The sequence below is a fragment of the Lolium perenne genome, chromosome 5 (genome assembly GCF_019359855.2).
Source record: "Lolium perenne isolate Kyuss_39 chromosome 5, Kyuss_2.0, whole genome shotgun sequence".
Taxonomy (NCBI): domain Eukaryota; kingdom Viridiplantae; phylum Streptophyta; class Magnoliopsida; order Poales; family Poaceae; genus Lolium; species Lolium perenne.
In genome coordinates, this window is record NC_067248.2 from 158029727 (window position 1) to 158101036 (window position 71310).

Here is a 71310-nt window from a genome sequence, read left to right on the forward strand (position 1 = left end):
AAACTTAATAATATCACCATATACATCCTTATATTTTTGCATCTCACATAGCTCAACAAAATTGTTGAGGTGAGAAGCAGCATCATCAGTACTAACACCAGAAAATTGCTCTTTCATAACAAGGTTCAACAAGGCAGGCTTAATATCATAAAAAGCTGCTTCAGGAGCAGGTGGAGCAATGGGTGTGCAAATAAAATCATTGTTGTTGGTGCTAGTAAAATCACACAACTTAGTATTCTTAGGAGTAGCCATTTAATAAAAATAATGCAAGCAACATAAATAAAAGCTATACTATTTTTTTGGATTTTCGATATAAAATGCAAACAAGATAAAAATAAAATATGCAAGCAAAACAATAACAAAGTAAAAGAGTTGAGAGTGAGAGACTCCCCTCGCAGAAGAGATGCTTTTCTCTCTGGCAACGGCGCCAGAAAATAGTCTTGATGACCCACAAGTATAGGGGATCGCAACAGTCTTCAAGGGAAGTAAAACCCACATTTATTGATTCAACGCAAGGGGAGACACAGCATACTTGTAAGTCTTGACAACGGAGTTGTCAATTCAGCTGCACCTGGAAAAAACACTAGCAACAAGGTGATGTGAAAGCAGTGGTAATATGATGCGGCGCCATAAAATAGTTGGTACTACTTTGATGGCGTGTCGACAGGGAAGTGTGATGCGGCAGTAATATGAGAGCAATAGTAACACAGCACTAACAGTAACACAGAGGCGATAACACTTGAAAATATCCCAATGCGTAGTTGATTGAAAAGCAATGATGATGAAATAAAGGACCGGGGTTCCCGACGATCTACACTAGTGGTAACTCTCCAGATAACAAGTGTTGGGTGAACAAATTACAGCTGAACAATTGACATAATTGAATTTAGCATTAAGACAAAATATCCAGTCTATTAATATCGTAGGCATGTTTTCCATATATAGTCATACGTGCTCGCAATGAGAATCTTGCATAACATCTTTTGTCCTACCAGCCCGTTTGCAGCGGGGCCTCAAGGGAAACTACTGGTAATTAAGGTACTCCTTTTAATAGAGCACCGGAGCAAAACAGTAACACTTGGTTAAAACATGTGATCCTCATATGAAAGCCATCCCCTCCGGTTATCCCAATTCGAGATCACTTTGGGGCCTCGGGTTCCGGACAAAGACATGTGCATACAATTTGTAGATACAATCTAAGCAACAATTATAGAGCCTAGATCTAAGATCATGCCACTCGTGCACTAGTGACAAGCATTAAACATAACAATATTGTAGCAACAAATACTTCACAAACTTATAAGATATACTGAACATAATGATCAATCCATCGGATCCCAACAAACACAACACCGATTACATCATATGGATCTCAGTCATGTAAGGCAGCTCATGAGATCATTGTATTGAAGCGCATGGGAGAGAGTACCTCTAGCTACTGCCAAGAACCCATAGTCCCTGCGGGAACTACTCACAAACCATCATGGAGTCGAAGTGGAGGCGGTGGAGTCGATGGCGATGGCTCCGGGGGCACTTCCCCGTCTCGGCAGGGTGCCGAAACAGAGACTTCTGTCCTCCGAAACTTGGTTTCGGCGATGACGGCGGATATGGAACGTTTCGTGGACAGAGGGTGATATGTTTCGGAGTTTTTAGGTCAGAGGGGTCTTATAGGCGAAGAGGCGACGCGAGGGGGTGCACGGGGTGCCCATACAACCCCCAGGCGCGACCAGGCATGGGCCCGCACCTGGGCCTGGTATGGCTGCCCTGTGGCACATCTCCGTCTCCCTTTTTGGCTCCCGGAGTCTTCTGGTATATTAGAATTTCTGTGATTTTTCCAGAATTTTCCGAGCATTTTCAATTTTAGACATTTTCTACAATAAACAGATATAATAAACATAAACTGGCACTGTGGCACTTGTTAATAGGTTAGTCCAATAAATGTCAATAAATGTCATAAAATGATGCAAACTGCACATAAAACAGAGGAATTGGTGTAAAACAAGCATGGAGCATCAAAAATTATAGATACATTTGCAACGTATCACCCCCCCACCTAGGGCACCATCGGGTCTCGTTTTGCCGTCGACCGTCCGATTCGCTTCAATCTTGCGCCAACCGACTTGGTTTGACCTAAAAACCCTATATATATGACCCCCATGGTTTCCACGAGGATACGGAGGCGGATATCAAAAACACCAAAAGAGAGAGTATGCTGACCGCCGCTGGAGGAAGATTGGAGGGGGAACCACTGCCGGAATCACCTTTGGTCGCATCTCCCCCTTCACCAACGCCTCCTCATCAATCTCCATGATGAGAGGGGAGTATTCCACCCTGGACAATGGGTTTGTGATGGTAACTTGGTCCAATCTCTCTATGTATGATCATGGTTGAATTCCATGTGATATGCCTTGTATGTATATGGATCTATGTATGTAAATCATGTGGTGGATATGATGGTGTATGCTGATACTTGTTATGCATATGATCTCCTCGGGAAGGATCATCTTGAACATGCTCACCATTTCCTCTTTCTTCCTTATGTTGATGTCTTGAAGATATGCATGAGAGCTCACACCATCTTCTTCTTCAAAACATACTTGACACTTGATCCTCTTCATTTTGTCTTCTTTCTTGCAACTTTGAAGCCAACATATGGTTTAATAATTGCCTATGGACAAACCCTAAAAACATAACTTGATGCAAATATTAGTCCAGGCGGATTGTCATTAATTACTAAAACCACACATGGGGGCTCCATGCACTTTTACATGTTACCCCTGGCAGCTCTCTAGGATCTCTAGACTAGATCCACAAATCAACACATGTCTTCTCTGCACACTTTGTCCCCCACTTGTGCACACCCGGGAAGGTGTTCCTCGTCGGTCACCCATCCTCAAATATCTCCAAGCCAAGCACGGTTAACCTTAGAGTTCTTTGGAGATGATCTTTCGTAAAAGAATTTGCAACTTGTTAGTATGAGTATTATATCAATCCTATTAAGCATTGGGCCAAGATATCACAGATTAGAAGCATAGATTGCATGCATTGGGAGTGGAAGAACTTTCCTTTTCCATGGCACGGGGCCATATAGCGAGCATGTGGAGGGATGCATATTGTCATTCGTGAGCTGTTGCATCACATGATCTATGGTTTTGGCACTCTTTCTTTGACATGACAGGTACCCACAATGATATCAACGTGCTCCAGTGCTCCCACACGTTCTCTAGGCTTGCGGAAGGCAACGATCCACTGCTGAACTATGAGATAAGTGACCATGCATACAATACGGACTATTATCTAGTGGATGGCATCTATCCTTACTAGTCAACACTTATGAATATAGTCCATGCTCCTGAAGAAGATAATAAAAGGTTTGCCAAACAATAAGAGGCTTGCATGAAGCATGTGGAGCGGGTATTTGCTATGCTGTAATCTCGCCGGGCTATATATGTCATTCCCTTTGTTATACAATATGTTGAAAACCTGACGCTCCGGGACTTTGTATTCTCGTAAGCAACTCTTGATTACTATACAAATTATCCTCGATCTGTATCAATGCTCCTTTTCTCGTTTGTTGTATATTGATGACGTCTTGTAATCACTGTCACAATGTGTATGTGCGTACATGCTACTTGGCATCACAATACCGAGAGGGCCCAGTTTATATCGCTCCTTTGTCAGGAGGAAAAAATCTCAGTCTTGAATCATTAGGTTTCCCGCAACTTCAGATATACATGAGTCTTAATCTTCCCAACGCTCAGGTTAACCGGTGAGGCGGGATAAGATCAAAGCATATCCTCCGATGCGAGTCACCGTAATATTCTCATGGTCAAAAGAATTTTACATAATTAAACACTTAAATATATTTTACTACTAACCATATATAATGTCTCATAGCATATTAATGACTTAGGTCCGTACAGTGCGATTGATCAACCAAACGATCCACCCTCATTTGCTCTTAGCATAGCCATTCTCATGGTTATAAAAGCCTGGTCATCTGAAAACAAATGAGCTGGTTTATCATAGGCATAACTAGGAATTATTTATTTCTTGTTATCTCTCTAAAACTGCCAGTGAGTTTTTCTTTGAATCTCATATTCGAGGAACACCGCAATTATAGCATAAAGGGTAAACTTAATAATAAATATGGAATTATAGATAATAAATAATTCTTATTATTATTGCCTCTAGGGCATAATTCCTTCCGTGGTAATGGTCCTATGCATTTGATATGGAACACAATATGAGATTATAACTTCGCCACCAAATGTTATTAACATTATCTTTTATCGGGCACACACCATCGATGATTTTCGTTTAGGGTGGAAACATTATATTAAACTTCAAAAGAACTAGATATGTTTTTTACATATGAGGCATCCTTGATAGAGAATATTTCGAAATGGGAGAAATGTTTCATCGTCACCATCAGATCCGCCCAAAATGTGGATCCCCTTGTTCCAATAAATCTAGGAGGTAGCTTTTGAGCCAACATATTTCTCCTAAGGAGGTTTTTCCAAACCACATCCTCGTAAGAAGCTTGAAAGAACCATTTACTATTAAGGGATTAGTTTTAACATCAAGGTATTGAATACTGAGACCGCCCGATCTTTTTGACGACAAATTGTATGAGCGCACACAGAATTCAACTAAAGTAATCAACTTCTCGCACGGAAAAGAAACCACAAATTTACATATGTTCTAACCCTAACATAATACATACATGTACTATTTTGTAAACATCTATGGACTAACACGTTCATATAAATTGGTAACATGGTTAGTCTACATCAAACCTTAATTAGGAGCCGACATGTCCTTTCAGATATGCAATGCTTATTGAAAGAAGTCCATATAACCGCCTATGTATTGGGTTTGGGACAAAGAACCCCCCTAACTATTAACTAGTACATATGACCCCCCTAAGTATGGAATACCAGGCAAATTACCCCCTAAACCGGTGATGGCTGTTTTGATAGTGGTTTTTGTCCACGTGGACAGTGATGTTAGTCCAACTAACACCTGGTCCGGTCAAACCATCTTGCACCGCACCGCATCTGGTCGTCCATCTCCTTCTCTCTCTTGCCGAACAACACAATTCCGTTCCGCGCTCATCTCTCCGCCGACCGCCGCTCTTCCTCAGGTCGATATCAAATCCGATGAGCGGCGGCACAAATTGAAGATTCGAGGGCGGTCCAGTCTACTTCCGGTCCGCCCCCCGCCCCCCCCCCCCCCCCCCCCGCACCGCTCATCCCGCTATGCTCCTCTCTCGACGACGAGGTCCAATCCTATGATCGGCCTATCTAATTGAAGATTCAAAAGTGGTTGGTGGTTCTTGCATCAGTGCAGATTCGTTCGATTTCCCCCAAAGAAGCTACACTTTTCCCTCGAATCACGGCCTGGTCTGTATACAAATCCTGCCGATTGTTTTTGCATCTGCAGGCATCACTAATCAATATCAGTAATCAATATGCTTATGCTACCACGTCATACGATTGCATGACATGCCATTCTACTGCAATCTGCACTACATGCTACATACAGAGTAGGCGAAAACTCCCTTACAAAGAGGGAGGAAGATCCCCGATGCAGCCTTACCTTGCCGTCGATGTGCTGCTGCTGGAGATCTCCTTCGAGCAGCGACTGCTCAGATCAGCTGCGATGATGCTCAATCGAGGCTCAGAGCGACGGCAGCAGTTGCTACGTGCTTCAGCCCGCTGAACAGCGCCACGAGCAGCGACCGCTCAGAGAAGCTGTGGCAGTGTTCAATCGAGGCTCGAGACTTGCAGCGAGCTGAGCGAGGTGTGGCTTAGAAAGAAGACAACATTCTCTTCAGACTACAGCGGCGACGCGCATGTCCGCCGCTGACAAGAAACCCTACAACCGCGAGACGGTAGAGCTCGGTCGGCACGGGCCCGACGTGAACAGGTTGTAGGGGAGATGAGCTCCTGGAGCATGGCGACGCCGGCGAGGGAGGCCGGGACGTCCGGGACCTCGTTGCTGACCAGTTTGTTCACGAGCGAGATGCCCATCCAGCGGCAGGGCGTGGCGTCACTGGGTTCAATCCACGAGCGCGCCGTCGGCAGGGTGAGCAGGTAGAGGCTGTCCCTGGTTCAGGCCATGCAACCGCATCACCAGCAGGCCATTGGCCGCGACGGCGAGCACGAGGATGGGGAGGAAGGCGCCCATGGTGTTGCTCGTCGGCGGCGGCGGGCGGGTCCTTTGTCTGCGCGCAAGAGGCGTTTTAGGGTGAGGACTGAGGCGTGGCCTATGTGGCCGAAACCACTAACCACCGTGGCCAAAACCGCTACCAAAACAGCCCATAAAGGCTTAGGGGGTAATTTGCCTGGTTTTGGATACTTGTGGGGGTTAAATAACCCAGTTGAAACATAGGGGGTTAGCGCCCCAAATGTAATAGATAGGGAGGTTATTTGGACTTCTTTCATGCTTATTTGAGGTTCAAGCACGAGACATCTAATTCTGAGACATCAACCAATATGCTCACTTCGGGTTCAAGGTGAAGCGGGCATTACAGTTCTTTGGTTATCCATGTTTATGGCTTTTGCTAATTGGTTTTGCATAAAAAGCCGAGCTGATAGCTTAAAATCCCTATTTCGCATACATACCGGTAGAAATGAGATATCCATGTGTGTAAGAGTCTGTTTAGTTTGCTTCACAAAAATAGTTTAGATAGATTGTCATGAGCTTACCATACATGACAACACTTGGCCAAAGTCCTGCGCCACGTGGGAAGAGCATGACAGGACACATGAACTGCCAGTCGACGAGGTAGTTCTGATTCCTGAAGAGGACGCCAAGCGTGCACGTCTCGCACGCTCACAAGTCACACACAGCTCCAGAGAGGAGTCTAGAAGCATCCAGTCAAATGCCTCTCCTTTGATTTCGCAAATTTGAGGCACACATTTTTTCCGGCCCACGTTTCTTCCGCTCGTCGGCACCCCCGGCGCGCTCCCAGGCGACCACGCAACCACCCCATCTCACCGCACGAACCTCGTCACGTCTCCTACTCTACAAGTACACGGACTGTCCAAAATTAGGCCACCACAGTCCCGAGCGCTGCGCATCTCATCTCACCGGAAAAAAAGAAGAGAGACCGTCGTCCGAACCTCGTCCGTCATGGCGGGAGTGGCGTCCCTCAACACCGTCTCCCTCTCCGCGCCGTCGTCCGCGGCCCCGGGCCCGTCCGCTCCCCGCGGCCGCTCCGCCGCCTTCGCGGCGACCCGGCGCTTCCCGTCACTGCGCGTCGTCGCGGCGCGGGCGCTGGACGCCGACGACGAGTGGGGGAAGGAGCCGGGGGAGGGGGTGACGGCGGTGGCGGAGGAGGAGGCGGCGCCCGCGGCGAGCGAGGTGGCCGCGCTCAAGCAGAAGCTCAAGGCGGCGCTCTACGGGACGGAGCGCGGCCTGCGCGCGTCCAGCGAGACCAGGGCGGAGGTGGTCGAGCTCATCACGCAGCTCGAGGCGCGCAACCCCACGCCCGCGCCCACCGAGGCGCTCACCCTCCTCAACGGCAAGTGGATCCTCGCGTAAGGCTTCTTCTTCTACCGCTAATCCCCCATCCTCTTTCTCGTTTATGTGCGCGGTGTCTAGTTCCATTCCGACTCGTGGAATGGACTCGATCTGATGGGTTCCGACCCACATGTACCGAAGTTTTTTTACTCTGTCTATTTATACGTGTTAAGTAGAGAATTGGGTAATTTTACTTCCATACAATTTGCAGCTACGTTACAAAATCCCCTTGATTCCTCGGAAAAAATTAGCTATATTCAGACCTTATTTCAAGGATGACATGATAAACGTATGTTAAGGTTGATCAGTTGTTTATGCTCTAATAATAACAACTCGTGTGGTTGTATGCCTGTATCCCTAGTGTTGGGACAAAAAAGAAATAAGAGCATCTGTTGTATGTTGGAAATTTAGAACTATGCGAGCCAGACAGGGAAGTTGACATCAATGATATGTTCTTATTTTATTTGGTAAATACTTTTTTTAAGAGAACAAAAAAATTAGAAGTGGAAGGATTTAAAAAACCAACATGTCTAGTTCGTTTGGTAAATATTCCATGTTTACATGATGGGTTTGCCATGTGTTTTTCAACATTATGTCTGTTCAAATGATGTCAAAACTTGATATGTAGTTTTTGCGGGTTTTTTTTTTGTTCGGTAGGAGAACTCTGCATATTTCTAATTGCCACTCTAGTAGTTGGAGTGAACTAGTGGACAGACTCATGTGTGGGCATCAGACTGGACTGCTAAACATGGTTACCTAAAATCCCTGGAACAGACTTTGCTATTATAGGTTTTTTCTTGCAAGAGACTAATAAAACAAAACGTTCTGGTAGCTGTTGCTATCACTTAGTTGAGGGCATGCCAATCGGTTCTTTACAACTTCACGTGCTCTCAACATCATTAAAACTACATCAGTACGCATCTGAATGGGATGTTTTTGAATAAACCGAACGAGATGCTGAGGAAGTCAGTAGTAGTGAAGCTCTTCCTGTATGGAATTATAGCATCACCGTACGATTTCGGAGATTGATTGATTTGGTGACTGCAGGTACACGTCATTTTCGCAGTTGTTCCCACTGTTGGGGTCTGGAACGCTACAAGCTCTTGTCAAGGTGGATGAAATATCACAGACTATTGATTCCGAAAACTTCGCGGTGCAGAACTGCATCAAGTTTTCAGGACCTTTGGCATCAAGTTCAGTTTCCACCAATGCCAAATTTGAAATCAGAAGCCCTAAACGTGTACAGGTGTGACTCTCCTTTCAACTAAGTAGTCATTTATTGCTAGTTAAAAGCATTTTATCATGTGTACCTTGTCTTTCTCCTACAATTGTATCCTAATAAATTTGATGATTTCCCTCGGTAATAACGTTGCGGAGAAATTCTAGTAAAATTGATAACATTGGCAAAATTACCATCATTTTCAAGATTTAGGCTCTCAAGCACAACAAATATTTTTATTTACAAAAATGGATAGCTTTTGAGGCATTTCTGTAGGTACTACAGCACTGTTGTATTTTCAGTTGCCACTCGAACATTCTGTTGACTAATTCTGATGTCCATGGTAGCAAAACATTATGCAATCTCAGTGGTAAAGATAAGGGAGGAAACATAGAAGTGGATTATTCACTGACTGTTTCCGAATTATGGACAGCATAAACGAAATAAATCATAGTAGTCTTAAGGTGGCTTCTAAAGCCATGCAACTCATGGTGCTACCACATGTGTCTGGTGATTGGGAAGCATGTTTGCCCTTGCTTGTTAACTGATTAGATTGCAGTGATCCAACACGAAATCACCAGGTGTCACTAGGGCTGTTGAACACTTAGAGTCGTTGGTATTATCATCCCGGAGCTTCTTAATTAGTTACTGATAGGCTGTGAAATCAAGTGCAACTAGAACCCAACAATCTGCATGAAGAACACTCTTAACAATGATGAGATGTAAAGAGTTTCAGTTCAGCATAAATGAATTTAAACAGGATAATAAACCATGTGCATATGTCTACTTGAAATGACAAGCTAGTAAGTTAATATTTTATCAGTGTTTGGAGATGTGCCTTTTCCTGTACCAGCCTTGCAGTACTTTTCACCACAAATAAAGTGGATTTTATTAAATGCTTGTGAATAACTGACATTATTCTCATCCTATCCAGATCAAATTTGATGAAGGCATCATCGGCACTCCACAGCTGACCGATTCCATTGTACTACCAGAGAAGTTTGAATTCTTTGGTCAGAACATTGACTTGACCCCGTTGAGCGGCATATTCACTTCGATCGAAAATGCAGCATCCTCCGTCGCCAAGACCATCTCAGGTCAGCCCCCACTCAAGATACCGATCAGTAGCGACAAAGCTGGGTCCTGGCTGCTCACAACTTACCTCGATGACGAGCTCAGAATCTCCAGAGGAGATGCTAGCAGCATCTTTGTGCTGTTCAAGGAAGGAAGCACTCTCTTGATATAGGCTAACTCTCACCTCTTCTGGAAGTAGAATTTGGGTTGAATCCAATAGATAGGTGTGTTTGTGTTTCTATTTGTTTGTCCGTGTGTTTATAGTTTGTTCGTGCGCTGTATTGGATGTAATGTGTATTCTCAGATGTTCCCGAACTACCTTATGTGCTCCGTTGTAAGCTTGTACTCGTACTAGTTTCCACAGGCTGTGGAGTAAAAAAATACTTGAAGCCTTGAAGGTCGGAAATTCAATTCGGCTCCCGGGTGCGTATGCTCCCTCTACTGAAAAATCATATTTCGAAATGTCGAAAAATTTGGATAAAAAATTCTACATTTACATCTCCATAATATACGTGTGTTCGTTAAGTTTCACGAAAAACCAATATTTTATGTGGTCTATATAAAAAAGAGAAAGTTTATCTTGTCAAAAACATTATTTTTACGGGATGGCTTGCGTCGATTAAATAAGGACCGAGGTACTATCTAGTTAAAAAAGATAAGGAAATGCTTAAGCTTTTTTTTCCCACCGTATAGTTACTTTAAACAGTTGATCTGATTGTGCATAGGGTGAAGCTCCTTGCTATGTAAAGTGGTACTTGCAAGGTTAGGGTTACCTTCTGGATGCATGATGGGCACAAGCGTCCCTGTCAGTTTCATATATTTCTTGTTTAATGGTACTCTCTCCCCATTCATATTATTTGGCTTAATTTTATCTAGATACAAATGTACTTCCTCCGTACGGACAAGAGTTGTGCTTACGGATATATGTTTCACGGGATGGCTTGCGTCGATTAAATAAGGACCGAGGTACTATCTAGTTAAGAAATACATCCGTATGTAGAAAACTAATTTGAATTGGAGAGTACCAGAAACTAAACCATATTGCTTAGGGCATCTCCAGCGGCGCGACGCATTTTAGCGTCCGGAAATGTCCGCACGCGTCCATTTGCGTCGGGAGTGGCTCTAGCGGCACGACGCATTTTTTTGGCTTTTAACATGAAAACATAATTTACATAGTTGAACACATGAAAATAAACCCTAAACGCGTGCGCTACTGCTCGTCGTCGCTGTCAGCACGATGAGCTCTGGCACCGTCCACGGCCAGTTGGAAACCGGGGGAGCGTACGCCGGGCGCGCCGGCGGTGCTGGAGGTGGAGGCGCTCAGGGCTCTGGCTGTGGCACCCATGGCTGTGGTTGTGGCTGCGGTGGAGGCGCCCAGGGCTGTGGCTGTGGCGGCGGTGGAGGCGCCCAGGGATGTGGTTGTGGCGGCGGTGGAGGCGCCCAGGGATGCGGCTGTGGCGGCGGTGGAGGCGCCCAGGGCTCTGGCTGTGGAGGAGGAGCCCAGCGGCGGCGGTTGTGGCGCGGCCGAGTCCTGTAGAGCCAGTCGAAGGGCTTCATCCTCCGACAGGCCCGGCGGCATGAAGCCGGTGGCGTAGCGGGGCAGCGGCGGCTGCACAGGTGGGTCGTTCTCGGAGACGAGGACGTCGAGCTTTGCCATCTCGTCGTCCGTCATGTTCTCGGGGAACTCAAATTTGCGGCCCTCCGCCATGGCCTGCTGCCATTCCTGGAAGACGACCGTCGCTGTCGTCCTTGACCTCCTCGTTATGGTACGCCAGCGCCTTGATGTAGTCGTCGTCGTAGTCGTCGTCGTGGTCTTCGTTGTACTGCGCACGCGTCGATGCCTGGTCACGATGCGTCGGCGCCTGCTGTCTTCGAGGACAAGTCGGCGGTGGACGGTCAAAGGGAAAATCCCTGTCGCCCATGAAGCCCGCCCTCCTCCTCCGATCCCTCTCGGTCGAGAGATAGGTACGCCAACTTTCAGAGTCGATGGTGTACGCCGGATCGGCGCGGAGGTCCGGCGGCAAGTACCGCCTCCTTCGCCGGATCTCCGCGGTCCGATCTGGCTCGCGCGCAGGGACCGGAAGGACGGGCACCCGACGGTAGCTGAGCCGCCAGCCGCCAGGCATGTGCACGTCCTTCCAGGTGTTGCACGGCGTCCAGTGCGCGTGCATCAGCCTCCCGATGGTGACGGGCAGCGCCACCCTGCCCAGCCGCTCCTCCTTTGTGCCGCTGCCGGACGCCTCGAAGTCATTCTTCTTCTTCCCCATGGTGCTGCGGCGGTGGTGGTGCGAGTGCAGGTGTGGGCGATGGAGGAACGGTGCCGGTGGAGTTTTAAGGCCGACCGCACGCGGGAAACGATGCCATTGATGGCGGCGCAGAAGCCTAGCCGCCGCCCACCAGTGCGCATGCAGAAGAGGCAGCCGCGACATTGATGGCGAAGGCTGCGGCGCAGACGCGTAAGCGATGGCCGCTGAAGCGATGCCCTCGATGCAGGCTCGTTGCCAGGTGGGCCCGGTGGAGACGCGAGCGGACACTTTGCGCGTCCGCGTAGCGTCCGCAAAGACGCAAACCTGCCGCAAATATGCGCCGAGTTTGCGTGACAGCGGACGGCCCGGTCACTTTGCGTCGCAGCCACTAGAGGAGGTGGTGCCAGACGCAAACGGTCGCGTGGCGCTAGAGATGCCCTTATTGGTATTTACGCCTGTTCTCTGCTCTTGTCGTGTCGGACATGTGCAGCGCAGAGGCAGCCTTGCTCTTCTCCTGGTATGTAGTCAACGCTCTGGACTTTGGAAGCTCGTGAGTGGACTGTGCGCTTCTCACGGTCTAAGCTGGTGTGATCAATCTCTTGCGAATTTTTTTTAAATAATACACTTTTTAATATTAATTCCAGGAATAATAGCCGTTTTGAGCTAATTTCAGAAATAATACACCGTCCGGGTGGGGGAACCCGAATTTACAAAATCGGGTTTGAGGAACCCGAAATTAGGAAATCGGGGTTGGGGAACCCGAAAAATAGATTCTTCTGCGCCTTCTGCGCCGTGATGGAAAAAAGAAAAATAAAAAAAGCATAAATCGGGGTACTAGAACCCGAATTCTAAAAATCGGGCAAGATGAACCCGATATATAATAATCGGGCAACTTGAACCCGAGTTCAAAAAATCGGGTTTATTGAACCCGATTTTCTGCCCAGCACGAAATTTTCCCGCCTTTTCGCGTTCGCACCGCCGTGTTTTCCTCCCGCCTTTGCCGCCACCCTTCCCGCCACTTCTTCCCGCCACTCTTTCCCGCCATCATCTCCCGCCACTATCTCCCGCTAAATTTTCCCGCCACACTGTTGAATTTTTGCCTATAAAAGCAGGCATCGCTACTCTGGATTGCACAAGTTCTTGTATCTCTATTTTATCCCGTTTGCTCACTCTTAGCCATCATGAGTGTGCCGTGCTCTGACCAGGAGTTTAGGCCGGTGAAGGCGAAGGCTGCAAGTTTACCCCCGGGTGTGACTGCGGAGCGTTGTTGGTGCGGCCGTGTTGCTAAGGTTAAGCAGGTGGAGGATTTCTCCGACTGGTTCGGCATGAAATTTTTCATGTGTGCGAGCTATGAGCATGATCCACCCCGTAGTTCAGCTTCGTCGTCCACCAGGCCGCCGGTATGTTTCGACATAATTGTATGTTGGCTTAAATTTGTTTGTGAATTTGATTTAATCTTACTGTTTGTGTTGTAGTCTCCCCCGCCCCTATGCAAATGGTTTCACTGGATAGACACGGAGCAGCCGGATTGGGCGCGCGAGGAGGTTGAGGAGAAACAGCGCCGTGCGTGGGCAACGTTCTTTGAGGAGGAGCGTTGGGAAAAGGTTCGTGCTAATGAGAAAGCAGAGCGAGAGAGGCAGATACAGAAACTAAGGGCGGAACAAGCTCGTAACCGAGAGGTGAATCAGAAGAGGATGGATGATGAGGCTGCACGTAGGTTTGCAGACGAAGAGGTTCGCAGGGAGGCTCGTGAAGCGGAAAGGAAGAGACTAAGGGAAAGAGCTGCTGAAGCGCAAGCGGCAGAAGAACGCGGCGACAAGTCTGGAAAATGGCCACGGTGGACGCAGGGAAAGTAGTGTGATGTGTCGTATTGGCTATGTATCGTAATTTCAGTTGTATCTTAAATTCCGTTGTAGTGTCGTTGTATCTTAAATTCCGTTGTAGTGTCGTTGTATCTTAAATTCCGTTGTACTGATAAATCCTATTTTTATTTCAGCTGCAATGTATCTTCATTCGTGTTTTAGTATTATTGTTTCCCGCCTAATTTTTCCCGCTCGGTTTTTTCCCGCCTTTTACCCCCGCCGTAATCTCCCGCCAATTATTCCCGCTCACTTTTTTTCCGCCTTTTACTCCCGCCCTAATCTCCCGCCAGTTTTTCCCGCTCACCTTTTCCCGCCGAAAGTCGTCCCTTGTAGCCTATAAAAACCCCCCAGTGTTTCCTTCTGTTTCAGTGTATTCTCTCAGCAAGATGGATCCCCCATATAAGAATCCCCCCCATCTTTTCACCGAATCCATGGCCAAACCTCTTCTAGACGAGGCCCGCAAAGTGATGAGGGAGAGTAAGGTAGACACATTTGAGGAGTTCATCAGTAGCGACGCCTTGCTCCGTAAGGTGGGTAGGGAGTTTGAGAAATATTCTTATGGGTGGCCATTGAAGAAGATGCCTGCTCGCAGCCCACGGGAGATAAGGTGTGAGCTTATCAGGTTGAATGAGAAGTGGAAGTCACTAACTTGGAAGAATGAACGAGATAGGGAAAGAGATTACAACTTTCCATGGCTGTGGACGGTTGAGAGTGAGGACGACGATGATATCTTTGAGCGTAGCAGCAAGGCGAAGAAAGCTGCATCGTCGAAGGGCAAGAGTGCCAAGTCCTCGAAGGGGAAGAGTGCTGCACCACCGGTCATCGACTCGGACGACGACTTCGAGCCTAGCACGAAGGCGAAGAATGCTGCATCGTCGAAGGGCAAGAGTGCCAAGTCCTCAAAGGGCAAGAGTGCTGCACCGCCAGTCGTCGATTCAGACGATGACTTCGAGCCTACCACCAAGGCCATGAAAGCTGCATCGTCGAAGGGCAAGGGAAAGGGTGTGCTGCGTTCTTAGTGTTTTAGTTATCAGTAATCATGGATCTTGTAGTATGTTGTAGCGGTGTTGTACCATTTAATATGTTAGCAGAGAGTTATGTTGTAGTAGTAAGTTGTATCTTAATTATCGCTTGAAGTTCAATATGAAATGTTTGTTAAATAGAAATAGTAGTCATACATGGCGCATACAAATAGTACTCATACATGGTGCATACAAATAGTAGTCATACATGGTGCATACAAATAGTACTCATACATGGTGCATACAAATAGTACTCATCTCACTGACCACGGCCCCTCCCTCCACCTCGCCTCGGTGGCGGTCGAGCCTGAAAAGGTGACGGCGAGTACATACGAACAGGTGGCTGGCGATGTCGGGGAGGAAGCATGTACCCCTGCTCGTGCTGACTGTACTGCGTGGGATCTGGAGGTGGAGTTTGCTGTTGACTTGACATCCAGTCTTGATAGCTCTGCTGTGTTTCGTCCTGATCGTGAGCACTGGACCAGAAGGATCGTGATCCGGACCCCGTCGACATATGTCCCTCACCTTTGATTAGATAAAAAAACCGTTAGTCGATCATGAGGAAATTCACACATGGTGCACAATTAATATGGATAGTGATGAATTGCGTACCCTCTGGCTCATCCATACGGGGACGCCACCCGAAGTTAGGCATGGGAAATTGCTGCTCCATGCCGAAACCGGCACGCTGCCAATACTCGTAAGTAGGCTCCTGCTGCTGCTGGTTTTGCCACCCAGAACCTCCTGCCTGGTTAGGAGATGGTGGCCTCGGGCTCGGCGGTACCTCCATACGTGGGCGCGGGGCGTGCCGCGGCTGATGCACCTGCAAAGAGGGACGAGGTGGCCGCTGTGCTGCTCGGTACTCGGCAACATCCGAAGATCGCGTGCATGTGATAGTCGCGTAGATACGACGTAGTTTGTCCTGAAGACGCTGTGCAAAGGAGGCGTGGTGCTCATACCGTCCAAGAAGTGGGCCGGAGGAGAGCGAGCGTGCATACTGGGCGGCGTCATCTTGCAGCTCCGCCGTCAACACGGCCTAGAATTGTGAGCTCAAATTAGTTATGTGTTGGCCAAATGTAGAAAAAATATATTTGACTTACTGCGTGATGCCGAGTGCCTGAAGTGGAGTGACGAGGGTAGGTGTCCCACATTGTCGAGGGATCCCTCTGAACTGGGTCACACGCCTGGCTCAGACGAAGTCGTGTCCTAGGCATGTATGCCCGCAAGTAGTGCTCAAATTCCTGAAGATCAAATGCCTCCATGGTGGCCCATGAAACTGCCGGCGCATTGGCCCAACCGGTGATGTACGGAGCGAGGAGTTGCAACCATCCAGCAGCAGTCTTATTCGCTCCTTTTCTGTTGTACCTGAAAAATGAAGACGAACATGTCTTAGGATAAAATTATGATTGTCCAACATGATGTCATAACTTTGGATAAATTTAAATTGTACTCACGCGTGGACGCGTGGTGGTAGAGGAACCTGGAACTCGTGTAGCCACGCCTGACGAGGGCCGTGAGCCTCAAAAGAGATAGGCCCAACGCCCTCGCGAACACCAACGAAACGTGCATCCATGGTGTGCATCCATCCCACGGGTTCCTCCAATGGGCCGATGGGCTCACCAGCCAACGGAAGGCCCAGCAACATAGACACGTCCTGTAGAGTAGGAGCCATCTCACCCCAGCGAAAGTGGAAGGTGTGAGTCTCGGGCCTCCATCGATCCACTAAGCAGGTGATCAGAGCAGCATCGTAGTTCAGACGCGAAACGTTCGCTCGGGCCTCCACTAATCGAGCGAAAGGTAGTAGTCCAGCCCACTTCAACCTGCAAAAAAAATGATGAAAAAGGTAAAGCAAGGTCCAATTCGAAGGTAAATTTCAAATTAAAGCTAAAACACATACCTGTCTTCCCACTGAGGGTGTATCATCCAGTTCTTCTTTGAAGTACGGGTCTGCAGTGGCTCCATGCTCTGCGGGTCAGCCTCGAAGTGCGATGCACGATGTTTCTGATCAATAAGTGGATCGAGCAACGATCGAGCCGCCATATCTGCATAAAGATATCACAAATTGCTGCATAGTTCATAAATATTACAAATTATAACATAGTTCACAAATATTACAAATTATAGCATAGTTCATAAATATTACAAATTATAACATAGTTCATAAATATTACAAATTAAAGCATAGTTCATAAATATTACAAATTAATGCATACTTCATAAGTATTACAAATATTACTATCTCCCTCTATTTCTTCCCCTCCCACGCCTTCCTCGGTTGCCTCGCCCACGGTTAGCCGCCGCCGCTGCAGCTGCTGGGTAGAAAGTGGGACATAGGGGGTCCCTGTGTCCAAATTGGTTGCACAGAAAACATTGCCTAGTTGGACCACCCGCTTCTGCTTCATCCATATCATTTCTAATGCGCCTTGTCTCCCGTCGACCTCTGTTCGTCCGCAATGATCTTGGGTCAGGGATGTACCGTCTTTCATTTGGTATCACCGTAGTAAAATTTCCCACAACTCTGTATCCGACCATCTCGCCGGTCCAGTGTGCATACAGCCTCTTTCGCGTAATATGGAGAGACGAAAGAGATTGAGTCCAGCCCTAGTTGCCTGGTAGCTGCCAGCACATGGGAGCATGGAAGGTGAAGCAACCTCGGTTTGTTGCATGTGCAATCACACGATGGCCATTCTTCATTTCCAATTCTGACCTCATGTGTTCTCACCGCATTCACACAACCAAACTTGTCGGTTGGTAAGCGCACCTCAAACCTCCTTTCCTGATTACCGATGGCCAGAACAGTGTGTGACATACCCTTCTCCATCTTGACATCCATATATTCCATAATGGCCTTACAGTAAGGAGTGTTTGGATTTTCAAGCATATGCTTCAAAGCCAACTCCCGTCTCTCTTTGAAATAATTCATAGTGCCATATAAAATACCCTCCACAAGGGCTGTCAGCGGCAATGCCCTATTTCCCCTAAGCACGAAGTTGTATGACTCAGCTAGGTTGGTAGTCATCACACCATACCTAGCTCCATGTGTGTCATGCAGCAAAGACCACCTTTCTAATGGCTCGTGCTCTATCCACTCTGCAAAAATTTTAATCCGTCGTCCAGGCCTCCTTCTAGTATTGGGTGGGTCAAATCCAGGCAGGTCACATAGCCCAATAGGATCTGGCTCGGGGCCTACTGGAACCTGTGTACCCTGTGCCACAGCTGCTGCATGAGCTGCTACTAATGCAGCTCGGGCGGCTAACCTGTGCCGCACATGGTCCTTAGTGAACTCATCCAGCTTGCCGCGGAGAAAAGTGTACTTGCATGCTTGATTCTGCTTGCACAACTTCTTGAACAGATTCATAAGACCCTTGCTCCTAAACTGCGAGAAGAAATTGGCCCCCAGGTGGCGCATGCACCACCTACTCTGCATATCCTGCCATGGCGTCTCTTCATCAGGTCCGGCTTCTACCAGAGTCTTGATAGCCGCAAGTATACCTGCATGCCTGTCATGTAGCACGCACACATTTTCGCGATCTTTCACTATCGATTTTTTTAACTGCCTGAAGAACCATAACCAGCTAGCAGTGTTCTCGCTCTCAACAAATGCAAATGCGAGAGGCACACATCGATTGTTGCCATCCACTCCAATTGCTGTCAGAATCTGTCCCTTGTACCTCCCAGTTAGAAAAGTTCCATCTACACACATCACCGGACGACAGTGCATGAAAGCCTCGATGCATATGCTGAATGCGAAAAACACCCTCTGCAGAACCCTGACATTAGGGAACTCTGGTATCACAAAGTCTTGTATGTCCACATGGGTGCCCGGATTCCGGTCCTTCAATGTGTGCAGGAGACGGACGACACCGTCATAAGCATCATAGAAGGTCCCGAATCTGTTCTCCAGTGCCGTCTGTTTAGCCCTCCATGCCTTGCCATATTCAATTACATACTTATATTGAAGGTGAACTCTATTCTGGATGGCTTTAACCCCCATTGCTGTATTCTCTACAATCTCCTTGTAGAACAAAGTAGCAATAAGAGTGGATGTAAGGTTTCGGTGATCCTTCAACATACTCTTAAGGACACATGTGTGCGGCACGAAGTCGCTCACCACCCATGTTGTGTCATACTTCGGACAGTACCCATGCACCCTTGATGGACATCTAGCATCGCTGCAGACCACTGTCAAGAATTTCTGACTTGAAACGGTGGTTCTGAATACCCTTTGCGTGTTCATTGCCCACTGAGTGATTGCTTCCTGCAGATGTCTCTTGTCAGCATATCTAGCACCAACTGAGATGGTGTTCATGCTGTACTCCCAGGCAGAATCGTGCCGATCATCGACTATCATTGCCTCCGACAAATCATGGTTCCAAGAAGAGGGGATCGGATCCGCCTCTTCGTTATCATCTGAAGTATCGGATCCACCGGATTCATCTGAGTCAACCTCATTGTCCACTCCATCCTCGTCTTCCTCGTCCATCATGTTCTGCATCTGTTCTTCTTCTTCGTCCACGCTTTCAAGCTCAACATATCGTCATGACCACCCTGCATGGCTACTCTGCCCGGATTGGAAACTGCTGCCGCCGACATCGTAACTTTGACTGCTCTGGCCTGGATGGAACGCACCCTCGCCTTCTTGGAAATTCACCACCTTCGCCTCGGGAAGCATTAAGGCGATGGGGTGAGTTCCCCTGCGCTCGCACGCTTCCAACCAGTGCACCCACTGAGAGGTCCGCTCAATCGGCTTCAACCGCCAGAAAATCTGGGTACTAGAGCTGCTCCACAAAGCATGCACACCAACAGTGTATGCTTCGGGATTAAGCCCGAAATTCACGGTCAACCACTCCTTCAACTGACTAACTCGCCATGTTTTTGGGTTTGTCAGATGCAAATCCTCACACTGAAACTCGCTCAGATCAGCTCCCATCGGAGTTGTTCGGACCGTGCCATGACCGAAGTAAACAACGAATTTTACTCTATCTGACATATCTGCTCACCTATACAAATTACAGACTCGTCAAAAAAATCTAGCACCTACACTCTAAAATAAATAAAAATCTAGCACCTGCAGTCCTAAATAAATACTATCTACCGGTACATATTACACTAACTAATGTGCGAAGCTAACGAACGCAACATGCATTATGATTACACCATCTAATACCAGGAATTAGGGTTTACCCTTGAAGCGTGCCAAACACCTCTGTCAGCAGCTCAGCTTCTCCACCCCGCAGCAGCTCCACCACCACGCAGCAGCACCACCACCACCAGCTCCACCACCACCACCACCAGCTCCACCACCACCACCACCTCCACCACCACCAACACCACCTCCACCAAAACGCCTCAAAAACTAACCCATATATAGATCAGCTGATTCTACCGCATTTGGTGGTCAAACTACAACAAATGGCTGGATAAATCGCTCAGAAATGAGATAAAACGTTGCTGGTCTGAGAGCAAACGAGAGAGAGAGCTGAGATGAACTGAGAGAGCAGCAGGAGGAAGAAGAGAGGTGCGTCGGCCAGCCCAGCAGGAGCGCGCGTCGGCCGAATTAAAAACTCCACGCTTCGGGCGCGGCCAGCCCGACTCGGGGTCAGGGACGCCGAAGTTTGCGCCTCGGGATGGCGCACCCCGACACCGGCTGCTCCTGCGGAGGAGACAGACCGACAACGGCCCGGCGTGGCCGACAGCCTCGCTTCGGGCGCGCTGACCCCGACTTTGGCCATCCCCACCAGATTCCCTCCACTTCGGGTTCGCCGTCCCCGATTTTGTAATTTCGGGTTAGCGGACCCCGACGGTGTATTATTTCTGAAATTAGCCAAAAACGAATATTATTTCTGGAATTAATATTAAAAAGTGTATTATTTAAAAAAAAATCGCCAATCTCTTTGCCAGATTCACAAGGCATCCCCAAAATAGCAGTCACCTCAGCTGCAAGCAAAACCTCACCTAGCTAAAGCGTGCTTTCACGAACCCGGACGAATAGCGCCCGGGCTTGGGTGGTCTGGAAATCAGAATACGAACCGTGCGGTGATGCAGGCCCTGCTGATCATTAAATGATGCTAATGCGCGTACATGGCAACGTGCCGTACGTGGTACATACATGCGCGATGGATACGATTCTGGAGCAAGCGAATTTAATGCTGATACGTGGGAGGTGGTCAGAATTAAATTCAGTGCCAGGTGCGGGTCGGCTTTGGAACAGGTTACATGATGCCCGCGGTTTCCGTGGATCATGTTCCATTCCATGTCGTGGGGTCTGATTCAATTCCTTTCTTTTTGCGTGTGTTGCTTCTGAAATTAGAGGATCTCCAGCCGTTTGATCCCAGGCGAAAAATCTGAATTTAACAAACGCCGGATTGGGTGTAAAAAGGCAGGGGGGCAACATTTTCCCAGTCACACCCTCGGCTTTCGCCCATCAGCGGCGATAGATTCAAAATATTGTCTTCCCGCTACACAAAAGAATCGTCAATGTCCGGCGATCGGATCAGCCACATTCCGGCGATCGAACCTAGACGATTACAGGCTCATCGGCGGTCCCGTCCTGAGCAATAGCGTCTGGCGTGGCATCGTTAGACGAAGCATCGGGGTCTGCAGTTGTGGAAGCGGCAGGAGTAGACGTCCGTCGCCCTTGCCTCCTCTTGTGTGAAGCTCGGGCTCGACGCGGCGGCCATGGAGCCCGACGTGATCATCTCGTGCATCACAGGCTCATTTGGCGGCGGCATCCCGGGGTTGGAGAAGGGGAGCGGCCCACGTCTCAGGGCAGGCGAGAAGGCCTCGTACATCGCACCGTCGTACGCCGGCGGTGACGGCGTAAACCCGGCCATGCCGCCGGCGGCGTAGGTGTCATGGAACATGGACGTGGTCGGCGACGCCGGCGAGAAGGAATGAGATCCGACCATACCTTGGGTAGGCCATGGCCCGGGGATGCGCGGCTGGCCGAAGTTGATGGAGATCAGCCTCGCATGTTCCTCCGCTGCCGCCGCCACCATCTTCGCGTTGCACTTCTTCTCCCTCTCTGCCCGGCCGCGAGTGTCGTTCCGCCACCCACTCCGCGTTTGAGATGCCCAGGCGACGCAGGGACGCGTCTCGTCGTGCATGGCCGCGTGGCCTTCCGCGCCGGAGTTATTGCGTGCAACCACCCGCTGCCGCCGCTGTTTTAAGACGCCCTGCAGTTCTCGCCGCTCACAAACCTTCTCGTCGCCGCCGCCTCCCCCCTCCCAGATCTTCTCCTCGCCGCTCCAAAAATGTCGAGCTCGTCCTCCCGCAAGATCGCCGCGGCGAACGGCTTCGGCCGCGGCAGCCTCACCGTGCCGGAGGCGTGGGCGCTGTACCACGCCCGGTATCCAGTCCCGCCGGACATGGGGCTGCCAAGCAGCGGCGGCTGGAAGATGGCCGTGAACGGCATTGGCGTCCCGCCGCCGCCGAAGCCGGGCACGGATCAATGGAGGGACGCCATCAAGGCCCGGCGGGCTCAACTCACCGCCGAGGAGCGGTTGGATCCAACGTGGGCGGTCAACAACAACGACGCCTGGTGGACGCCGTACTTCAAGGCGAAGTACGACGTCGAGATGTCCAGCACCGACAACCTCGTCGGCGGCCCCAACAGCTGGAACAAGGACGGCCGCGCCCTGTTCTGGGGCGTTCCGGGGCGCACCCTCGACAACGTCATCCGCGGCATCCGCAACGGCGCTCCAAAGTTGGAGATGCCGTCGTCACCGCCGCCGTCTCCTCAATGGCAGCTGAGGAGGACGACGTACTCGTCCTCCTCGCACTCTTCTTCCTCGGGACCGGCGCGATCGACGCCGTCCTCATCGTACCGGTCGGCGCCCTACACCGTCCCCAAACGGGAGGTCAAGGAGGAGCCGGCGACGCCCGTCAACACGAGGCGTGGCGGCAGCGGTAGCGGCAGCCGGCGGCAGCAAGGGAGGCGCGGCGGCGCCCTCCTCATCCCGAAGCCGGAGGTGAAGGAGGAGCCGGAGGAAGCGTCGCAGGCGGCGCTTCTGGCGGAGTACGAGCGGCAGCAGCGGCTCATCGCCAGCAGCGACGACCCCGAGGACTGCCCAGGGCTGCGGGCGGCGTTCTTGGCGTCCATGTGTTATCACCAGATTTTGGCCAAATCAGGAGGTGGGCCGTACGAGAGATGGGCTTGGAAGATTACGTGTAGAAGATCTCTGAAGCGGCCTTGCACGAGGAGTTTGGGCTGGATTGCCCGTGTATCTTTAATTATGGTAGATTGTATCTTAGATTAAAAGTTAGAGTTTGTATCGTGCACGGTGGGGGTTATTCCCACGTTAGAAAGTCCCCTGGACTATAAATATGTATCTAGGGTTTATGGAATAAACAACAACACACGTTCAACCAAACAAACCAATCTCGGCGCATCGCCAACTCCTTCGTCTCGAGGGTTTCTATCCGGTAAGCGACATGCTGCCTAGATCGCATCTTGCGATCTAGGCAGCACAAGCTCCACGTTGTTCATGCGTTGCTCGTACTGAAGCCTTGTTGATGGCGAGCAACGTAGTTATCGTAGATGTGTTAGGGTTAGCATTGTTCTTCGTATCATATGCTACCGTAGTGCAACCCTTGCATATCTAGCCGCCCTCACACCTATCTCAGGTGTGGGGGCGGCACCCCGCTTGATCATTATTTGGTAGATCTGATCCGTTACGATTGCTCCTTGTTCTACAAGGATTAGTTTAATATCTGCAATAGTTAGGCCTTACAAGGGGCTGGAGGATCCAGCGGCACGTAGGGTGTCGTTCGTTAGTCCTAGACAGGATGTTCCGGGGATCAACCTCGTGTTGGTTTTTAGGCCTTGTCTAGGATCGACTTACGATCACCGTGCGTGGCCGCGAGGCCCAATCCTGAGTAGGATGTTCCGATTATGCGGTGAAAACCCTAAATCGTCGTAGATCTAATTAGCTTTATCTTGATCAAGCAGGACCACCATATATTCGTGCACCCCGTACGAATCATGGGTGGATCGGCTCCTTGAGCCGATTCACAGGATAACCTGAGAGCCGATCGAGGCTCTTATTTAATGTTTACGTGTATGCCATGCAGGAAACTAAGCGAGGCATCCCCATCACCTTCCTGACCAGGTATAGGTCAGGTGGCACGCCCTTGCACTCAGCATCGGACGTGTGACCAGAAGTGCTTTGCGGGCCGTCGCTCGGAGGGACCTCAGCCAGCCGCAGCTCTAGGTTGTTCCCGGCTCTACAGTGTTGACCGTCGCTGCCCGCCGGTGGGTTTTGGCAGTCAACACATTCTGGCACGCCTGGTGGGACAAGCTTCTACATCGACCACATCGCCATCTACATCTGAGATGGCGGACGGCACGCCAGTCACCTACGAGGAGCTCCCCGACGAGCTCAAGAAGAGGTATGACGAGATCAAAGTCACCCTCGAAGCCGACCTCATCGGCTCTTTTCAGAGAACCCGTTCCCATGGCATCAGATGGAAGGGGTTCTCACCGCAAGGTGCACTCGATGGGATAGACCTCTCTGCCCCGTCGGAGGAACGCACCAGGTCCCTGCGGCAGGAGATCAACTACTTGGTGGCTCACTCGCTACACCGTCACTCTGAGAACCTGGTCAACACGTTGGAGCGTGTCGCTCTTCGCGTGATCCAGGAGATCATGAGGCACCAGTACTCGCCGTCAGGACCAGCCCTCGGGACGCATCAAGGGGAGTTGCCACTCCGGTCCGTCCACCGCTGCCATATGCGTTGGCAGCACCAGAAGTGCCGGCTACACCGGCATTCGTCGTCTACAAGATTGGTGGTGACCCTAGTGACTACCAGTTCTTGCCCGAGGCGCCCAAGGAGATCCCTCAAGGTTACGCGTGCACGTATGTGCCAGATTGTGGCAACTGGGCACTCACAAACCAGGCCACAACATCAGGGACTTCTGGGAGAACAGGAGGAACGTCAGCGACAGAGCTTGAGAAGCAGACGTGGCTAACTAAGTACGCCACCCCGACGAACCTCCAGAGCTCAGCTCCTGCAGTTGGCTCAGAGCTGGAAAAGCAAGCATGGCTGGCTAAGTACGCCACCCCGGCGAATCTTCAGAGTTCAACTCCTGCAGCCAACACAGCGGATCAGATCAGTACCATACTGAGAGACCAGTTCGGCATGGTGCCAAAAAGGAGGGCAATCGGCTATTCCAAGCCGTACCCCGACGACTACGAGATGATCCCGCTGCCACCTAAATATCGGCTCCCTGATTTCTCCAAATTCAGTGGATCAGATGGCTCCAGCTCCATCGAGCACGTCGGCCGATATTTGGCGCAACTAGGACCGGCTTCAGTGTCGGATCAGCTACGCGTGAGGCTCTTCTCACAGTCCCTCACGGGATCGGCTTTCGGATGGTATACCTCTTTGCCACCAGACTCCATACGGACTTGGAAGCAGTTGGAAGAGCAGTTCCATATGCAGTACCATTCAGAGGCTTCCGAGTCTGGCATTGCCGATCTAGCACAACTACGTCAGAAGCGCGGAGAAACTGTGACAGAGTACATCCAGCGTTTCAGGAATCTTAGGAACCGATGTTATTCGGTTCGTATAACTGAAAAAGAAGCAGTCGAGTTGGCAGTAGCAGGCCTTGCAACACAGCTCAAGGACATGGCCTCCCAAGCAGATTATCCCTTATTGGCGCACATGGTTCAGAAACTGTCAGCATATGAACAGCGCCACCCGGACCTGTACCAAGATAAGTTCAAGCGTGCAGTAGTCCTGGTCGATGCAGAGGAAGACGAAGTTCCTGCGGGAGACCAAGAGGTAGCGATGGCTGAATGGACTCGGGAGGAACCCCGTGCCCTGCAAATGGGTAAAGCCACCAGGCCCACCCAGGGGATTTGATTTTGACGTGACCAAGACTGAGCAAATCTTCGACCTCCTGCTCAAGGAGAAACAGTTGACGATTCCTGAAGGTCTCAAATTCCCCACGGTGCAAGAGCTGAACGGAAAGCCATACTGTAAATGGCACAACTCGCTCTCCCATGCCACCAACGACTGCAGGGTATGGCGTCAGCACATCCAAGCGGCGATAGAAAAAGGGCGTCTAATTTTCAACCAGTACGCCATGAAGGTCGACACCCAGCCCTTTCCCGCCGTTAATATGGTGGAGTGCACTTACCCTGAAGGTTGCCAGCCAGGATCCTCGTTCAGCATCAACATGGTAGGACCTGGGAACCACTCTGGCAAAGATGGAGACGAGGGCAGCTGCTCTCGTAGCAAGGACACAGAGGAGGCCGCTCCACGCGATCGGCTCCGTCATGATGGCAAGCGCTACGTCACAGAGGGAGAAGTGAAAAACATAAGATATCAGCGACCCCTCTCTGATCACCTCCTCAACAAGTATGTGAGTCAGTACGACCGACGCCGACGATCCAGCGATGATGATGAAAGAGATCGTCTGGCTAGAGAAGCCAGAAGACATCGTCGGCACGATCACGATGAGGAGGAGCACGAGCGCCGTGCCACGAAACAATCAAGGGAGCAAGATGACAACGCCAGGCACTGGGACTGCCCCTTCTTCAGACACTGCTGGGATTCAGGAATGAGCCGATTGCCCACAATCGGCAATTGCCCAGAATGCAACAAGAAGAAGAAGGAGGCAGCCAACGTGTCTGTGTTCGAGCGCCTAGGGCCTCTCCCGCCACAGAGCAAACGTGCTGAGTCCCCTCGGTGGGCAGATCTCGAGGATTCCGAAGACGAGGGACAAGAAGAAGAAGAGGACAGGTACCACCGTCCAAGGTGGTGCCCTGACGGACTCAGCCGTTCACAAAAGCGCAGGGTTCAGCGATTGCGCGGCCTGGAGGAAGCCGAAAGGTTATACCTGCATACGCTAAGGAAGGCACGGCCTGATCTGGCTGCGAAAGTTCAGCGAACCCTGGATGAAGGGGGTCGTCCACGGAAAATGGAGTGGCGTCCCAGGCAAAAGAAAGCCGATGATGAAACATCGGCTGGCACGAACATGGTGCTCGTCCTTCCGACAGAGCTTAGTGCTCCACGATTCTACGATGCACTCAAGGTGGACGACAGCAGGCGTATCAAGTCAGAGGTTGGGCTGGTTTTATCCACCAGCCTGACTGAATAGCAAGATTAAATCAATGAGCAGATATGGCGAGGCTGATCCCTGTGATCGGCCCCAAAAATCTTTGAAGGGACATCACAAGACCTTCAGTCAATGCTTCAAGCATCATGGAGGCCGATCCCAGCAATCGGCCAAAATTTATCCTCACCACGTGTTCTGCTTGTGTTAGTCCTTGTTCCTACTGGAGCCGACGTATGAATTACAGAGCCGATATCTGCCATTCCCTGACAGATTCGGCTCGGGGGGCACCTAAATACGATGAACATGGGAACAGATGCAGGAGGACATGTGTGCAATGAAATATTGGGGGCCGATAGGAGAAAATCGGCCAGTAAAAAAAAAATTTGACAGCCGATGCAAGGGCATCGACTTTAGAATTGAGAAGCAGCCGATGCGCAGCCATCGACTCTAGTAGAATTATGCGAGGTTTACCGAATCTCCACCAAATCCAGGCCAACTGTGGTGCCTTCTGCTTCTTCGCAGGAGTAAAACAATGGAAATTTCTTCGGCTGCTTCGAGCCAATCCGGGTTTCTGAACCTTTTTGTCGAGGATTTCCAATCTTTGGTGCTAGTTCAGCCGTGTTGACAGAAGGGGTTATCGGCTGTTTAAAGAAGAAAGGGGATCGGCTTTGGCGCGTCTTCTCTGACATTCTCGCCTCGAGTAAGGCTCGGGGGGCAGCAGGCCTGGTGGATGCTCTGTTTTGCTCTGTTCAAGGAGCCGATTGGGATACCATCGGCTGATCTTTCGTTGCAACCTTCTTCGCAAATGATGAGTGTTAAAGAGGACCATTGGGCTTGGTTGGAAGAATTCAAAGGTTTTCCTGAAGATTCTATATTATCCGCCAGACTTAAAAAATCATCAGTTGAAGAAGGGAAGGGCGAATTTCGAAGGACCGATGCGTTGTTATCGGCTTATTACGCATTGGCAAAGGGGACGAATCGGCAAGGTCAGTGGAAGAAGGAATCGGCTAAATTAAACTCAAAGGAAATCGGCAAAATCAAATTGGGGAAAAGTTCTTCATTGGTAGATTTCTTACATAAAGAGCTGATTGCTCTCAAAAGAAGGTACTAGGGGATACATTGCCCCATCTACTACTACTGGCCCTGTTCTAGAGGTCCTATCTACAGGCCGTCGTCGCCCTCGTCGTCGCCGCTGTCGGTGCTCACGGCGGGCTCGTCGTCGCTGCTCCAATGGCCGCCGATTGGGCCCTCATTGTCCTCGTCCTCCTCGTCAGCGCCGCCATCGTCGCTGTCGAAGTCGCTGAGGTTCCCCGGCCAGGGGCAGAACCGTTTGGCCGGCGGTTCGTCGGAGGAGGAGTCGTCCGCCGACTCCTCCGCCTCTTCTTCCTCCTCGTCAGAGGAGAGGACTGCCTCCCATGGGAAGAGGTCGTCGTCGCTCGCCGGTACCAGCTCCCCGTCGACAAGAAACTGGAGGTCCTCCTCCCCATCGGTGAGGGGTTCGTCATCTTCCGATTCAAGGGAGAAGTCCCAGTCCCGCGCGTCCCAATACTCTGGGGCGCGGGCCTCGTAGATGGCCATCAGATTGACCTCCTGCTCGAGCTCGCTGGAGGAGGAGGACTGGAAGGACAGGCTGGAGGAGGACGAGGAATCCATGGTGGCTGAGAAGGTTTTTTGTTTGCCGATAGCTACTGAGGAGCAGGAGGATGAAGAAGCGAACCGCTCGACGCGGTTAAAAATAAAGGGGATACAGTGGAAATTCAATGTCACAGCAGTTTCCGAGGAAGTAGTGCCTAAAAATTTAACTGCCAGGTCACGCGGAGAAGTTGAGAAGGCAAGGCATCATGATGACGGATATTGCGACGGTTCTGCCACGACATGACCCGACGAAGAAAAGCAGAGTGATTTTGGAATTACCAATTCCAAAACCAGGGGGGCATGTGTTATCACCAGATTTTGGCCAAATCAGGAGGTGGGCCGTACGAGAGATGGGCTTGGAAGATTACGTGTAGAAGATCTCTGAAGCGGCCTTGCACGAGGAGTTTGGGCTGGATTGCCCGTGTATCTTTAATTATGGTAGATTGTATCTTAGATTAAAAGTTAGAGTTTGTATCGTGCACGGTGGGGGTTATTCCCACGTTAGAAAGTCCCCTGGACTATAAATATGTATCTAGGGTTTATGGAATAAACAACAACACACGTTCAACCAAACAAACCAATCTCGGCGCATCGCCAACTCCTTCGTCTCGAGGGTTTCTATCCGGTAAGCGACATGCTGCCTAGATCGCATCTTGCGATCTAGGCAGCACAAGCTCCACGTTGTTCATGCGTTGCTCGTACTGAAGCCTTGTTGATGGCGAGCAACGTAGTTATCGTAGATGTGTTAGGGTTAGCATTGTTCTTCGTATCATATGCTACCGTAGTGCAACCCTTGCATATCTAGCCGCCCTCACACCTATCTCAGGTGTGGGGGCGGCACCCCGCTTGATCATTATTTGGTAGATCTGATCCGTTACGATTGCTCCTTGTTCTACAAGGATTAGTTTAATATCTGCAATAGTTAGGCCTTACAAGGGGCTGGAGGATCCAGCGGCACGTAGGGTGTCGTTCGTTAGTCCTAGACAGGATGTTCCGGGGATCAACCTCGTGTTGGTTTTTAGGCCTTGTCTAGGATCGACTTACGATCACCGTGCGTGGCCGCGAGGCCCAATCCTGAGTAGGATGTTCCGATTATGCGGTGAAAACCCTAAATCGTCGTAGATCTAATTAGCTTTATCTTGATCAAGCAGGACCACCATATATTCGTGCACCCCGTACGAATCATGGGTGGATCGGCTCCTTGAGCCGATTCACAGGATAACCTGAGAGCCGATCGAGGCTCTTATTTAATGTTTACGTGTATGCCATGCAGGAAACTAAGCGAGGCATCCCCATCACCTTCCTGACCAGGTATAGGTCAGGTGGCACGCCCTTGCACTCAGCATCGGACGTGTGACCAGAAGTGCTTTGCGGGCCGTCGCTCGGAGGGACCTCAGCCAGCCGCAGCTCTAGGTTGTTCCCGGCTCTACAGTGTTGACCGTCGCTGCCCGCCGGTGGGTTTTGGCAGTCAACACCATGAACGACAAGGACGCCTGGAGGGGCGACCTGGACGCGGCGATCGCCATGTCCATCCGCGACTCCGGCAAGCCGCTGGTTGACCTCACCGACGACGGCGAGGCAGGACCAAGCGGCTTGGTGAAGGACGAGCCCGTCGACGAGCGCGTCAAGCAGGAGGTCGTCACCGACGACATGTACAACTTCCAGCAGTACTACGACGCCTCCGGCCGCCGCAAGTGGTTTTAGATTAGGTTTAGTTTAAATTTAGACAAATTTCATTCGAATCTATGTAAGTTTGGACGAATCTAATCGAATCTCGTTAAGTTTAAAATTTCCGAAATTTTTTTTGGGGGACGCGACTGGAGAGCGACGTCCCTCAAACGCGGCAGGAACGAAACACATCCCCCAAACACTCAATCCAGCGCGGTTTGGGGACGCTTTGGGGGACGCGGCTGGAGATGCTCTTAGCTTGCAAGCACAGCTGGCCGAAGCTAGGAGCGGTGTAGTTGATGTGGAGGCAGTGGTTGCTCCTCGCTGCCTGGTGAGGCGACAGCACCCGTTCAACCTCGGGCAACTCTGTTGCTGGACGACAAAGCACAGCGCGCGGCGATTTGGGGGTCCGGGCCGAGGTGTCCGTGATCGATGGTGTCGACGGAGGAGAGCGCGCCGTCGTCTCAGGCTGGAAGAGGAGGTAATTGGCACTGTTTCTGATAGCTGTTACGTTCTTACATCCTGATCCCCAACCCCGGTGCGGCTAATCAGATAGAAAGATTCATTTATTTATGTCTTTAGTATTGCTGCGATGGGAACGTGGTTTATATCTGGAACAAATGATGTCATAGGTTTAGTTTTTAGCCACTCCCAAAAAAATGTGCTGACAGCATCTTCCTCATGGAAAATGTCGGGTAGAGCTAATGCATGCAGTGAACAAACCAGGTTAATTGGTGGTTGGTCTTTTTAGTATGGTAGGTTGCAGAGTGAATATTTTTGGTGTTGCTAGATGTGGTACAAATGGGATGGAATTTTTGGAAGTGAATAATAATTTGTGCCTTCGATGTGGTAGGATTTTTAGGGCGAAACAGGTGCAAACAATATGCGCTACGAGAGATAATACTTTGTGGATGCCAATGTGTTGTAGTCATGTAAAACTTGAGTGCACAGCCAATTATATTACTTTTACTCGACAAAAATCAAATCCTATATCAAGTTTTCATTAATTGAGGTTTGCACGCAGGCCCCATGTGGGGAAAGCCCCTCCCGAACGACCCCTGAACTCCGCCCGGGTCACATCCCTTGAGCGGACTCTGCGTGAATTCCCGGCCCACACTAGTGGCGAAGTGATTGTGCTAGAGGTTGGGGTTACGTTTGATTCGATCGGCGAGGCTTATGACTTTTACAATCTGTACTCTTGGGAACGGCGGTTCGGAGTTAGATATGGCAAAAACCTGCTAAATGTTGACCGAGTGAAGTGCATGCAAGAGATAGTCTACGGGTGCTCGGTGAGTACTTATCCTACTGTCATTTTCAGCGGGTTGAGACTTTGGCGTCACTCTGACTGTTTATTTTGTCGCCTCTTTTTTCAGGGAAGGCCTCGAACAACAAACTCGCAATCAACGAGATTCTGTGCCCTGCTCTCATCCGGTTGTTGCGGTCAAAGGACAATGGGTGGTACATTTGCGAGCACAGAGATGTACACATCCATGAACTATCGACATCTTTCGGAGAGAGGGCGCATTGGCCGTCGCACAGACACATAGATAGCTACACAAAGGATTTGATTAAGCAGCTGAGGGAGAACAACGTCAACCTTGGGAAGGTGTACATCATCATAGGGAGCTTCTTCGGAAAAAATGGAGAACATACCTTTCACGAAAAGGGCATTGAAGACTTTGTGTGGCCAGATTAGTAGCGAGCAGGCGGATGACGATGTCAGGAAGACAATAGAAGTGTTCTCCGAGATGGGGGCTGCGGATCCCGAATTCACTTACAGCGTGCAAGTGGATGACGACAGCAGGATAATAAACCTGTTGTGGACTACAGGGAAGGGGAGGGCTCAGTATCATTATTTCGGTGATGCAATCACATTTGACACCACATACCGAACAAATGTTTATGACATGCCTTTTGGTTTAATTGTGGGTGTTATACTTCCAGAGTGTCATATTCGGTGGTATTCTGCTAAGGGAAGAAAAGGTAGAAAACTTTGAATGGCTTTTCAGAGAATTTGTGAAGATGATGAGTGGGAAGAATAATTTGTTTGCCATTATTTTCCCACCTAGTCGCGGGATCCGCCAAGTGTTTCCCATTATCTGTGGCACATATCTGTTATTCTAAACAAAACAAATTAATTTACTTTGGTATAATGCAGATCAGTGTAGAGCGATGGAAGTAGCTATTGCAAATGTTTTACCTAGCATGAAGCATCGATGGTGCAAGTGGCACGTCCTGCGGAAGGTGAAGGAAAGACTTGGTGCGCTGTATGGAGAAAACAGTCAGTTCAAAGTTGATTTCCACTGCATTGTCAACCAGATGTTGACAAAAGAAGAATTCGAGGGGGCCTGGGTTCACATGCTGAGCACATATGCATTGGAGAAGAATCCATATCTTTATCAGATATATGAGACAAGGGCAAAATGGGCGAAACCGTACTTCAGTGGCATATTCTTTGCGAGGATGACTAGCACCCAGAGGATTGAAAGTGCGAATCACATGCCAAGACTTATGTGCCACCTGGATCAGCCATGCACGTGTTTGTAAAGCAGTTCAACAAATTGTTGTTTGATAGAGACGCCGAAGAGAGCTTCCAGGAGAAGAGGACACGCCTGGTAAATACGAACCCATGGCTGCGATGGGAAACCTCACACCACATTTTATTTGCACGACTTCTGAAAACTGTGTATCCCTTCTCCTTGTGCTTATTTGATGTATTTCTCCGTTGAACTTGTCGCGCGCAGGGTGGGATTGTCTACAAAGTTGGGGATCCCATCGAAAAACACGCCGCGAAGATATATACTCGTACCATGTTCGAGAAGTTCCAGAAAAGTTTGTACAAGTCGGGATCTTACTATGTTGACGAGCTGCCAGGAGAGGTCTATGCTGCGACACATTTTGATAGTGAGAGCCGGGGGAAGTGGTACAAGGTTAAGTACACGATTACAGTTAGTGGTGGTTATTATACATGCGAATGCGGTATGTACGAACAAAGGAAAAAAATAGCGCGCTATAACAAAATAGCGTCGACCGAAAAATACGTTATTAGCGTGCTATAGCACGCTATAGCGTCAGAATGATGTAGCGTTGGATGTCTAGAAATGCTATAGCGTGCTATTAGCGCCGAAATAACGCGCTATTTTTTTCCATGGTACGAACACATGCCTGAAGGTAATTGATTTGGACCATGTTCAGCCCAACATGTTCGGTGCCAGGCAAAACACTGACCCAACGTCCTCTGCCTGCTCGCTGCTCCGTTCGCATCATGGCTGTGGTTACATCCTGGGTGGTTGGCCGTCCACGCAGTACGTATTCGAAGACCATATATCTACGTCTGCTACAAAGCTCAACATGACGTCACGCAAAGAAGCGAACGGACCGATGCTGTGAGGATTTCCGGATCACTCAAGCTCGAGCGTAGTAGCGAGTTTTCGGTGCTTTCACCTGCAACTGCAAGCCCCATTGCCTGCCGTGCAGGGTAGAGCTGTGTCTCTGCGCTGCCTTGGGGCTTGGGTGTAGGCTTCGGACATGGAAAACAGCGCTGCCACACGAGGTTTCTTGACTGGTGCTTCTTGGGGATGGACAGATGAATTGAAGGCCATGGACAGTGGAACGGCAGGCCTCTACAGAGAAACTGGGCTGGACGTGTCCCTTTGAAAGATCCGAGCATTGGTCTGTGCGACTGTGTGGACTTCGAACAAATCGTCTTGGCTCTCTCTTGCACAAGTTTTATGGGTCTGCAAAGTTTGTTCCCCCTCTTGCAAAAGTTTTTTATGAAAGCACAAAGTTTTTTTTTATTTGCTTTCTTTTGTTCTTGCACGAGCCTTTTGGGTCTGCAAAGACTGTTTACCCTATTGCTCAAGTTTTGCTGGAAAGCGTTAGGGTATTTCTGCTATGATTCCTTGGCTCATAGTCCGCGTGGGTGCTGATTTATGTTGACTTGACCGGTGCACCTGAATCCGTGGTGCTAGATGGCCTAAAAAATGAGGAAAAAATATTTTGCGATCTACCACGGAAAAAAGCAAAAATATTTGAGATGGGTAACCATCGACCACGGTCGACGCCCAACTTCGTTGCATATGACAACTTTTTTTTCTAGTGCTTATTTTTTAGGGAAATTGTTCACTTTCATGGATGTCCGTAGACCATTGTATCGAATAGAGATGTGAAGACAATCAAGACCAAGTTTGGCATCAAGCTCTTATTTTGCTCGTCGTCGCACACTCAAACCGATGGACAAACGGAGGTCGTCAACGGGACCCTTTGTACACTCCTTCGAGTCCTCGTTAAGAAGAACCTGAAGTCTTGGGAAGATTGCATCCCACATGCCGAATATGTTGGAAAATTAGGCACAATTTCCATGATTAATTCCAGAATATAAAACATAATGACAGCAACTACTAACATGTGAAACTCGAACATACTAGATGCATTAATCAACATGAGTAGCAGCAGCGCAAACGGTAAAGCATCCATCGCTAAACAGATTGAGATATATCGCACGTACCGATCTGGTGGTGGTGGCGGTGGAGGTGTAGCAGATGATGTCGCAGCAGTAACGTTGTTGATGACAATGTTGTTGACGATGGGGACGATGGGTCGAAGTAGACGGCGTTGAAGACGACGGTAGGCAGCACCGCCCGACTTGGACGGAAGACGACCCGTGATGAAGAGCTTGAGCAGTCGCACAGAGCGCTTCCCAAAAACCTAATTCGCCCTCTCCCGTACAGCATAGCAAGGACGAGCGGTTCCGGAGACCTGCTCTCCCGTTCGCCGATGCACGTCGGCTCGCGGGATGGAGTAGGCTATGATGGCGGCGGAAGCAGAGAGAGGTGGAAACCCTAACTCGTGTATTAGATGTATTTCTGCGGTAGCCGGGCAGGAGATTATATAGGCTCGGGAAACCCTAGGCAACGTGGGCCACGCCCACGTCGCACGAACGTTTCAAGTCGGTTACAGATAGCCCACGATCCGGGAGCGACCCGAACCGACTAACTGCGACGCGTCCGTCTAGGACTCTGTTCGTTTTCCTGAGCTGCAAAAAGTAAGGAAAGTCTCGGCTCGAGGCTCAATCCACTCACCAAGAGCGCGTCGTGACGTGTCGTGTCGAGTCGAGACGAGACGAGCGAGCGAGGAGGAGGAGGAGCGCGCGTGTAGCACTCCTATTCTCACTCACTTACTAGTGGTGGAACAACCCACCTTATAAGGTGGTCTAACTTCCTCCCAACTTTCCATGTGGGACTAAACTTCCCACTTCTTGCCACTCCCTAGTGAGCTGCCACCAACTTGGGCTCAAACTCACAAGGCTGCCACTATGTGGGCTTTGAGATTTATAGGAAAAACTGAAATCTAATTTGGGCCACTAAAAATGGGCCCAATATTTCAACAATCCCCCACCAGATCTCAAATCCCCATTTAGAGATTTACCAATACTAGCTGCTTGTTTATATACCAGTGTTTCAGCGGAGACTGTTAAGTTGAACTTCCGCCTAGAGCCTTAAGCTACATCCATTCACACTTGAACAATGGACTAAGCCTTGAATTGCAAGTTTTGCGTGAACAGGGTTTCACTCAAAGTCATGACCAGTACATGGCTGCCAGTAGCCTACCCCGCGGGTGAAGCATATGCGTCATACTTCATGGTCTCTTCTTGAGTTTACTAGAGATCACCCAAATCTCATAGATTGCGACGTTTAACAATCGGACTCATATAGGTGTGTTATTTCAAGAATGCTCTGTAGGACAGCACCTTTGCTAAAATACCCAACATAAACACATTAAGGCTTGTTGCCAACCTGCCTTACAGCAATTGAGAGTTGTGCATCTTCACATAGAGAGGGTTACATAATACTCTCCTCAATTAAACCACTAGTTTGTTCTTCCCAGGTCCTAATTCACGGGATCTCCGATCACAAAGGTTGGGTTACCACTGTGGCATAACATCAACGGGTCTCAAACCCATCTCCCTCGAAGCACTTTCTATCACATTACGTGATAGTCCCTTTGTAAAGGGATCTGCCAGGTTTTTGTCTGTTTGAATATATGTAACAGTTATTACTCCGGAGTTTCGCAATTTCCTGACAGACTTCAAACGTCTCTTGACGTGTCTTGATGACTTCGCGTTATCCTTAGAATTGTTCACTTTGACAATTACAGTTTGATTGTCACAATTCAAAAGGATTGCCGGAACAGGTTTTTCAACCACAGGCAAGTCCATCAAGAGCTCACGCAACCATTCTGATTCAACAGTGGTTGTGTCTAAAGCAGTAAGTTCTGCTTCCATAGTTGACCTCGTCAATATGGTTTGTTTGCAAGATCTCCATGACACCGCGCCACCTCCAAAGGTAAATACATACCCACTTGTGGCGTACAGATCAGCTACATCTGAGATCCAATTCGAATCACTATATCCTTCAAGCACAGCTGGGTGCCCTGAATAGTGAATCCCATAACTCATTGTACCACATAGGTAGCGCATGACCATATCAAGTGCATGCCAATGATCAGTACCCGGGTTTGACATGAACCTACTCAACTTGCTAACAGCAAAAGAGATGTCGGGTCTAGTCGCGCTCGCTAAGTACATGAGTGAGCCAACGATCTGAGAATATCTCAATTGATCTATGGCAATCCTCCGGTTCTTGCGTAGTGTCACACTGGGATCATAAGGTGTTGAAGAAGGCTTGCTATCAATATAGCCGAACCGGCTCAAGATCTTCTCAACATAATGGGATTGCGTTAGAGTAATCCCACTCTCGTTCTTAATCAGCTTGATGTTCAGAATCACATCAGCTTCTCCCAGATCTTTCATATCAAAGCTTTTTGACAAGAAAGACTTACCTCGTGTATTACTTTCATGTTTGTACCAAAGATCAGAATATCATCCACATACAAACATAGTATAACACCTTCGCCCCCACCATGGCGATAGTAAACGCACTTGTCAGCCTCATTGACAACAAAGCCTACAGAAGTTAAAGTTCTGTCAAACTTCTCATGCCATTGCTTAGGTGCTTGTTTCAGGCCATATAAAGATTTCAGCAACTTGCACACCTTTCTTTCTTCACCTTTTACTACAAACCCATCAGGCTGATCCATATAGATTTCCTCTTCCAACTCTCCATTAAGGAAAGCTGTCTTTACGTCCATTTCATGAACGGTAAGACCATAGGAGGCAGCCATGGATAGTAGTATTCGAATGGTGGTAAGTCTAGCGACAGGTGAATAGGTGTCGAAGTAATCTTCGCCTTCTCTCTGTGTGTAGCCTTTCGCTACAAGCCGCGCCTTGTACTTTTCAATAGTACCATCAGGTCTTAGCTTCTTCTTGAACACCCATTTGCAGCCTACAGGCTTGCATCCATGGGGTCGTTCTGACAACTCCCAAGTTCCATTAGAAAGAATCGAGTCCATCTCATTATGGACAGCTTCTTTCCAGTCATCTGCATCTGGAGATGCATATGCCTCTGCAATGGACGTGGGAGTATCATCCACAAGGTACACAATGAAATCATCACCAAAGGATTTTTCAATCCTTCGTCTCTTGCTCCGTTTAGGAGCTTCATTGTCATCCTTCTCAGTTACATTCTCATGTGATTGTTCAAAATACTCATTAGATGTACTAGACTCAGGAATTATCTCAGTAGAAATTCTAGCAATGCTATGCATATCTTTCATAGGAAACATATTCTCAAAAAATGTTGCATCACGAGATTCCATAATACTATCAACATGCATATCAGGTACCTCGGATTGAACTACTAAAAATCTATATCCTACACTCCGCGGAGCATAACCTAGAAAGATACAATCCACTGTCTTTGGTCCAAGTTTGCGCTTCTTAGTAATTGGAATATTGACTTTCGCCAAACATCCCCATGTGCGCAAATACGAAAGTGATGGTTTTCTCCCACCCCACTCCTCGTAAGGGGTTTTATCTTTATTCTTGTTAGGAACTCTATTCAGGACATGACATGAAGTCAACAAAGCCTCCCCCCACCATGCCTTTGATAAACCAGCAGTGGCTAACATGGAATTCACCAAGTCAGTCAGCGTGCGGTTTTTCCTCTCGGCAACCCCGTTTGATTGGGGTGAATAGGGAGGCATCCTCTTGATGTCTACTTCCCCCTCCTTTCCTGTAGACAGTGTTGGGCCTCCAAGAGCAGAGGTTTGTAGAACAGCAGCAAGTTTTTCCTTAAGTGGATCACCCAAGCTTTATCGAACTCAGGGAGGAAGAGGTCAAAGATATCCCTCTCATGCAACCCTGCAACCACAAAGCAAGAAGTCTCTTGTGTCCCCAACACACCTAATAGGTGCACTAGTTCAGCGAAGAGATAGTGAAATACAGGTGGTATAAATAAGTATGAGCAGTAGCAACGGTGCCAGAAAATAGCTTGCTGGCGTGTAGTTGATGGTGGTAGTATTGCAGCAACGCAGTAAAACAGTAAACAAGCAGCGATAGCAGTATTTAGGAACAAGGCCTAGGGATTACACTTTCACTAGTGGACACTCTCAACATTGATCACATAACAGAATAGATAAATGCATACTCTACACTTTTGTTGGATGATGAACACATTGCGTAGGATTACACGAACCCTCAATGCCGGAGTTAACAAGCTCCACAATTAATGTTCATATTTTAGTAACCTTGTAGTGTAAGATAGATCAACAGACTAAACCAAGTACTAACATAGCATGCACACTGTCACCTTCATGCATATGTAGGAGGAATAGATCACATCAATATTATCATAGCAATAGTTAACTTCGCAATCTACAAGAGATCATGATCATAGCATAAACCAAGTACTAACACGGTGCACACACTGTCACCTTTACACACGTGCAGGAGCAATAAAACTACTTTTTTTTTTGACCTGGAACACCATGATTCCATTTAACCTGGCACAGCGAACTCGCTTGCCAACACAACCATTACATCATCTGGCACCGTATCTACCCACAGCGTACGACTGTTCTGCTGCGATACGCCAAGAGCCGCCAGTTCATGAGCTACTTTATTACAAGCACGTGGTGCAAAAACCACTTCTGAAGAAACAAAATTTAAAGAAAGGTATGACCGTAGGTCGCGGAAGATGATACCCTCAGGAGCCAAATCAAACTCAGTGCTCATCAACGCTTTTGCCAGATTAATGGAGTCTGTTTCCAGTATAATACTTCCCATCCCCCACATGGTGGCAGCCATGATTGCTTCACCACATGCAATAGCTTCAGCTTGTACCGCAGATGATACATGATGGATTGGACCTGCTCCAGCCCCTCTCACATCACCCTGTGCATCCCTAGCAATAAACCCCCAGCCTCCAGTACTTCGATCAGCAAAGAAGGATCCATCAAAGTTTATCTTAATTTTATCAGCTGGCGGCTTCTGCCATTTAGGCTGTGTCGAAATCTTCGTATCCTCTCTCTTCTGGTTGATACATTGCATCGATTCTCTTGCCCAATATTTTGCTTGGCCAGCAAGGTCTGAAAGTGCCAACCTTTTTCCTTCCGCATTAATTTTGTTTCTTCGAAGCCAACTGCGCCATAAGAGACAACAGCTGAGAGTCTTCTGTTCTTGATTAAGAAGCATGATTTCTTGTAAAACATCCCCAGCTGACTCCAATGTGCACATACGATCACGGACATCTCCCATTTTCAGCATGCTCCACACCTCCTTTGCTTCTTTGCATTTCAGAAACAGGTGAGCTCCATCCTCATCTAGTCTTTTACAGCAAACACAAAGGGTATCACATTCAATACCTCTCCTTTTTATATTCATACGCAGTGGAAGGCTATTATGTGCTAATCTCCACATGAATTGTTTAACTTTAGGCAGACAAGGCAGATCCCAAAGTTCCTTCCAAAACTTGCTCCCAAATGTGTTACCCGAATTTGTATCCACATCAGTATCCCTTTGCTTGACATAAAGTTTATATGCAGATTTCACCGAGAAAATACCCTTATTATCAAAGTGCCAAGCAGGATAATCCTCAAAATCAGCCCTTAGCGGTGTAGCCAAAATAATGCGTGCATCCATATCCCAGAAAGTATCGCGGACAATCTGTTCATCCCATTGTCCAGTAAGTGGGTCAACTAGTTCTTCCACTCTTGTCAGTAAACATTGGCGTCTTGGAGTAATTGGCACCCTACTACCCTCCCTTTTAATCCAAGGATCTGTCCAGATGTTCACCTTGGCCCCATCACCAATTCGCCAAATAAGACCTTCCTTGAGCAAATTAATACCTTTCAGAATACTCCTCCATGAGTAAGAGATACCCGGTGTTGCTGTTGCCTGGAGGATCGATGAATTTGGGAAATATCTTGCTTTCAATACCTTAGCACAGAGAGACTCCGGGTTCATGAGCATTCTCCACCCTTGTCTCGCTAGCATTGCCAGATTAAACCCATACAGATCACGAAACCCAAGTCCACCCTCACTCTTAGGCTTCGATAGTTGATCCCAACTCAACCAGTGCATCTTGTTCTCCTTGTCATTTTGCGACCACCACCATCTACATATCATCGTACTTATCTTTTCACAGAGATTTTTTGTTAGATCAAAACAGGACATAGCAAAAGTTGGAATGGCCTGGGCACATGCTTTAATGAGAATATCTTTCCCAACTTTTGATAGCATCCGTTCCTTCCAACCTTGTATTTTCTTCCATATCCTCTCCAACAAATACTCAAATGTTTTACTCCTCGATCTACCCACATACACCGGTAGACCCAAATACTTAACCGTCTTGGCCTCCTCACTAATGTGCAATTCGGTCAAGACTTGTCTTCTCCTGTCTTCACTTGTATTTTCACTAAACATCACTGAAGACTTATCAAAGTTGATAGTTTGCCCCGAGCACACCTCATAAAGTTGTAGTAAATTTTGCAGAGACTTGGCACTTTCGCGGTTTGCTTTTATCAGTACCAGTGAGTCATCTGCAAACAAAAGATGGTTAAAACTTGGGGCACCATTGCAAATCTGTATCCCCTCCAATTCTCCTCTCAACTCGGCCTTGTTCAGCATAGAAGAAAAACCCTCCGCACACAGGAGAAATAAATATGGTGATAATGGGTCACCTTGGCGAAGGCCCCTTTGCGGTGTAATGATATCAGTAAGAGCACCATTCACCTTTACTTGGTAGTTAACCGAGGTGATACACGTCATAACAAGCTGAACCCATCTATCCGCAAAACCTAGCTTCCTCATCACTCTCTCCAAAAATTCCCACTCTACTCTATCATAGGCCTTGCTCATATCAAGTTTTACTGCTGCATACCCCTCCTTCCCTTGCTTCTTGGTTTTCATATAATGGGTGCACTCATATGCAAGGAGGATGTTGTCAGAAATCATTCTTCCTGGAACAAAAGCACTTTGATTTGGGGAAATAATATCGTCTAGGATTAACTTTAGCCTATTAGCAAGAACTTTGGAGACTAGCTTGTACACCACATTGCAAAGGCTTATAGGTCTCAAATCTTTCATACAATCTGGATTGGTTGTTTTTTGAATAAGTACAATACAAGTTTCATTCCAATCAGGAGGCATTGGGCCACCATTAAGAACACCCAACACTTCCTCTGTAACCTTCTCCCCCACAATATCCCAGAATTTCTTATAAAAGATTGAGTGCATACCATCCAAACCAGGAGCTTTAAAGTCCCCAATGCTCTCCAACGCATCCACAATCTCCCTGGATGTGAACTCTTTGCACAGCTCTGTATTCATTGCCTCTGTTACCCTTTGATCTATGTGACCCAATAATTCATCCATACGTGTGCCTGTAGAGGAAGTAAAAAGTTTGGAAAAATAGTTAGTCACCACCTCTTTCATGGCCTCCTCCTCCTCCACCTCAACTCCATCCTCCCTCTTTAACTTCATAATACGATTCATTTTCTTCCTTTCTGATGCCAAAGAATGAAAATATTTAGTGTTTCTATCCCCTCCTTTCAACCAATCAGCATGTGCCCTTTGCTTCCAATATGTTTCCTTTTGATCCTCCAATCTACTCAATTTAAATCTCAGAATTTCTTCCCTCTTAATAGATTCAGCAGTGATTTCCTTCCTTCTACACGCCTCAAGGTCCTTCTTCATCCTACTGATCCTCTTCTCCAAATCCCCCAGAACATTACGACTCCAATCTAATAATTCCCCCAACACTCCACGAACCCCTTCCATCACACCTGTACCCTCCACCTCCATCTTTTTTGTCCATTCATTCTCCACTAAACTCCTACACTCGTCCTCCTCCAGCCATCTCGCCTCAAATCTTGGCAGAGTGCCACGATTCGGTGTCCGCCTTTTGCATGAGCTTCCCTGTGTATCAACTATTACAGGTCTATGGTCAGAATGCCGGGGATCACCATTTGTCACTCTATATGCTGGAAATCTCCTCCTCCACTCCGGTGAAGCAACGGCTCTATCCAAACGCTCCTTTATGTATGCCTCGGCAGTATGACTATTATTTCTCCAGGTGAAAGCATCACCCATAAACCCCAGATCATCAAGGTTACAAAACTCCAGAGCCGCTCTAAATTTTTCCATACGCCATTGCGGTTTAGGAACTCCTCCCTCCTTCTCCCATGTATGCAAGGTTTCGTTGAAATCACCAATGCAAATCCATGGTTTATCGTTCTGATGCTTCAATGTCCGTAACAACTGCCAAGTCTTCTCCCTCTCCTCCGTTTTTGGTTCTCCATATATTCCTGTAAATCTCCACACAAAACCATCTGCCTCCGTTATCTCCGTATCTATGTGATATTTGGAGACAAAACCGATCACCCTAAGATTTATGGTGTTCTTCCAAAACAATGCCAGACCTCCTCCCTTCCCATCACAATCCTTCACCATCATATTCGGCATTCCAATCTTCCATCGTAACCAATCAATTTTATCCTTCTTCAGTTTAGTCTCTGACAGAAAAAGGACATCGGGGTCATCTTTCTTCCGGATATCCAGAAGCCCACGCACTGCCGGGCCGTTCCCCAACCCCCGGCAGTTAAAAGCTTCAATGATCATTGGGTCCCGCAGGGCTGTTCCGACAGCCCCGCGCTTGTAGTGTTTTCCTCGATCAGACCCTCCATTACCACATCTGTATCCTTTATCTTCTTATTCCTTCTTGACTCATCAACCTCCATATCCTCACCCAACCTTTTCGCCCCCACCTTACCCGCACTGGCACTCTTCACCTCGTCCTTCTTTCCCCCATCTCTGGCCACCTTTTTAAATTTTTTTTGCTTCCGTACAGTCACACCCTTTGATGTATCTGACACCCCTGTACTTTCGGTGCCTCTTTCCTCATCACAATTGCCTTCCATTTTGCCTTCCTTCCCAACTTCCACTAACTGCATTGGTACCTTTCCGGCTTCTCCCTCTATTTGGCCTTCTTCCCTTCTATCATCCTTCCCATCCCCCCCTCATAAGTTGGTTCCTTCAGTATAAGCTCCTTTGCATGCACCTCCTCAGCCTCCTTGACATTCCCCTCAACACAAACCTGGTTCTGTAGATCATTCCTTGGATTCACCATCCCACCATCGGTGATCTTCAACGGCCTCGCCCCCACTTCCTCCCTTCCATCCCTTCTACCACTTCCGTTGGACAAAAATTCAGTTTTCCTCCAAGACTGACTATCACTACCATGTTCTCTCCCTTTAGTTCCCCAGCCTCCTTGTGTACCCCTACCGTTGTTAGACCATATCCTTCTCGGCTCCCCATAGCTCATCCGCTTCGGTGGCAGCCATCTCAGTTCTCTCCCATACTGTGCTACTTCTCCTTTCTTCAGCTTCAACGAGCACCCTCTATCCAGATGTCCTATGATACCACATGTGTAGCAAAAATCTGGAAGATACTCATATTCAAAAGGACACCAAATTGTTCTCTTTCCTTCGGCAATTTCCACTGTTGTACCCCTCATCAGTGGTTTTGTGATCAACATCCGAACTTGGATCCGAAGATACTTCCCCATGGCCAAACCATCGACCATTCCATCTACAGCCAGAAACTCTCCAATTCTGTTACCGATGGATTCCGCTGTATCATAATCCATCATTCCCCAGGGTAACTTAAACACCCGCACCCAGATTGGAATCCTATTGAACTCATACTCATCAGGTGCTTTGGTTGGTACAAACTCCTCCATTACCATCAAATCTTTTTCAAACCTCCACGGACCCGAGTCTACTGCCTTCTTCTTACCTCCCTCCTGATGAAACGTAAACAGAAAAATATTCTCACCAAGATCCTTCACGTCGATCCCCTTCATTGGACACCAGACTGGCCCAAGCGCATCCTCGATCGCCTCTGCAAGCGCCGGCTTCTCTGCTAGCAGTTTGCCGACGGCCTGCATATGAACCACACCCATTTTTCCCCCACCCCTCCATCCAATCTTGACGCCTGCCCTCTCTTCCTCAGAGAGTTTGAGACCCTTCATCATCCCTTCCACGCCCTCCATCCTCCTCTTCCTTCTCCCCCGAACGAGCACTGCAGATCTAGGTTGTTGTGTGTGGTGTACGATCAGGTGCCCTAGAATCACCCGAAAGGCTTATGTGGACCTAGGTTTTTGAGACAAAAGAACGAAGACCTGGCCGACTCGTGAGAGAAGTCAAGAGACCAGATCGTTGACACTACTAGGATCTACAGGACAGCCACGAGAGAACCTGAAATCCGGCAGATCAGATCGCCGGAGAATTTTCCAGGACCCGTCGTGAGTCGCCAACGAGTCGCCAGAGAAACTGAACCGCCACGCTAGGGGCGGACGAGAGCAGATAAAACTACTTTAATAACATTGCTAGAGTAGCACATAGATAAATTGTGATACAAACTCATATGAATCTCAATCATGTAAAGCAGCTCATGAGATTATTGTATTGAGGTACATGGGAGAGATGAACCACGTAGCTACCGGTACAGCCCCGAGCCTCGATGGAGAACTACTCCCTCCTCATGGGAGCAGCAGCGGTGATGAAGATGGCGGTGGAGATGGCAGCGGTGTCGATGGAGAAGCCTTCCGGGGGCACTTCCCCGCTCCGGCAGCGTGCCGGAACAGAGACTCCTGTCCCCCAGATCTTGGCCTCGCGATGGCGGCGGCTCTGGAAGGTTTCTGTGGTTTTCGCCAATCGTATCAGGGTTTTCGATCCAGGGGCTTTAAATAGGCGAAGAGGCGGTGCAGGAGGGTCGAAGGGGCGACGACACCATAGGGCGGCGCAGCCAGGGCCTGGGCCGCGCCGGCCTATGGTCTGGGGGCCCAGTGCCCCCCCTCTGGTCCTTCCCGGGTGTTCTGGATGCTTCCGGTGAAAATAGGGACTTGGGCGTTGATTTCGTCCGATTCCGATAATATTTCGTTACTAGGATTTCTGAAACCAAAAACAGCAGAAAACAGGAACTGGCACTTCGGCATCTTGTTAATAGGTTAGTTCCAGAAAATGCACGAATATGACATAAAGTGTGCATAAAACATGTAGATAACATCAATAATGTGGCATGGAACATAAGAAATTATCGATACGTCGGAGACGTATCAGCATCCCCAAGCTTAGTTCTGCTCGTCCCGAGCAGGTAAAACGATAACACAGATAATTTCTGGAGTGACATGCCATCATAAACTTGATCATACTATTTGTAAAGCATATCTAGCGAATGCAGCGATCAAAACAATGGTAATGACATGAGTAAACAAGTGAATCATACAGCAAAGACTTTTCATGAATAGTACTTAAAGAAAAGCATCAATAAGTCTTGCATAAGAGTTAACTCATAAAGCAATAATTCAAAGTAAGAGCATTGAAGCAACACAAAAGAAGATTAAGTTTCAGCGGTTGCTTTCAACTTGTAACATGTATATCTCATGGATATTGTCAACATAGAGTAATATAATAAGTGCAATAAGCAAATATGTAGGAATCAATGCACAGTTCACACAAGTGTTTGCTTCATGAGGTGGAGAGAAATAGGTGAACTGACTCAACATTGAAAGTAAAAGAATTGTCCTCCATAGAGGAAAAGCATCGATTGCTATATTTGTGCAAGAGCTTTGATTTTGAAAACATGAAACAATTTTGTCAACGGTAGTAATAAAGCATATGTATCATGTAAATTATATCTTACAAGTTGCAAGCCTCATGCATAGTATACTAATAGTGCCCGCACCTTGTCCTAATTAGCTTGGACTACCAGATCATCACAATGCACATGTTTTAACCAAGTGTCACAAAGGGGTACCTCTATGCCGCCTGTACAAAGGTCTAAGGAGAAAGCTCGCATTGGATTTCTCGCTATTGATTATTCTTCAACTTAGACATCCATACCGGGACAACATAGACAACAGATAATGGACTCCTCTTTTATGCATAAGCATGTAACAACAATTAATAATTTTCTCATTTGAGATTGAGGATATATGTCCAAAACTGAAACTTCCACCATGGATCATGGCTTTAGTTAGCGGCCCAATGTTCTTCTCTAACAATATGCATGCTTAACCATAAGGTGGTAGATCTCTCTTACTTCAGACAAGACGGACATGCATAGCAACTCACATGAAATTCAACAAAGAGTAGTTGATGGCGTCCCCAGTGAACATGGTTATCGCACAACAAGCAACTTAATAAGAGATAAAGTGCATAATTACATATTCAATACCACAATAATTTTTAAGCTATTTGTCCCATGAGCTATATATTGCAAAGGTGAATGATGGAATTTTAAAGGTAGCACTCAAGCAATTTACTTTGGAATGGCGGAGAAATACCATGTAGTAGGTAGGTATGGTGGACACAAATGGCATAGTGTTGTTTGGCTCAAGGATTTGGATGCATGAGAAGTATTCCCTCTCGATACAAGGTTTAGGCTAGCAAGGTTGTTTGAAGCAAACACAAGCACGAACTAGTACAGCAAAACTCACATAAAAGACATATTACAAGCATTATAAAACTATACATCGTCTTCCTTGTTGTTCAAACATCTTACTAGAAAATATCTAGACTCTAGAGAAACCACTCATGCAAACCAAATTTTAACAAGCTCTATGTATTTCTTCATTAATGGGTGCAAAGCATATGATGCAAGAGCTTAAACATGAGCAAAACAATTGCCAAGTATCACATTACCCAAGACATTTATAGCAATTACTACATGTATCATTTTCCAATTCCAACCATATAATAATTTAACGAAGAAGAAAACTTCGCCATGAATATTATGAGCTAAGAACACATGTGTTCATACGAACCAGCGGAGCGTGTCTCTCTCCCACACAAGCATTTATTCAAACAAAAACAAAAATAGAAACAAACAAACAGACGCTCCAAGAAAAGCACATAAGATGTGATGGAATAAAAATATAGTTTCAGGGGAGGAACCTGATAATGTTGTCGATGAAGAAGGGGATGCCTTGGGCATCCCCAAGCTTAGACGCTTGAGTCTTCTTGATATATGCAGGGGTGAACCACCGGGGCATCCCCAAGCTTAGAGCTTTCACTCTTCTTGATCATAGTATATCATCCTCCTCTCTTGACCCTTGAAAACTTCCTTCACACCAAACTTCTCATAAACTTCATTAGAGGGGTTAGTACATAATCAAAAACTCACATGTTCAGAGGTGACATAATCATTCTTAACACTTCTGGACATTGCTCAAAGCTACTGGAAGGTAATGGAACAAAGAAATCCACCCAACACAGCGAAAGAAGCAATGCGAAATAAAAGGCAGAATCTGTCAAAACAGAACAGTCCGTAAAGACGAATTTCTAATAAATACTTCCGTTGCTCAGATCAGAAAACTCAAAACTAATGAAAGTTGCGTACATATCTGAGGAACACGCACGTAAATTGGAATATTTTTCTGATTTTTCTACAGAGAAAACAGCCCAGATTCGTGACAGATAGAAATCTGTTTCTGCGCAGAAATCCAAATCTAGTATCAACCTTCGATTAGAGGCTTCACTTGGCACAACAAAACACAAAACTAAGATAAGGAGAGGTTGCTACAGTGGTAAACAACTTCCAAGACACAAAATAAAAACAAAGTACTGTAGCAAAATAACACATGGGTTATCTCCCAAGAAGTTCTTTTCTTTATAGCCATTAAGATGGGCTCAGCAGTTTTAATGATGCACTCGCAAGAAATAGTATTTGAAGCAAAAGAGAGCATCAAGAGGCAAATTCAAAACACATTTAAGTCTAACATGCTTACTATGCATAGGAATCTTGTAAATAAACAAGTTCATGAAGAGCAAAGTAACAAGCATAGGAAGATAAAACAAGTTTAGCTTCAAAAATTTCAGCACATAGAGAGGTGTTTTAGTAACATGAAAATTTATACAACCATATTTTCCTCTCTCATAATAACTTTCAGTAGCATCATGAGCAAACTCAACAATATAACTATCACATAAAGCATTCTTATCATGAGTCTCATGCATAAAATTATTACTCTCCACATAGGCATAATCAATTTTATTAGTAATAGTGGGAGCAAATTCAACAAAGTAGCTATCATTATTATTCTCATCATCAAATATAGGAGGCATATTGTAATCATAGTCAAATTTATCCTCCATAACAGGTGGTAACAAAAGACTACTATCATTATAATCATCATAAATTGGAGGCAAAGTATCATCAAAGAAAATTTTCTCCTCAATGCTTGGGGGACTAAAAATATCATTCTCATCAAAACCAGCTTCCCCAAGCTTAGAACTTTCTATATCATTATCAACAATGGTGTTCAAAGCGTTCATACTAATATTACTACCAGCATGCAAATAAGATTCCATAGGTTTTTTAATTTTCGCATCAAACAATCCATGTTTTAAATCAGGAAATAGAGTAAGAAGATCATTCTTGTCCATTATGCCAAACTAGTGTAAACAAGAAACAAAAAGATGCAGCGATAGCAGTATTTAGGAACAAGGCATAGGGATTACACTTTCACTAGTGGACACTCTCAACATTGATCACATAACAGAATAGATAAATGCATACTCTACACTTTTGTTGGATGATGAACACATTGCGTAGGATTACACGAACCCTCAATGCCGGAGTTAACAAGCTCCACAATTAATGTTCATATTTTAGTAACCTTATAGTGTAAGATAGATCAACAGACTAAACCAAGTACTAACATAGCATGCACACTGTCACCTTCATGCATATGTAGGAGGAATAGATCACATCAATATTATCATAGCAATAGTTAACTTCGCAATCTACAAGAGATCATGATCATAGCATAAACCAAGTACTAACACGGTGCACACACTGTCACCTTTACACACGTGCAGGAGGAATAAAACTACTTTAATAACATTGCTAGAGTAGCACATAGATAAATTGTGATACAAACTCATATGAATCTCAATCATGTAAAGCAGCTCATGAGATTATTGTATTGAGGTACATGGGAGAGATGAACCACGTAGCTACCGGTACAGCCCCGAGCCTCGATGGAGAACTACTCCCTCCTCATGGGAGCAACAGCGGTGATGAAGATGGCGGTGGAGATGGCAGCGGTGTCGATGGAGAAGCCTTCCGGGGGCACTTCCCCGCTCCGGCAGCGTGCCGGAACAGAGACTCCTGTCCCCCAGATCTTGGCCTCGTGATGGCGGCGGCTCTTGAAGGTTTCTATGGTTTTCGCCAATCGTATCAGGGTTTTCGATCCAGGGGCTTTAAATAGGCGAAGAGGCGGCGCAGGAGGGTCGAAGGGGCGACGACACCATAGGGCGGCGCGGCCAGGGCCTGGGCCGCGCCGGCTGATACGTCTCCAACGTATCTATAATTTCTGATGTTCCATGCTTGTTTTTTATGACAATACCTACATGTTTTGCTTGCACTTTATATCATATTATGGCATTTATTGGACTAACCTATTAACAAGATGCCACAGTGCCAGTTTCTGTTTATTATGTCTGTTTATTGCAGAAAAGGCCCAAAAACCAAAGTGCTCGGAAAAATCCAGAAAAATTACAGAAATTCTATTTCGCTGGAAGACTCACGGAGCCAGAAGGGCAAGCCAGGGGGAGGCCCAGGGCCTCCTCACCATAGGCCGGCGCGGCCTGGAGGGTGGTCACCCCACCCTATGGTGTCGTCGCCTCGGGACTCTTCCGACTCCGACTCTTCGCCTATTTAAGCCGTCGTGACCTAAAACTTCGACACCGATTGACGAAACTCCAGAAAGACTCCAGGGACGCCGCCGCCATCGCGAAACTCCAATTTGGGGGACAGAAGTCTCTGTTCCGGCACCCTGCCGGGACGGGGAATTGCCCCCGGAGCCATCTCCACCGCCGTCTCCACCGCCATCTTCACCGCCATCGCTGCCTCCATGATGAGGAGGGAGTAATTCACCCCAGGGGCTGAGGGCTCCGCTGTAGCTATGTGGTTCATCTCTCTCTCTTTGTGATCAAGTTGAATATTATCTATGTGCTACTCTAGTGATGTTATTAAAGTAGTTTACTCCTCCTCCATGATGTAATGTTGGCAGTGTGTGCATCATGAAGTACTTGGTTTATGCTATGATTGTGATCTCTTGTAGATTATGAAGTTAACTATTACTATGATGGTATTGATGCGATCTATTCCTCCTTTCATAGTGTGAAGGTTACGGTGTGCATGCTATGTTAGTACTTGGTTTGGTTGTGTTGATCTATCTTGCACTCTAAGGTTATTTAAATATGAACATTGAATATTGTGGAGCTTGTTAACTCCGGCATTGAGGGTTCGTGTAATCCTACACAATGATGTTCATCATCCAACAAGAGGGTGTAGAGTAGTCCTATTATGTGATCATTGTTGAGAGTGTCCACTAGTGAAAGCAGGATCCCTGGGCCTTGCTTCCAAGCATCGAATCTCCGTTTGTCTACTGTTTTGTTGAATGTTTGCTCGCTGCCATATTTCATTCAGATTGCTATTACCACTCACACTCATCCATATTACTTGTATCTCACTATCTCTTCGCCGAACTAGTGCACCTATTGTATTAGGTGTGTTGGGGACACAAGAGACTTCTTGCTTTGTGGTTGCAGGGTTGCTTGAGAGGGATATCTTTGACCTCTTCCTCCCTGAGATCGATAAACCTTGGGTGATCCACTTAAGGGAAACTTGCTGCTGTTCTACAAACCTCTGCTCTTGGAGGCCCAACACTGTCTACAAGAATAGAAGCTCCCGTAGACATCAAGCACTTTTCTGGCGCCGTTGCCGGGAAGGAAAGGTAAAAGGCACTCATACTCCGGTTCCAGGTAACAGTACCTTTCTGGCGCCATTGTGTTTGTGCTCGAAGCTATTTCCTTTAGATCCTGCAATTGCATCTTTTTGTTTCTTGTTTTACACTAGTTAGGCATAATGGACAACAATGAGCTTCTTATTTTATTTCCTGAGTTAAGACATGAATTGTGTGATGCGAAAATTAAAGAACCTGTGGAACCTCATTTGCATGCTAGTAGCAATGTTATTGGTATGAACGCAATCACTTCTAATGCTATGGATAAGTCTAAGCTTGGGGAAGCTAGTTTATATAAAAATAATCTTTTTTGCTCCTCGGCTTTGGAAGAAATATTTCGCTCTGATAATGCTTTATCTCCCATATGCGATAACTCTAATGATGCTTCTGATATTTTAAATCCACCTGCTGAAAGTATTCCGTATAAAATACCCACGAAGATTATTGAACGTGTTATGGATAACCGCTATGAAGGGGATGGAACTGTCCATCCTGGAGATCATTTACTGTTTTTGCATGAATTATGCGGGGTATTCAAGTGTGCAGGTATCTCTATGGATGAAGTAAGGAAGAAGCTGTTCTCTTTTTCACTGTCTGGTAAAGCGGCGCATTGGTATAAATTGTTGAAGAATAGTCATTCTCTTGGTTGGGAGGAAATTGCATCTCTCTTTTACTCTAAATTTTATCCTCCTTATGAAGTGCATATTGATAGGAATTATATTTATAACTTTTATCCTCGTGATGGAGAGAGTATTTCTCAAGCGTGGGGGAGATTAAAGTCACTAATGCTCAAATGTCCCATTCATGAGCTCCCCGTAATGTTATTGTTAATAATTTTTATGCGAGGCTTTCAGGACAACACAAGGACTATACCGGATGCCTGTTCGGAGGGATCTTTCACAAGCAAGGAGGTTGAAGCTAGGTGGGATCTTCTCGATCGGATTGAGGAGAACGCTGAAGGATGGGAGAACGACAAAGGTAAAGAGTCAGGTATAAATTATGATTATGAATGCATTGAAGCTTTTATGGATACCGATAAATTTCGAAATATGAGTGCTACTTATGGTCTTTACTCTCAAGTTGCTGCAAATCTTTATAAAGCCTTTGCTTCTCATTTTGAATTGCCTAAAAAGAATTTTGATAAGTATCATGAACCTTTTAAAGAGGCTTGCATGAAGAATGAAATTGTTGTTAATTATTGCAATAAGCATGCTCAAACTCCTAAGAATGCTATTTCCTATAAGCGTGTTAATTTTTGTGGAATACATAGACCTTGTGGAATTAATCAAATCAAAGATGAATATTGTATCCATCGTGCTAATGAAAAAACTAGAAAGTGGCTTAGGGCTCTAGATGATCTTGGTAAAAAAGTTTGTGCCCTCTATCCTTTTATTTGTGAAGTTTGCCATGAAGTGGGTCATTTTAATTTTCAATGCTCCTCCAATGATAATTTGAACCCAATGAGTGCTGCAAATTTGTATTGTGATGATGAAATTACTCCTAATCAGCATGATGAACTTACTTTATTTTTGGGGTGTGAAGAGTTGTCGAGAAAAATCTCTTTGTTACATATGAGTGATCTTGATATTGATGATGTCCTGCATGGGTGTTTTTCTTATTGCATTGATAATAGCCATACAAATACTTACATACAAAATATTTTAGAAGATGACACCTTACCAAAATATGATAGGACCGCTGTGTGTTTTCAACTAATTAATGAAAAGGAGGGATCCTCCCAAGTTTCTTCTATTGTTTCTGAAAGTAAATCAGGTTATGCGGAAAAGCCACCCTTCAAGCCTCTTCCTCCTAAAGAAAGGAACGAGGAGAAGGAAGAGAAGAAGAAGAAGAAGAAGGGAACGAAGAAGAAGAAGAAGAAGAAGAAGAAGAAGGAGAATAAAAAGAAAGAGGTAACGGCGTATCCCCGCGTGAATGAGATAACGCTAGGTAACCGTAAGTATGTTGCTCCTAATGATTATTGTGATAATGAATCTGAATACGATGATCTTCCTATGCCCTTTACATACATTAGCGATCATGATTTGAATGGGCACACTACTTTTGATATTACAAATCTCTCGGGAAACTAATTACGAAGATGATAATAATTGCCATAGTGTCGGTGCTATCCATGCTTCCTCCCATAATGATATAGAAAGCTCTAAGCTTGGGGAAGAGGTGTTTGAAAATCCTTTTGCTACTGGTCATTATGTTCTTGATACATCTCCTTCTAATAACAATGATGGTGTGGACACAGATAAACCGACTGTGAAAGATAACTATTCTATTTCTTATGATGACACTGTGCCTCCGATCTTTGATGATTATTATAAAGAGTGCTATGATATAGGTTATAACTATCCTTATGAAACTTGTCATAGTCATGATTGGATTACCAAAAACAATTCCCTTAATATGCAACTTGTTTACCATGTTCAAATTCTTGATAATGATCTTGCTCCAGTTACTATTAGTGAGAAGAACTCTTCTTATGCCAAAATTAATGATACTTCTATGCATATGAACCATGATAAGAATGTTTTAAGTGATGGGTATATTGTGGATTTCATCAATGATGCTACTGAAAGTTATTATGAGAGAGGGAAACATGGTTATATGCATCTTAATAATATTAAGTTTCCCCTCTTTATGTTGAGAATCTTGAATTTACTCGTGTTCTATCCTCTTATGCTTGTCACTTTGTTCTTCATGAATTCATTTGTGTACAAGATTCCTTTGCATAGGAAGTGGGTTAGACTTAAATGTGTTTTGAATTGCCTCTTGATACTCTCTTTTTGCTTCAAATACTATTTACTGCGAGTGGATCATTAAAACTGCTGAGCCCATCTTAATGGCTATAAAGAAAGAACTTCTTGGGAGATAACCCATGTGTTATTTTACTACAGTACTTTGTTTTATATTTGTGTCTTGGAAGTTGTTTACTATTGTAGCAACCTCTCCTTATCTTAGTTTTGTGTTTTGTTGTGCCAAGTAAAGTCTTTGATAGCAAGGTTGATACTAGATTTGGATTATTGCGCAGAAACAGATTTCTTTGCTGTCACGAATCTGGGCAAAATTCTCTGTAGGTAACTCAGAAAATTATGCCAATTTACGTGAGTGATCCTCAGATATGTACGCAACTTTCATTCAATTTGAGCATTTTCATTTGAGCAAGTCTGGTGCCTCAATAAAATTCGTCTTTACGGACTGTTCTGTTTTGACAAATTCTGCCTTTTATTTCGCATTGCCTCTTTTGCTATGTGGGATGGATTTCTTTGTTCCATTGACTTCCAGTAGCTTTGGGCAATGTCCAGAAGTGTTAAGAATGATTGTGTCACCTCTGAACATGTGAATTTTTGATTATGCACTAACCCTCTAATGAGTTGTTTTGAGTTTGGTGTGAAGGAAGTTTTCAAGGGTCAAGAGAGGAGGATGATACAATGTGATCAAGAAGAGTGAAAAGTCTAAGCTTGGGGATGCCCCGGTGGTTCATCCCTGCATATTTCAAGAAGACCCAAGCATCTAAGCTTGGGGATGCCCAAGGCATCCCCTTCTTCATCGACAAATTATCAGGTTCCTTCTCTTGAAACTATATTTTTATTCGGTCACATCTTATGTACTTTACTTAGAGCGTCTTTATGTTTCTTGTTTTTGTTCTTGTTTGAATAAATGCTTGTGTGGGAGAGAGACACGCTCCGCTGGTTCGTATGAACACATGTGTTCTTAGCTTTTAATGTTCATGGCGAAGGTTGAAACTGCTTCGTTAATTGTTATATGGTTGGAAACAGAAAATGCTACATGTAGTAATTGGTATGATGTCTTGAATAACTTGATACTTGGCAATTGTTGTGCTCTTGTTTAAGCTCTTGAATCATATACTTTGCACCTATTAGTGAAGAAATACATAGAGCTTGTTAAAATTTGGTTTGCATGAGTGGTTTCTCTAGAGTCTAGATATTTTCTAATGAGGTGTTTGAACAACAAGGAAGACGATGTATAGTCTTATAATGCTTGTAATATGTCTTTTATGTAAGTTTTGATGTACTAGTTTATGCTTGTGTTTGCTTCAAACAACCTTGCTAGCCTAAGCCTTGTATCGAGAGGGAATACTTCTCATGCATCCGAAATACTTGAGCCAACCACTATGCCATTTGTGTCCACCATACCTACCTACTACATGGTATTTCTCCGCCATTCCAAAGTAAATTGCTTGAAGTGCTACCTTTAAATTTCTATCCTCTACCTTTGCAATATATAGCTCATGGGACAAATGGCTTAAAAACTATTGTGGTATTGAATATGTACTTATGCACTTTATCTCTTATTAAGTTGCTTGTTGTGCGATAACCATGTTCCTGGGGACGCCATCAACTATTCTTTGTTGAATATCATGTGAGTTGCTATGCATGTTCGTCTTGTCTGAAGTAAGGGCGATCTACCACCTTATGGTTAGAGCGTGCATATTGTTAGAGAAGAACATTGGGCCGCTAACTAAAGCCATGATCCATGGTGGAAGTTTCAGTTTTGGACATATATCCTCAATCTCATATGAGAAAATTAACTGTTGCTACATGCTTATGCATAAAAGAGGAGTCCATTATCTGTTGTCTATGTTGTCCCGGTATGGATGTCTAAGTTGAGAATAATCAATAGCGAGAAATCCAATGCGAGCTTTCTCCTTAGACCTTTGTACAGGCGGCATAGAGGTACCCCTTTGTGACACTTGGTTAAAACATGTGCATTGCGATAATTCCGGTAGTCCAAGCTAATTAGGACAAGGTGCGGGCACTATTAGTATACTATTCATGAGGCTTGCAACTTGTAAGATATAATTTACATGATACATATGCTTTATTACTACCGTTGACAAAATTGTTTCTTGTTTTCAAAATAAAAGCTCTAGCACAAATATAGCAATCAATGCTTCCCTCTGCGAAGGGCCTTTCTTCTACTTTTATGTTGAGTCAGTTTACCCATTTCTCTCTATCTTAGAAGCAAACACTTGTATTAACTGTGCATTGATTCTTACATACTTGCTTATTGCACTTGTTATATCGCTTTGCATTGACAACTATCCATAAGATATACATGTTACAAGTTGAAAGCAACCGCTGAAACTTAATCTTCCATTGTGTTGCTTCAATGTCTTTACTAAGAATTTATTTCTTTATGAGTAACTCTTATGCAAGACTCATTGATGCTTGTCCTGAAAGTACTATTCATGAAAAGTCTTTGCTATATGATTAATTGTTTACTCATTGCATTAACATTGCTTCGAATCACTGTATTCATCTCATATGATTTACAATAGTATGATCAAGATTATGTTGGTAGCATGTCACTTCAGAAATTATCTTTTTATCGTTTACCTACTCGAGGACGAGTAGGAACTAAGCTTGGGGATGCTGATACGTCTCCAACGTATCTATAATTTCTGATGTTCCATGCTTGTTTTTTATGACAATACCTACATGTTTTGCTTGCACTTTATATCATATTATGGCATTTATTGGACTAACCTATTAACAAGATGCCACAGTGCCAGTTTCTGTTTATTATGTCTGTTTATTGCAGAAAAGGCCCAAAAACCAAAGTGCTCGGAAAAATCCAGAAAAATTACAGAAATTCTATTTCGCTGGAAGACTCACGGAGCCAGAAGGGCAAGCCAGGGGGAGGCCCAGGGCCTCCTCACCATAGGCCGGCGCGGCCTGGAGGGTGGTCACCCCACCCTATGGTGTCGTCGCCTCGGGACTCTTCCGACTCCGACTCTTCGCCTATTTAAGCCGTCGTGACCTAAAACTTCGACACCGATTGACGAAACTCCAGAAAGACTCCAGGGACGCCGCCGCCATCGCGAAACTCCAATTTGGGGGACAGAAGTCTCTGTTCCGGCACCCTGTCGGGACGGGGAATTGCCCCCGGAGCCATCTCCACCGCCGTCTCCACCGCCATCTTCACCGCCATCGCTGCCTCCATGATGAGGAGGGAGTAATTCACCCCAGGGGCTGAGGGCTCCGCTGTAGCTATGTGGTTCATCTCTCTCTCTTTGTGATCAAGTTGAATATTATCTATGTGCTACTCTAGTGATGTTATTAAAGTAGTTTACTCCTCCTCCATGATGTAATGTTGGCAGTGTGTGCATCATGAAGTACTTGGTTTATGCTATGATTGTGATCTCTTGTAGATTATGAAGTTAACTATTACTATGATGGTATTGATGCGATCTATTCCTCCTTTCATAGTGTGAAGGTTACGGTGTGCATGCTATGTTAGTACTTGGTTTGGTTGTGTTGATCTATCTTGCACTCTAAGGTTATTTAAATATGAACATTGAATATTGTGGAGCTTGTTAACTCCGGCATTGAGGGTTCGTGTAATCCTACACAATGATGTTCATCATCCAACAAGAGGGTGTAGAGTAGTCCTATTATGTGATCATTGTTGAGAGTGTCCACTAGTGAAAGCAGGATCCCTGGGCCTTGCTTCCAAGCATCGAATCTCCGTTTGTCTACTGTTTTGTTGAATGTTTGCTCGCTGCCATATTTCATTCAGATTGCTATTACCACTCACACTCATCCATATTACTTGTATCTCACTATCTCTTCGCCGAACTAGTGCACCTATTGTATTAGGTGTGTTGGGGACACAAGAGACTTCTTGCTTTGTGGTTGCAGGGTTGCTTGAGAGGGATATCTTTGACCTCTTCCTCCCTGAGATCGATAAACCTTGGGTGATCCACTTAAGGGAAACTTGCTGCTGTTCTACAAACCTCTGCTCTTGGAGGCCCAACACTGTCTACAAGAATAGAAGCTCCCGTAGACATCACCGGCCTATGGTCTGGGGGCCCAGTGCCCCCCCTCTGGTCCTTCCCGGGTGTTCTGGATGCTTCCGGTGAAAATAGGGACTTGGGCGTTGATTTCGTCCGATTCCGAGAATATTTCGTTACTAGGATTTCTGAAACCAAAAACAGCAGAAAACAGGAACTGGCACTTCGGCATCTTGTTAATAGGTTAGTTCCAGAAAATGCACGAATATGACATAAAGTGTGCATAAAACATGTAGATAACATCAATAATGTGGCATGGAACATAAGAAATTATCGATACGTCGGAGACGTATCACCTCTCATGAATAATGTCATGTTCCTCACAGAATTCATCAAAGATTTTAGGAAAATATTCGCCACCACGATCCGACCTAAGACGCTTGATCTTTCTCTCTAGTTGATTTTCAACTTCGGCCTTATAAATTTTAAAGTAGTCTAAAGCTTCATCTTTAGTTCGCAACAAATAAACATAGCAAAATCTAGTCGCATCATCAATCAATGTCATGAAATATCTCTTTCCACCTTTTGTCAACACACCATTCATCTCGCATAGATCAGAATGTATGAGTTCTAGAGGTGCCAAGTTTCTCTCCTCGGCCGCCTTGTGAGGTGATACGTCTCCAACGTATCTATAATTTCTGATGTTCCATGCTTGTTTTATGACAATACCGACATGTTTTGTTCACATTTTATGTCATATTTATGCGTTTTCCGGAACTAACCTATTGACGAGATGCCGAAAGGCCAGTTGCTGTTTTCTGCTGTTTTTGATTTCAGAAATCCTAGTAAGGAAATATTTTCGGAATCGGACGAAATCAACACCGAAAGTCTTAGAATTCCCGGAAGCTTCCGGAACACCGAAGGAGAGTCGGAGGCGGGCAGCAGGGGACCCACACCATAAGGTGGCGCGGGTGGCCCCCTGGCCGCGCCAGCCTATGGTGTGGGGGCCCCAGCCGCCTCCTTGCGCCGCCTCTCCGCCTATATATTCGTCCCTGACCTAAAAACATCGACCAGTTCGACGAAAACAGAAAAAAACCATCCAGAGCCGCCGCCATCGCGAAAGTCCAATTCGGGGGACAGAACTCTCTGTTCCGGCACCCTGCCGGGACGGGGAATTGCCCCCGGAGCCATCTCCACCGCCGTCTCCACCGCCATCTTCACCGCCATCGCTGCCTCCATGATGAGGAGGGAGTAATCCACCCCCGAGGCTGAGGGCTCCGCTGTAGCTATGTGGTTCATCTCTCTCCCATGTACCTCAATACAATAATCTCATGAGCTGCTTTACATGATTGAGATTCATATGAGTTTTGTATCACTATTCATCTATGTGCTACTCTAGTGATGTTATTAAAGTATTCTATTCCTCCTGCACGGTGTAATGGTGACAGTGTGTGCATCCGTGTTAGTACTTGGCGTAGGCTATGATTATGATCTCTTGTAGATTATGAAGTTAACTATTGCTATGATAGTATTGATGTGATCTATGCCTCCTTTCGTAGCGTGAAGGTGACAGTGTGCATGCTACATTAGTACTTGGTTTAGTCGTGTTGATCTTTCATGCACTCTAAGGTTATTTAAATATGAACATTAAATTGTGGAGCTTGTTAACTCCGGCATTGAGGGTTCGTGTAATCCTACGCAATGGTGTTCATCATCCAACAAGAGGGTGTAGAGTATGCATTTATTTATTCTGTTATGTGATCAATGTTGAGAGTGTCCACTAGTGAAAGTATGATCCCTAGGCCTTGTTCCTAAATACTGCTATCGCTGCTTGTTTACTGTTTTACTGCGTTACTACTGCTGCGTTACTACTGCTTGTTTACTGTCCTGGGCAAAGCACTATTCTGGTGCCGTTGCCACTGCTCATATATATTCATACCACCTGTATTTCACTATCTCTTCGCCGAACTAGTGCACCTATTAGGTGTGTTGGGGACACAAGAGACTTCTTGCTTTGTGGTTGCAGGGTTGCATGAGAGGGATATCTTTGACCTCTTCCTCCCTGAGTTCGATAAACCTTGGGTGATCCACTTAAGGGAAACTTGCTGCTGTTCTACAAACCTCTGCTCTTGGAGGCCCAACACTGTCTACAGGAAAAGGAGGGGGGTGTAGACATCAAGCTATTTTCTGACGCCGTTGCCGGGGAGGAAAGGTAAAAGGCACTCATACTCCGGTTCCAGGTAAAGTACTTTTCTGGCGTCATTGTGTTTGTGCTCGAAGCTATTTCCTTTAGATCCTGCAATTGCAACTTTTTGTTTCTTGTTTACACTAGTTAGGCATAATGGAAAACAACAAAAATATGAGAGATCTTTATGAACTTTATCTTGAATTAGGACATGATGTGTTTGAAGAGAGAATTAAAAAACCCATGGAACTTTATATGCATACTAATGGGAATGTTATTAATATGAATGCTTTGAACACTATTGTTGCTAATGCTATGGAAAATTCTAAGCTTGGGGAAGCTGGTTTTGATGAGCTTGATCTTTTTAGTCCCCCAAGAATTGAGGAGAAAATTTACTTTGATGATACTTTGCCTCCTATATTTGATGATGAGAATAATAATGATAGCTACTTTGTTGAATTTGCTCCCACTAGTACTAATAAAATTGATTATGCTTATGTGGAGAGTAATAATTTTATGCATGAGACTCATGATAAGAATGCTTTATGTGATGGTTATATTGTTGAGTTTGCTCATGACACTACTGAAAGTTATTATGAGAGAGGAAAATATGATTGTAAAAATTTTCATGTTACTAAAACACCTCTCTATGTGCTGAAATTTTTCAAGCTACACTTGTTTTATCTTTCTATGCTTGTTGCATTATGCTTTTTGAACTTGTTTATTTACAAGATTCCTTTTCATAGGAAGCATGTTAGACTTAAATATGTCTTGGATTTGCTTCTTGATGCTCTCTTTTGCTTCAAATACTATTTCTTGCGAGTGCATCATTAAAACTGTTGAGCCCATCTTAATGGCTATAAAGAAAGAACTTCTTGGGAGATAACCCATATGTTTATTTTACTACAGTACTTTGTTTTATATTTGTGTCTTGGAAGTTGTTTACTACTGTAGCAACCTCTCCTTATCTTAGTTTGGTGTTTTGTTGTGCCAAGTAAAGTCGTTGATAGTAAAGTTCATATTAGATTTGGATTACTGCGCAGAAACAGATTTCTTTGCTGTCACGAATCTGGGCAAAATTCTCTGTAGGTAACTCATAAAATTATGCCAATTTACGTGAGTGATCCTCAGATATGTACGCAACTTTCATTAAATTTGAGCATTTTCATTTGAGCAAGTCTGGTGCCTCAATAAAATTCGTGAATATGAACTGTTCTGTTTTGACAGATTCTGCCTTTTATTTCGCATTGCCTGTTTTGTTATGTTCGATGGATATTTCGATTCTATTGACTTCCAGTAGCTTTGGGCAATGTCTAGAAGTGTTAAGAATAATTGTGTCACCTCTGAACATGTGAGTTTTTGATTGTGCACTAACCCTCTAATGAGTTGTTCTAAGTTTGGTGTGGAGGAAATTTTCAAGGGTCAAGAGAGGAGGATGATATACTATGATCAAGAAGAGTGAAAAGTCTAAGCTTGGGGATGCCCCGGTGGTTCACCCCTGCATATTTCAAGAAGACTCAAGCGTCTAAGCTTGGGGATGCCCAAGGCACCCCCTTCTTCATCGACAAATTATCAGGTTCCTTCTCTTGAAACTATATTTTTATTCGGTCACATCTTATGTACTTTACTTGGAGCGTCTGTTTGTTTGTTTCTATTTTTGTTTTTGTTTGAATAAATGCTTGTGTGGGAGAGAGACACGCTCCGCTGGTTCGTATGAACACATGTGTTCTTAGCTTTTAATTTTCATGGCGAAGGTTGAAACTGCTTCGTTAATTGTTATATGGTTGGAAACGGAAAATGCTACATGTAGTAATTGGTATGATGTCTTGAATAACTTGATATTTGGCAATTGTTGTGCTCTTGTTTAAGCTCTTGCATCATATACTTTGCACCTATTAGTGAAGAAATACATAGAGCTTGTTAAAATTTGGTTTGCATGAGTGGTTTCTCTAGAGTCTAGATATTTTCTAGTGAGGTGTTTGAACAACAAGGAAGACGATGTATAGTCTTATAATGCTTGTAATATGTCTTTTATGTGAGTTTTGCTGTACTAGTTCGTGCTTGTGTTTGCTTCAAACAACCTTGCTAGCCTAAACCTTGTATCGAGAGGGAATACTTCTCATGCATCCAAATCCTTGAGCCAAACAACACTATGCCATTTGTGTCCACCATACCTACCTACTACATGGTATTTCCTGCCATTCCAAAGTAAATTGCTTGAGTGCTACCTTTAAACAATTCAAAATTTATCACCTCTGATTTGTGTCAATGTTTTATAGCTCATGAGGAAGTATGTGGTGTTTATCTTTCAATCTTGTTGGGCAACTTTCACCAATGGACTAGTGGCTTCATCCGCTTATCCAATAATTTTGCAAAAAGAGCTGGCAATGGGATTCCCAGTCCCAAATTAATTAACAAAAATAGACACTCCTCCATGGTATGTGATTGTTGGACGGCACCCGAAGGATTCGGTTAGCCATGGCTTGTGTAAGCAAAGGTTGGGAGGAGTGTCATCATAATAAAACTAAAATAAAAAGGCACTCCTTCATGGTATGAGATTGTTGGCAGGCACCCGAGGATTCGGTTAGCCATGGTTTGTGAAAGAAAGGTTGGAAGGAGTGCCATCCAAAAATAAAATAAAATGGGAGCCGCTCTTTAAAGGTTTGTCTGGCAAGGGGGTTAGAGTACACGCTACCATTCGTTGACAACAACATACACCTCTCAAAACTTTATTTTTATGCTCTCTTTATGTTTTCAAAATAAAAGCTCTAGCACAAATATAGCAATCGATGCTTTCCTTTTTGAAGGACCATTCTTTTACTTTTATTGTTGAGTCAGTTCACCTATCTCTCTCTACCTCAAGAAGCAAACATTTGTGTGAACTGTGCATTGATTCTTACATACTTGCTTATTGCATTTGTTATATTGCTTTGCATTGACAACTATCCATGAGATATACATGTTACAAGTTGAAAGCAACCGCTGAAACTTAATCTTCCATTGTGTTGCTTCAATGTCTCTACTATGAATTTATTGCTTTATGAGTTAACCCTTATGCAAGACTTATTGATGCTTGTCTTGAAAGTACTATTCATGAAAAGTCTTTGCTATATGATTCAATTGTTTACTCATTGCATTTACGTTGTTTCTAATCGCTGCATTCATCTCATATGCTTTACAATAGTATGATTAAGATTATGTTGGTAGCATGTCACATCAGAAATTATCTTTTATCGTTTACCTACTCGAGGACGAGTAGGAACTAAGCTTGGGGATGCTGATACGTCTCCAACGTATCTATAATTTCTGATGTTCCATGTTTGTTTTATGACAATACCGACATGTTTTGTTCACATTTTATGTCATATTTATGCGTTTTCCGAAACTAACCTATTGACGAGATGCCGAAAGGCCAGTTGCTGTTTTCTGCTGTTTTTGGTTTCAGAAATCCTAGTAAGGAAATATTTTCGGAATCGGACGAAATCAACACCGAAAGTCTTAGAATTCCCGGAAGCTTCCGGAACACCGAAGGAGAGTCGGAGGCGGGCAGCAGGGGACCCACACCATAAGGCGGCGCGGGTGGCCCCCTGGCCGCGCCAGCCTATGGTGTGGGGGCCCCAGCCGCCTCCTTGCGCCGCCTCTCCGCCTATATATTCGTCCCTGACCTAAAAACATCGACCAGTTCGACGAAAACAGAAAAAAACCATCCAGAGCCGCCGCCATCGCGAAAGTCCAATTCGGGGGACAAAACTCTCTGTTCCGGCACCCTGCCGGGATGGGGAATTGCCCCCGGAGCCATCTCCACCGCCGTCTCCACCGCCATCTTCACCGCCATCGCTGCCTCCATGATGAGGAGGGAGTAATCCACCCCCGAGGCTGAGGGCTCCGCTGTAGCTATGTGGTTCATCTCTCTCCCATGTACCTCAATACAATAATCTCATGAGCTGCTTTACATGATTGAGATTCATATGAGTTTTGTATCACTATTCATCTATGTGCTACTCTAGTGATGTTATTAAAGTATTCTATTCCTCCTGCACGGTGTAATGGTGACAGTGTGTGCATCCGTGGTAGTACTTGGCGTAGGCTATGATTATGATCTCTTGTAGATTATGAAGTTAACTATTGCTATGATGGTATTGATGTGATCTATGCCTCCTTTCGTAGCGTGAAGGTGACAGTGTGCATGCTACATTAGTACTTGGTTTAGTCGTGTTGATCTTTCATGCACTCTAAGGTTATTTAAATATGAACATTAAATTGTGGAGCTTGTTAACTCCGGCATTGAGGGTTCGTGTAATCCTACGCAATGGTGTTCATCATCCAACAAGAGGGTGTAGAGTATGCATTTATTTATTCTGTTATGTGATCAATGTTGAGAGTGTCCACTAGTGAAAGTATGATCCCTAGGCCTTGTTCCTAAATACTGCTATCGCTGCTTGTTTCTTGTTTCTTGCGTTACTACTGCTGCGTTACTATCGCTTGTTTCTTGTCCTGGGCAAAGCACTATTCTGGTGCCGTTGCCACTGCTCATATATATTCATACCACCTGTATTTCACTATCTCTTCGCCGAACTAGTGCACCTATTAGGTGTGTTGGGGACACAAGAGACTTCTTGCTTTGTGGTTGCAGGGTTGCATGAGAGGGATATCTTTGACCTCTTCCTCCCTGAGTTCGATAAACCTTGGGTGATCCACTTAAGGGAAACTTGCTGCTGTTCTACAAACCTCTGCTCTTGGAGGCCCAACACTGTCTACAGGAAAAGGAGGGGGGCGTAGACATCATGAGGCTTCCGAGGTTGCTTTGATTGCACACAACTATGGCACTTAGAACCTTTGGCAATGGTGAAATTCGGAATTAAACTTAAACTGGATAGCCGAGACATTAAACCAAAATTAATGTGACATAAACGAGAATGCCAAACACTGGTATCATCACTAATATTGCCACAAATATGGTTCACAGACTTATTACTGAAATCAGAAAGCGAAAAACGGAACAAGCCTCCGCACTCATAGCCTTTACCAATAAATTGTCCAAATTTGGAAACAACTACTTTATTCGACTCTAAAACAACCTTAAACCCATCTCTACATAGAAGGGAGCCGCTAACGAGATTCTTGTTCATAGTAGGAACATGCTGCACGTTCCTCAGCTGCACGATCTTCCCCGAAGTGAACTTCAGATCTACCGTGCCAACACCACGAACAGAAGCATGTGACCCATTCCCCATCAAGACGGAAGAATCCCGGGCGACCTGGTAAGAAGTGAACATGGATATGTCAGCACACACATGAACATTAGCACCTGTATCAATCCACCAACATGGAGATTGAAATACCGAATGAACAGTAAAGAGATTACCGTACCCATCAGCATTGCTAGCGGTCACCGTGTTGACTTGCCTCCCCTTTTTCTTGCGGTCTGCCCTCTCTGGACAGTCCTTAGAAAAGTGGCCAGCCTCTCCACAGGTAAAGCAGCTCAGATCTGCTTTGTTTATCATCTTCTTCTTCTTGAAGGTTGTAGTCTTCATAGGCTTATTGAAGGAGGGCTTGTTATTCCCTTTGTTCTTGCTGTAGGGTTTCTTTTGCACCATGTTGGCGCTAGACTGACCCTCTCCTTTCTCAGTATTATCCTTAGCCCGAGCTTTCTCCTCAACATCAAGAGACGCTATCAGATTTTCAACTGATATCTCCTGTCTCTTGTGTTTGAGAGATGTGGCAAAGTTCCTCCATGAAGGGGGCAACTTTGCGATGATGCATCCAGCCACAAACTTGTCAGGTAAGGCACACTTAAGGAGTTCAAGCTCTTTCGCAATGCACTGTATCTCATGAGCTTATTCGACTACAGAACGGTTGTTTACCATCCTGATGTCATGGAAGCTCTCCATGATGTACAGTTCACTGCCTGCATCGGTTGCACCGAATTTAGCATTCAGTGCATCCCAGAGCTCTTTACCATCTGTTATGTGCATGTACACATCACACAGACGATCAGCAAGAATACTCAGAACGCATCCGACGAAGAGAGTATTGTTTTCCTTGAACTTGTTCTGATCTTGATCAGATATAGTTCCTTCAGGTAAACCATCACTAACTTCGAACACTTTCAGATGAGTAAGCCAGAGCGTGGCCTTAACTTGCCCCCTCTTAAAGTGCACACCGGTAAACTTATCCGGCCTCAGTGCATCAGCAAAACCAGCCATTGTTAACTCAGGAAATTGCCTACAATTAGGTTTTTGGATTGTTGGAAAACTAGGCACAATTTCCATGATTAATTCCAGAATATAAAACATAATGACAGCAACTACTAACATGTGAAACTCGAACATACTAGATGCATTAATCAACATGAGTAGCAGCAGCGCAAACGGTAAAGCATCCATCGCTAAACAGATTGAGATATATCGCACGTACCGATCTGGTGGTAGTGGCGGTGGAGGTGTAGCAGATGATGTCGCAGCAGTAACGTTGTTGATGACAACGTTGTTGACGATGGGGACGACGGGTCGAAGTAGACGGCGTTGAAGACGACGGTAGGCAGCACCGCCCGACTTGGACGGAAGACGACCCGTGATGAAGAGCTTGAGCAGTCGCGCAGAGCGCTTCCCAAAAACTGAAATCTAGTTTTGTCCTCTCCTAATTGTCCGTAGACCATTGTATCGAATAGAGATGTGAAGACAATCAAGACCAAGTTTGGCATCAAGCTCTTATTTTGCTCGTCATCGCACACTCAAACCGATGGACAAACGGAGGTTGTCAACGGGACCCTTTGTACACTCCTTCGAGTCCTCGTTAAGAAGAACCTGAAGTCTTGGGAAGATTGCATCCCACATGCCGAATATACCTACAACCGCGCCAAGCACCACGTGACTTCATCATACTAGCCTTCAAAAAGCAGTCTAGGATTGTATCTGTATAAGGACTAACACTTAAATACTCCCATCACATGTTTGAATTAGCTCCAAAGAATCAAAGTCAACATCAACCGATGCACATCCCAATAGTTCAACCAGTTCCAAGCCCCTCAAAAGCGTTAGAGCCTCGACACCACTTAGAACATTCTCTAAAGGACAAGCCATGACAACAATCCCCTCACCATGATGGTTGCGTTGCACTGCTCCCACCGCACCCAAGCCAACATTGTAATAAGATGCATCAACATTCAGTTCTTATGAACCATGTCGTAGCTTAGACGAAGCTTGAGTTTTGTTTGGCCGTTTAAAGTTTGTTGTTAGTGCGTTGATAGCGAAGTTGAGCTCTAACCGGAGAAGAAACTTGATTTCCTTTCACATTTTCTCATCTTTGCCACCAAATGTACCAAAACACGACAACAATGGATTCCTTCAGACCCAGTCGATTTAGAACCATAACCGTTTCTTCTCGCTGCGAAGTAATTATTCGAGAATAACCTTTTGTGTAGAGCTATTAGGAACCCAACGGTCCCCCCAAATGTTAATTCTAGAACCTGACCCCACTCTCTAGATATGAACACACTTGAAAATTTGTATGCGAGCAGCCATAGTTTGCCACGTGAAGGAAGAGCCATTTTTTGGACCAGCCTTCAACAAGTCTCCATTGAAATAATATTTTCCATAAAAAGTCTATATTGTGTAGAAGTCTCCAACTTTGTTTTGCTAGATCGTAAGGCTAAAAGAGTGAAGATCACGAAACCCATCCTTCCCATCTTTTTAGGTATATACACATCCTTCGCCATGCAAACGGATGCATCTTCCTTTGCTTGTCACTGTCTCGCCACTAGAAACTAGCCATGTCGTTAATCTCCTTGTAAAGTTGTTTAGGGATTTTGAAAAATCCCATTGCAAAATTTGGGATGGATTGAATAATCACCTTTTGTGGAATTTCCTTGCATCCCAAGGGTGAAACTAGGACCGGCCCTGATGGGTGGGCAGGGTGTGCGGCCGCCCAGGGCCCCAAAAATCTGGGGGCCCAATCCTAGATATATGTACATGTATATATACGAGCCTATCTAACTATGTTTAGCTGAAAGAAAAAACATGTGGCCTGACCAGAGAACCTTGACGCGAACGTGCTGGACTAAAAGTCTAAATAATAACGCTAGAACTGATCCATCGATATGGGGAGTAGATGATTAGTTAGCTACTTTCGTACTTCGCTTCGTATTCCACGTAGCCTTGATTGAGAGTAGTTCACGAACTTTTCTCCACCTCGCACTTCGTCGGCAGGGATCGATCTCCCGCTACTCGTGTTCTCTTCCTACACCAATCAGCGATCTTCCTAGGGATCGATCTTCCGATCGATCTCATGGAGATCATCTCTCGCATTAACCACCCCATAGACGTAGCGAGCGGTGCACCACGCACAACACTGTCGGCTGCCCACACTGATCAGCGATCCCATTGCCGTCCGCCGTCGGTAACCGTTCACGACTGCTCATGTAACACACTCTTTTATTTCCAAATAATTTTTCTCTAATTCTGATTTTTTTATGGTTAGTTCGTCGAAACGTGTTCGTTGAGAAAGGGTCCATCTGATCACGCTAAAAGGAAAAGAGCAAAAGAGGTGGCTACAAGAAAATTTTAAGGTAATATATATAAATTAGTAGATATGCTATTGTGTTTGGATGTATGTAAGCAAAACGTTTTTTACGTATATATTCATTATTGCTATCGTGGTGTCTATATTAAGGCCCGAAATTTTATTCTCGCCCAGGGCCCTCAAAATCTCAGGACCGGCGCTGGGTGAAACTCTCTTATTCCATCATATTAGGCTTTCCCTTTTGCATTTTATATGTCATTTGCAGGATTTCTTCTCCATTTTGTTGGCCACAGCCAATATACATGTGCTTCGAAAATTTGAGATCTAATAATATTTTCGACCAATTGAGATCCGATATTCCTCCTATATAAATGGATGGACGTGGATTCAATAAATCTGCGTCGATCAATTTAGATCGAAGGAATTAATTCTTTTAACCAATTTGTATGGAAACGGCTATACTTTATTTTCGCATAATACCGTGCAAACATTGTTCGAAGAAGATGCATGCGAGACAGCGAGAGTGTGAGAGGGGCGTGACCGCAATGCACGGTTTGGTAACACGAGACGACTTGACACGGTGGCGTGAGCCCTCTCCCGCGCCTTCCCAAATTCGGCCCGGCCGCCAAAACCCGCACCACCATCCGGTCCACCAGCCACACACACGCACCATCGCGTCTCAGCCAGTGTGCTCACGCCACGCGTCCAGACTGACGCCCACTGTCCTGGGCGCTACCCTGGGTAGCTCCTCCGGTGCGCACAGCCATTCCCCCAAACAACAAGGAACCATCGGGACCGTTCATCTCGAAACGAACGGACCAGATCCGCGCGCTGCCGGTGCTGCGGAGCCCCGAAGCGTACCCCGCGACATATAATCTCGGCCCCATTCCCAGCCCCCGCAGTCTCGCCTGCTCCGCCACGCCTTCCTTTTTCACTTCTTCCCTCCATTCTCTTCCCCCAGAGGCGCGGAGGCGGAGAGGGAGCCGAACCGGGGGCGGAGGCGAAGGGGCTCGGCGGCGTCTTCGGGCGAGCTCCGGGAGGTGAGCTCGCATCTCCCCGTCCTCCCCACCGCTGTGTCCCCCGCGGCGCGTTGTTCGATCTGGCGTGGGGTTTTTGGGGGTTTTTGGTGGCCGGGTACGGTTTGGGGGAGAATGGGTTCGCCGTGTAACGCGCGTGCTCCGGGGGCTGCTCCGATTCTAGGCGCTCTTCCTCGAGGTGTTCGTGTGGTTGATCTCCGACCGCGGCGCCCTTGCTCGCGCGCTCCGTTTCGCGGCGCGTTTTCGGTAGGTCTTTTTTTTTTTGGGGGGGGGGGGGGGGGTGGGGGGATTTTCGGGGTCCCGTGCAATGTAGAGGTTTCGGGTTGCTCGGGTTACAGGGGGTTTGCTTCGAGGGGTTTGTAGGATCGATCTCTGGACGCGGTGCTCGCGCTCGTCTCTCTCGCTTCGATTGGGGGATTTGGGTTCTGACGAATGTACGGTCCCCGCGCTGTTTGATTCGAGATGGCTCCGTGATATCGCGCACGCTGCTCCTGTTCATAGCTGATTTAGTTTGGATTTCGGTGCGCTCTCCCCCATCCTTAGTTTCGTTTCTGAATTTTGGGACTGTTCCTGCGTGCGCACAATTTTGGTACGGAGGGGGCATTCAGTTCAGTTCAGTTCGTGCGGTTTTTTCTTCTTCGTGACCAGTTGAGTGTATGGTTCTTATTTTGTGATCGAACTGTGCCTGCTCGGGAGGATTCGCTGCAATAATCTCGTGCTCTACTGGTGCACGCTAGTTTCGATTACTATTTCGGTTTTGCAAGGGCATTTGCTTTATTATGGGTGTATTATTTGGGAAATGAATCACCGCTTCTGCCTCGGTAGGAACATTGGCTTGGATTTGTTTTTGATTTCCCCTCACCTCCTGTTACCGTGGACTGATTTCGCCTCTGTGTTTTGAAATAGGCGAGAGGGCAGCGCGAGCGGGGGACTCCACGGCGGCGCTGGCAAGTGCTTCTCTCCCTCCTCCTCCTCCTCCTCCCCCCATCTCTCCGGTGTTCCTGCGCCCTTTATTTCTCTCCAGCCGATCCCATTCGCCCCTCACCCCTCCTGCGTCACGCGAATCCCGTGGTGCCTCCGCCGGCCACAGCCGCTTGAGGGCCTAGCTCCTCGCAGGTCCGAGGGGCGAGCCCCCGAGGGCCGTCTTCACGGCCTCCACCGGCTTCTGTGTTTTGGTGGACTGATTTCGCCCTGGGTGTTTTGGAATACCCGTGTTGCTTAGATTCCCTACTGTTTGTGCTTCGTGATAGATCCTTTTCAGATGCTGTTT

At 46.3% G+C, this 71310-nt stretch overlaps 5 protein-coding genes across 5 annotated transcripts in view; 3 read left to right on the forward strand and 2 right to left on the reverse strand.

Annotated features, from left to right (window-relative positions):
• Window positions 1-7054: 7054 nt before the first annotated feature.
• LOC127300345 (probable plastid-lipid-associated protein 2, chloroplastic) lies at window positions 7055-10234 on the forward strand. The gene is made up of 3 exons (XM_051330444.2): window positions 7055-7547; window positions 8578-8776; window positions 9684-10234. Exons 1-3 carry the CDS (start codon window positions 7141-7143, stop codon window positions 9993-9995), a joined length of 918 nt encoding a protein of 305 aa, XP_051186404.1. The 5' UTR covers window positions 7055-7140; the 3' UTR covers window positions 9996-10234.
• A 2459-nt stretch (window positions 10235-12693) lies between these two features.
• On the forward strand, window positions 12694-14052 carry LOC127304881 (uncharacterized). Its single transcript, XM_051335446.2, has 2 exons — window positions 12694-13469; window positions 13545-14052. The coding sequence occupies exons 1-2, from the start codon at window positions 13251-13253 to the stop codon at window positions 13923-13925; spliced, it is 600 nt and encodes a 199-aa protein (XP_051191406.1). The 5' UTR covers window positions 12694-13250; the 3' UTR covers window positions 13926-14052.
• Window positions 14053-15141: 1089 nt separating this feature from the next.
• LOC127304882 (uncharacterized) lies at window positions 15142-16301 on the reverse strand. Its single transcript, XM_051335447.2, has 3 exons — window positions 16054-16301; window positions 15566-15989; window positions 15142-15478 (listed from the first exon to the last, which is right to left on the reverse strand). Exons 1-3 carry the CDS (start codon window positions 16213-16215, stop codon window positions 15213-15215), a joined length of 852 nt encoding a protein of 283 aa, XP_051191407.1. The 5' UTR covers window positions 16216-16301; the 3' UTR covers window positions 15142-15212.
• On the reverse strand, window positions 16295-19439 carry LOC139831637 (uncharacterized). Its single transcript, XM_071820947.1, has 4 exons — window positions 17630-19439; window positions 16851-16995; window positions 16434-16773; window positions 16295-16318 (listed from the first exon to the last, which is right to left on the reverse strand). The coding sequence occupies exons 1-4, from the start codon at window positions 19437-19439 to the stop codon at window positions 16295-16297; spliced, it is 2319 nt and encodes a 772-aa protein (XP_071677048.1).
• Window positions 19440-69940: 50501 nt separating this feature from the next.
• The window catches only part of LOC127300346 (protein argonaute 16), a 9058-nt gene continuing 7688 nt past the window's right edge, over window positions 69941-71310 (forward strand). Inside the window, exons 1-2 of the mRNA XM_051330446.2 lie at window positions 69941-70043; window positions 70947-70987. The gene's annotated coding sequence lies outside the window, so the exon portion shown is untranslated. The remainder of the gene's footprint in view (window positions 70044-70946; window positions 70988-71310) is intronic.

What these genes read in the sequence shown, in the direction of transcription:
- LOC127300345 (XM_051330444.2), top strand. Translation starts at nt 7,141, where the DNA reads ATGGCGGGAGTGGCGTCCCTCAACACCGTCTCCCTCTCCGCGCCGTCG. An exon ending in AACGGCAAGTGGATCCTCGC is followed by an intron (nt 7,548 to 8,577) that starts GTAAGGCTTCTT and finishes TGGTGACTGCAG; the next exon opens with GTACACGTCATTTTCGCAGT. An exon ending in GAAGCCCTAAACGTGTACAG is followed by an intron (nt 8,777 to 9,683) that starts GTGTGACTCTCC and finishes CATCCTATCCAG; the next exon opens with ATCAAATTTGATGAAGGCAT.
- LOC127304881 (XM_051335446.2), top strand. Translation starts at nt 13,251, where the DNA reads ATGAGTGTGCCGTGCTCTGACCAGGAGTTTAGGCCGGTGAAGGCGAAG. An exon ending in CGTCGTCCACCAGGCCGCCG is followed by an intron (nt 13,470 to 13,544) that starts GTATGTTTCGAC and finishes TTTGTGTTGTAG; the next exon opens with TCTCCCCCGCCCCTATGCAA.
- LOC127304882 (XM_051335447.2), bottom strand. Translation starts at nt 16,215, where the DNA reads ATGGAGGCATTTGATCTTCAGGAATTTGAGCACTACTTGCGGGCATAC. An exon ending in CAGGCACTCGGCATCACGCA is followed by an intron (nt 15,990 to 16,053) that starts GTAAGTCAAATA and finishes TCACAATTCTAG; the next exon opens with GCCGTGTTGACGGCGGAGCT. An exon ending in CCGTATGGATGAGCCAGAGG is followed by an intron (nt 15,479 to 15,565) that starts GTACGCAATTCA and finishes ATCTAATCAAAG; the next exon opens with GTGAGGGACATATGTCGACG.
- LOC139831637 (XM_071820947.1), bottom strand. Translation starts at nt 19,439, where the DNA reads ATGATGGACGAGGAAGACGAGGATGGAGTGGACAATGAGGTTGACTCA. An exon ending in AAATGAAGAATGGCCATCGT is followed by an intron (nt 16,996 to 17,629) that starts GTGATTGCACAT and finishes ATCTTTATGCAG; the next exon opens with ATATGGCGGCTCGATCGTTG. An exon ending in CGTGGCTACACGAGTTCCAG is followed by an intron (nt 16,319 to 16,433) that starts GTTCCTCTACCA and finishes TTCATTTTTCAG; the next exon opens with GTACAACAGAAAAGGAGCGA.